Source organism: Benincasa hispida, chromosome 10, assembly GCF_009727055.1.
Source record: "Benincasa hispida cultivar B227 chromosome 10, ASM972705v1, whole genome shotgun sequence".
NCBI classification, from domain to species: Eukaryota; Viridiplantae; Streptophyta; class Magnoliopsida; order Cucurbitales; family Cucurbitaceae; genus Benincasa; species Benincasa hispida.
Genome location: NC_052358.1, coordinates 31901623 through 31973711, shown reverse-complemented (window position 1 = coordinate 31973711; position 72089 = coordinate 31901623). Strand labels below are relative to the sequence as shown.

General features: G+C 32.9%; 3 protein-coding genes across 4 annotated transcripts; 2 read left to right on the top strand and 1 right to left on the bottom strand.

The window, feature by feature from the left end:
* The first annotated feature begins 42361 nt into the window (after window positions 1-42361).
* Window positions 42362-46820, top strand: LOC120088018 (growth hormone-regulated TBC protein 1). The gene is made up of 7 exons (XM_039045039.1): window positions 42362-43544; window positions 44307-44423; window positions 44767-44945; window positions 45033-45126; window positions 45941-46018; window positions 46147-46248; window positions 46407-46820. The coding sequence occupies exons 1-7, from the start codon at window positions 43062-43064 to the stop codon at window positions 46539-46541; spliced, it is 1188 nt and encodes a 395-aa protein (XP_038900967.1). The 5' UTR covers window positions 42362-43061; the 3' UTR covers window positions 46542-46820.
* Window positions 46821-47009: 189 nt separating this feature from the next.
* Window positions 47010-50243, top strand: LOC120088017 (BTB/POZ domain-containing protein At2g04740). The gene is made up of 5 exons (XM_039045038.1): window positions 47010-47861; window positions 48258-49017; window positions 49165-49201; window positions 49281-49414; window positions 49677-50243. The coding sequence occupies exons 1-5, from the start codon at window positions 47381-47383 to the stop codon at window positions 50044-50046; spliced, it is 1782 nt and encodes a 593-aa protein (XP_038900966.1). The 5' UTR covers window positions 47010-47380; the 3' UTR covers window positions 50047-50243.
* A 48-nt stretch (window positions 50244-50291) lies between these two features.
* LOC120088019 (fasciclin-like arabinogalactan protein 7) lies at window positions 50292-51800 on the bottom strand. 2 transcript variants are annotated; one of them, XM_039045041.1, is made up of 2 exons: window positions 51689-51800; window positions 50292-51230 (listed from the first exon to the last, which is right to left on the bottom strand). In XM_039045041.1, exon 2 carries the CDS (start codon window positions 51211-51213, stop codon window positions 50422-50424), a length of 792 nt encoding a protein of 263 aa, XP_038900969.1. In that variant the 5' UTR covers window positions 51214-51230; window positions 51689-51800; the 3' UTR covers window positions 50292-50421. The 2 variants fall into 2 exon arrangements, with proteins under 2 accessions (XP_038900969.1, XP_038900968.1); XM_039045040.1 differs by lacking the exon at window positions 51689-51800 and adding an exon at window positions 51579-51675.
* Between the last annotated feature and the right edge of the window lie 20289 nt (window positions 51801-72089).

The window sequence follows — 72089 nt, the reverse complement described above, 5'->3', positions numbered from 1 at the left end:
CAATTAATCCACCTACTGGGAATCTTGGACAAAAACCATGAACCTGAAATTGGGTGAGGAGACATGTCATTTAGTCAATGTTCTGTTAGCTATACAATTACCAGCATTATTTGATCTTTGCTATCCAAATGTTCCCTTTTGTCATTTTTTTAAAAAATAATAATAATAATTAACCAAATTAACCATGTAATTAATTTATTTTATTTTTATTCTATTAACCACATTATGGGCTGATCCATCACGAGCATCGTCCTATTATTTAAATCTATTCTCTTTGCGCTCTCTTAAATTGAATTATTGATAAAAATATTTTAAGGTGCGTTATGAAAGATAAGACCAAAATATGACATATATAATATTTTATAATCAGTACATTAGACAAGTGTCACACTTAATAAACCCTAGCCATATTAATAATATAATTAAAATTAATTTCCCACCTTAATTATCATATTTATGGATGGAATCGAATAAAAGGATCCAGTTGCCGGGCCTCCGCCGATTAATTATTTCTTTAAAATTGGATTTATTATACTGCCTTCTAAATCAAGCTTAGCTGGAATTCATCAAAACTCAGCCTATCCCACAATTATTTCCCCCTCTAATTTCAAATTAAATACCCTTTAATTTTCTCACAATTTCTTTATATTATTTCTTCAAGCTCTTAAATTCGCCAACAAATCCTATCCCAATGGCATTTTCTCTTTTCTTTTTGTTTCTTTTTTTTTTTTTTAATATTTAGTATGAAACTTGAGAAGAATGAGATCGAGATAATAAAAAGAAAGTGAGCAAAAGACCATACTCGTGGAAAATTTTACTTTTTATTTATTGAGTTCGTGTATATGTTTGATATTCAAAGTGTACGTTTTTAGTTCTCAAATTTGTAAGAATAGATATTTTTTATCTCTAAATTCTTAAAATGTATCTTTTTAGCCTACGAATTTTTAAAAATAAATTTAAGGGGTCCATAAAATATTTTTTATTATTTTGAATAATTATTTGATGTTTTAAATTATAAATTATATATTCTCTCTTATTTTTATAGTTTAACAAGATGTATAATTATTTTAAATAATTTAAAAGAATACTTTAAGCATTTTGTAAAAAAAATTAGGGACTAAATATGTACATTTTGAAAACAAGTGGACCAAACACGCATATTTTTATAAATTCAAGGATTAAAAAGATACATTTTAAAAATTCAAGGACCAAATTTCACCTCTATACTTTAAAATTCAGAGATTAAAAAAATAAGGGTATGTTTAGTGGAGAATCTGAAGACAGAAATTTGAAAACAAATAATTCAATGAAAACAAAGTTTTCATGTCAGATAAGTGTTTGCTAGCATATTCAAAAAATGGATTCTAATTTAAATAATTGTTTAAAATGTGATTGATAGTATATTCATAAATCATAAAACTTGTTCTAGTTACTCACTAAATATTAATTAACAAATTACTAATGAACATGCTTATGTTAAATTTTTTTTGATGTTATATAATTTTTAATATATTACATAATACATATTTTACTTTTAAAAAAATAATTAAGTTTATAATATGACATAATATAGTTCTAAGTATTTTTATATTTATTTAATATAATTCTACACTTTAAATTTCAAAATTAAAAAATGTTGATACAACGAAAATATAAATATGTTATTTTCAGAATTTGCACTGTTTGGATCACAAAATCCAATAACAATTTTTAGAAACAGAATTCAGATTTTTGCTAAACACATATTTGCTGAAACTCAGTAAATCTAAAAACATAAAATAGAATCTAGATTTTCTACTAAACAAACTCTAAGTTTCCCTAATTTTTGTGATGCAGATGTATATATATTTTCTCAATTAGTGGTTGAGGGTATTGATATTTAATAATAGGGTTGGAAATTTCAAAAACATAGGGGACGTTCGGGGCAAGGAGTTGGTTATTATAATCCTGGATTATTATAGTTGGGTTATAATAGTTTGTATTTGGGATATAGATTATTTTAATTTGGGTTATAATAATATGCGTTTAAGGTGTAAACTATCTTAGTTTGAGTAGAAAATAGTAAACATTGTGGCAAAAAATATAGAAAATTATGAATGTAAAATAGTAAAAACTGTAACAAATAGTAAATACAATAGTAAATAAGGGTTTTGAATTAGTATTGACTGTAATTAATTAGATATTTTGAAATATTATAGTTTGAAGATAGTTCTTGCTTCAAACATCCCCATAAAAGCAAATTGTGAGAAGATGACCAAAAGTCAAATTAAGTTCATTTAAATGTAGGTATTGACGGTTAAAAAAGATATATATGTAATATGGTTGCCACAATAGGTTACTTTCATAATAGACATCATCAAACGATACATCTAATAATTTGAAATATTTTTACTGTTCTCTCTTATACATCTAACCGTACAAAATGGTTGGTAAGATGGACGGAGTCTTCAAACATTGTATCGATTGTGTTATTGTTTGTTTTTATGGGGGAAATAAGAAAGACAAAGTGAACAACCCCAACGTGTGAAACAAAAAGGAACTCCTACACTCTTGCTTGGTTTTTGGTTATGTTTTTTGGCCCACTTTTAATTTAAAAAGACAAACAACTCTTAAAATTAAAAAAGATAAAAACTCTCTCTCTCTCTCTCTCTCTCTCTTTCTTTTTCTTTTTTTTTTTTTTTTTGTTTTCCTTCCCCTTTGAAAACAGCATCAACGGGAAACCCTCTTCCTCATCTTCTTGGGAATATCTTTCCCTTCTTCTTCTTCTTTTAATATTTGCTTTTTGAAGAAATCCCAATTTTAATTTTATTTTTCTTTCCCTTTCATCTCTTTTTCTCCCATTTTTGGTCTTATTATTTGAGTTTACAAGAAGAGGGTTCAATGAAGAGGAAAAAGAAGCATTATTTTGCAATTACTTCTCTTATCGTTTCATCTCTGGAGATTTTGAAGCTTTTCTTCTTCAGCTGGCTCCCATTTGAAGACTTCTTCGTTTGACATTAAACCAAACCCCACCACTTTCACGATCAACACCACCGGCGGCGTACATGGGAAGGCCAGGCATTTTTTATTTTTCTCCATTTTGTTCTAATTTTGCTTCAATTTCCTCATAATTTTATGTGGGTTTGAGAGCCCTGATTATAGTCATTTCCTTTAAACTTCATTTCTTTCTTCTCTTTTTTTTTTTCTTCTGGAACATTGCTGATAATCCTAAGAATATATATATATATACTTGAATTAGATTAATTAGCACTAGCTGATCAAATGAAATTAAACCATATATCCTAATTTTTGTTTTTGTTTGGCTATTTGATCTATGATTATCATTCATTACCTAATCTTTGAATTCTTCTAAAGCATTATTATGAGCTCACATGTAATAGTTTAGCTTGTCTTCCAATAATGGTAGGTAAAGCAAAAAGCAGTGAGAAGAAGATAAATCTTTTTTTGACAAATGATTTGTCTTTAAGCAAACATAAACCTCTGTACTTATTCAGCAAATTAAAATGTGTATTATCTTAAGATAATTAATTAATTTCTATGTACCCTCTCTAATTGTATTTTAATTTCTTTTGCTTTTCTTTCATTCAATCTTTTTTCGTAACAAAAACTGTGAAAGTTCTTCCCTTGCTTCTGAATCACACTGAAAATTATGACAAATAAAAGGAAATTAACTTGGCTTAGATAGGAGTAGGCACCTATCTCTTCTTCTAATTTCTTTATTTGTTTTTCCCTTTTTTTTTTTTTTGGTTTATATATTAATTTATTTAGAACAAATTATAATTAAAGGAAGCTTTAAGAAAAAAGCGAAAAAAAGTTTTTTTAAAAAGTGAGTAATAGAGCATGCAAATTAATTTAATTTTAATTGTAATAAAGTGGACATTGCAGTGCGTGTTGGAGACAAGGTTTTAGGTCCAAAATTATACGCCATGCGTTGCGCCCGAGGACCTTGTTGACTTTCCACCATCATTTTTTTCTTATCAGAAAACAATTCTTTTATTTCCAATTTCTTTTCTAATTTAAATTTTATGTTAAAATATCATGTACTTTAAAATTTAATTTTAATTTAGGTGATTAAAATAAATCTTAAATTTAGGATCTATTTGGATTGACTTGAAAAATTTTGATTAAATAATAATTATAATTTTCATGTAAAGAAATACACTATATATATGAATAGGATAATATTATTTTAGCCATATACTTTTAACTTTTGTTCATTTTAATTCTTATACTTTCAAAATGTTTATTTTAGTCGTTATACTTTCCACTTGAGCTCATTTTGGTTTCTATATTTTTAAAATATTTATTTTGGTTCTTATACTTTCATAAAATAACTATTTTGGTCCATTCATTTCTGTTTTTACTTCACTTTGAAGGATCAAGAGTGTCACCATTTTAAAATTCAATGACAAAAAAGAACCAAAATTGAAAATACAAGAATCAAAGTGAACATTTTGAAAGTACAGGAATTGAAATGAGCCAAAGTTGAAAGTGTAAGGACTAAAATAAATATTTTAAAAGTAGAAAACCAAAATGAACAAAAAACTAAGAGAATAGAGACCAAAGTAGTATTTAAATCTTATCTTAAATAGTAAAGTTGTTGAAAAATATTTTTAAATATAACAAAATGTCATTGCCTGTCACTTTAAAATTTAATTTATCATATATGTTGCATTATTTTCAAATTAAAATAATAAAACTGATTGAAAGTTTTTTAATAATTATTATTATATTATTAGAAAAATAATTCATTTTATATTTGATTATATCAATTAAAACTTCTAAACTAATAATGATATGAATTTAAATACTAAACTTTTCAAGTGAATTAGCTAAGTTAGACTTTTCATAATTGGTTTATACTTTCACTTATTTCAATTAAAATCAATTCAAAATCATATAAATCAAACTATCATCTTCACAACATTCAACCAAAAGAAAAAAAATGGTTGCATAACTCTTCGTAGATATCTAGTGATAATTGAGAGAGAGAAAACAAAAATTCATTAAGTTAATCAAAATCGCTACTATCTAATTGATTTTAATATTTCTTTATAATATATATTTGATATAGATATGCGAAAATGATGCGTTAATAACTTAATTAATATAGAATTTTAATGAATAGTCTAATTTGATCCATCTATAAAAAGTTTAAGATTTTAATCGATTCGATTTTAATTTAAGATTCTAAATGGATTTTTTTCCTCTTATTATTTTGGTAACAATAATTATGGAGAAATAAAACAAGAGAGTGAAGATTTATTAATTGCTGCACGCGATGATATTAATTAGCAATAAAAGTTAGTGTCGCCCTATGAGTTATGTTTATTTCATTATTAGTTTATATACAACGTTTTTATGGGTATGGGGAATCGGGTTAAGACTTTGAATCCTCAATTACAACAACATTGAAATTTTTAATTTTTTTTAATTTTTTTCCTCTTTCCTTTCCTGAATTGTTTTATTCATTCAAGGTATGTAGGGTTCATTTCACCGTGATAAACTGTTCTTTTTTCTCCAATTACAATTACTTTGCTTCTTAAATTTTGAGACATGGTTTGTGTTCATTCNAAATATCTAATAAATTTATAAACTTTTTAACGTCTAATATGCATTAAAGCTTTAATTTTATGACTAATACGTTTTTCGATCCGTTAATTTCATCATTATTTAGATTATTGTTTTAAATAGTAAAACTACTTAAAATATTTTCAAATATACCAAAATGTCATTATCTATCAGTGATAGAGCGTGATAGACCACGATAGACTTCAATCACTCTATCACTAATAGACAATATATTTTATTATATTTGTAATATTTATAAATAAATTGGCTCATTATTCTTTATTTAAAAACAATCCTAATTGGTTTTAAAACACTAATTTTGTTTTCGATTTTTACAAAACAAAAAATGTACATGTTCGATTATTGTTTTTTGTTTTCTATTTTTTTTAAACTAAAAACGTGTTTGATAATTGTTATTGGTTTTATCTTTTTTGAAACGGAATAAAAAAACATGTTTGATCATTGTTTTTTTTGGTTTTTTGGTTTTAAAAAAACAAAATAAGTTTTTGTCACTTTTTTTAATAAAAAAATAAAATGAAACTATATATTACAATATTTTTCTATATAATATAATAATTATAAAACTATATATTTCTTTTTAAATTTTAAGGAAAAAAACATATTAATAAAACAATATAAATATTTTAAATGCATTTATTAATGAGAAATTGTATTGGGCAGCAAAATTAATTAATATATTTGCAATTTTGTCTTCAATTTTTCACCTTTGTAAATATAGCAAAACTATTAAATTATATTTATCGTTGCTTGAATGTACGTTTTTTGTTTTTTTCTTTCTACCTAATCTCTCTTCCACCCGGTCTAAAATAAGAATAGAATAAAATAAATCTTTCATTCCCAATTTTCTTTCCTATTTTTTGTTCATATATTTCATCTCACATGCAACTACTTTTAGCTTTTTATCTCCTTTTTTATTTAATTTTCTTCTCCCTATACTTATTTTTGGGTTTACTAATTTATTTTTTATTTATTTTTTGGGTTTTATTAAATTGTTGTATTCTCAATATTTTATTTTGATTAATCTTTTCAATTGGGATAGATCTTTGTGTTTAATTTTAATGTGATTCTATTTTTGTTTGATTTGTAGTGTTTTTCTTTGATTTAAGTTGTTCTATAAATTGATGAAAGAGTAATCTAACATGCAGCGAAACAAACCAGAATCAATAAACACTCTAACTTTACTTAATTTGAGATTTAAACATGTCATTCAAGTGAAATTCAAAGAGGGTTTGAAGTAAACATTACCTTTGAATACTTAATCCACGAATTCAGCAGAATTACTTCAAAATTGAGCTTGAAACTTCAACAAGACCACCACCACCAAATTCTTCTCCACAAGGCTCAAGAAGGAATATATGGTGGAAATACTCAAACTAAGCTGAATAGATGATGAACTTTAGGTGGGTTGAGAAGAGTTTTCAACTTTTCAGCATAACAGTTAGAAATCCCAGCTACTCTATCCAAATCTATGTATAAAGATGCATTTTATAGACTGATTTCATGCAACACACAAGGTTGCATGGAGGGCAGCTCCTCCATGGAGTTAATTTGGTGGAATTTGATGATATATCATTAAGAGATCCACTTCTCTTTGATTTTTAATCAATTTCAAAAATTGATTTTGATTTTGATTTAAATAAAATCATTTTTACAAATTAATTCAAAAATTAATTTATATAAAACTAATATTTATTTTATTTTAATTAAATCTTTTATTAAAATAATATTAATTTAATATCTTAATATTAAATCAATAAAATACTAAATCCACCAAAATGATTCAATTTCATATTTAAATCATAATTTAAATATTAATTGATTCTCCAATTTTGTTTAATTTCAACTAAATTAAACGGTTTTAATTAATTGTATTAAATACAATAAATTGAAAAGCCTAATAATTGAATTTGAACATTTCAAATTCATAACCCTAATTCCAAAATTCATCCAATTAATACTCAATTTGCTATTCTAATTTATGAACCAGTAGAGGGACCTAATGGACTTACAGATCATGAGCTCCAATGATTTGTAATTAATCAGTTAAATTCTTTAAACTGAACTAATTACTAATAGCTCGATAGTTGCACTATCCTCACTGTAGATATATTTTTATCCATTTCGACCATGATCAGTAAGTCGATTCTTCACAGGTCGTTCGTATTTATAGCTGGGTCAAACTTACCGTTTTACCCCTACAAATACATCTTGCACCTTAAGCTCCCACTGACCCTCTATTGAACAACTGATTTGTAATACCATTTATAAACCATATCCCTCTCTACCAAGAGAGGATATGACCCCGTTGTTCAAGACTAGGCATCAGAACTTAAGAGAACAACCTATTTGCTAACCCTAAGTCAGGTAAGAGTGAATTACATCTTACATAGCTATGTCCCCAACTATCTACCCGGTTTTATCCCCAAAATGGAAGACTTATTGAGCAGTGCTATTGGACTACTCTCACTTATGCAGTTTAAAGAATAATCCTAAAATAAACAAGAGTTTATAGTTAGATCAGGATTAAGATTGTATTACCCTGGGTCATTTTAGTTTGAAATAGTCAGTTTTAACAGTAAACGGTCGTTATAAAGAAAAATGACTATTTTGAGGTCCAGTCTTATGCAAACTCATTGCATAAGATGCCCCCACTCACATGTCTCTACATGAATGATTTGTAGATCACATCATTTGTATCAGTATACGAAATGGGTCGCATCCAATAGTGTTACCAGGATGAAATACCCAACTTCATCCATATATTTATAGACCATTTAGGCTATATACTATAACTTGGTCATGTTTATGTCATCACATAAAGTTAAAGTATTCATACTATAGCCAAGGATTTATTTATTGGATTTTCATTATAAAATGCAATATCAATGACATTATTGAATAAAATATTCAATAATATTTTATTGATAAATAGAATGTTTAACACAAAATTTACGAACTGCGAGTTCTAGGATATTTCCCATAATAGATATACCAAATTTAAAATAAATCAATTGTAATGCATATATTATGACAAATATTCGCATTGATTTACAAAAAAGAAAAAACTCAAATAGTTATATTGATATACTAAATATATACATTAATATATTAGTAAAATTTGTCAATAAGAGATTACAAGTGCATAAAAAAAAGTGTAAACTTTGACTAATTTATCGGCAATTTATCAAGAGCATCATATCAACTATCAAGTATATAGAGTATATCAGCCAAATGTATCAAGTTTATCAGTAGTATAAACGAGTGCATGATTGACAAGTATATCAAGTGCATCATTATCAAGTATATCAATCAAGTATTTCAAGTGTATATTAGTAGTATAGCAAGTGATAGAGAGAGAGAGAAAGAGACATAGAGAGAATCAAATAGAGAGAGCATTATATTTGTGAGTATCAAGTGCATCAAGTGTATATAGTAGTTATCAAATGTATAAGTATATATTAATAGTATATCAAGTGTATATCAGTAGCATATCAAGAGTGTATCAAGTGTATTAGGTGTATATCAAAAGTGTATCAAGTGTATATCAAATATAAGACATGGATATATCAGACAACAATTAATAAATGTTTGATTAACTTTAATTAAAATGATGTATATCAATAATATATCATCTATATATATTCAACATGAGGTATATCACTTTACAAATATACTTGATCTTGAGTACATCAACAACAAGGGTATTTTAGACTCTTAATTTTTTAATGTTTGGATTGCGTCAATTTGTTAGATCTCTGCAAAAGAAGAAAAAGTGAAGCCACACTAGCAAATATGAAATCCTATTTTGTTATACATGCAATTGTCCTGTATTAATCCCAAATTAGATAAAGAAAAATAATAAAAATAAAAACATCAACAAAATAAAATAAAATTATTTTATTTTTGTAAGAGAATATTATAGGTGAATTAGAAAATAATTGTAACAAGTAATTTAAACCCACATCAATCACATTGTTTCCTTAACTTTAAATTTTAATATTGTTTATAAAAATTAAGATATTTTTGTTAAAATAAAAAACGAGAATTGATGTGGAACTAAAGTTGAAAAAAATAAACATTAGTTACACTTCAATTTCATTTAAAATATGAAATTATTATTATAAAGTAGAAAAGAATAGAAAAAAAAAAAAAAAAAAAAAAGAGAAATTGATTTGGAACTGAAATGTAACAAGGATTATGTTAAAAAAAAAAAAAAAAAAAAAAAAAAAAAAAAGAAGAAGAAGAAGTAAAAACATGGTTTTGACATGTTTTCAAAAGTGAACCAATTTTTTAAAATGTTTTTTTTCTAAAATAAAGTTTTAAAATAATTTTTAAATTGAAAAATAGAAAACTCAATTGGATATCAAATAAATCTATTTTTTAACATTTGAAAAATTAAGAACCAATTAGTTTATACACCTAAAAATAATTTAAAAACTAATTAATATATATAAATATAAATATAATTTTTCTGTCTACTACAATTCCATGTTTTTTTAAGTTCTAAACTATATTATGTAATTTTAAAAATTAAGATTTCATTTGATAACCATCTGATTTTCTATTTCAATATTGATTTTGAATTTGAGGTTTGGTTTTTGTTTTTGGTTTTCAATTTTTAAGAAGAAAAAAAAACATGTGTTTGCTTATTGCTTTTAGGACAAAAAAATAAAAAATACGTCTTAATTATGTTTTTGTTTTCTACTTTTTAAATGAATATAAGTTTTTGATTAATTTTTTTAATTTAATATATTTGTTAAAAAAAATAGATATTTTAACAACAATTTCTATCTAATATGGGTTGTTTTAAAATATAAAAAAATAAACTAAAATGTAGAAAAATTTTAGAATTATCCATGATAGACGTTGATAGACATTGATAGATTTCTATCAGTGTCTATTAGTGATATTGATAGACATTGATAATCTATTAGTGTCTATCAGTTTTTATCATTGATATTTTAAAATTTTGTTATATCTTGTAAATATTTTCAATCATTTTATCATTTGAAATAATTTCCCATCTAATATCATATTTATAAAATTATATCTTTGTTTTAAATTCTTTTTTAAAGTCCATATTGATAAAATTTTAGAAAATTATGATAATTTTAATTTTAGTTTATTAATATCCATTGAAAAAAATATATCATTCTGTTAATTTTAGTAGGGGTTTAACATCACGCCGAATGGGATCAATTTTCCAATGAAAACTGTCACCGAAATCGTCATATTCAGTTTGAAATGTCCCAAAAATGCACATTTTATTTTGCTTCTATAAATCAATCGGGGTTTGTTTAACTGACCAGCCCCTTTTTTATAAACACATTTTTGGTTTGTTTTTTTCCGTTTCTGATTTTTTTTTCCATTTTCTCTTTCATTATTTTTTTCTCCCTTTTTTTTCCCACTCTACTCATAATTTTCATATTTCAATTATTTAATATATATAATATCTATCAAATAATACCTAATAAATTAGTCATGCAAATTACAAAATTCCAACTAATTTTAAGATATTTGAATTTTATTATTTATAATAAAAGTATATTATTATTAATAAATTATAAATGTTATAAATAATAATTATAATGATTATATAATATTTAATTAATTCTATCAGGGTCGAGCGATTCTATCAACTTTTCGGTCGAGATCGAGTCAGTTTAAAACTAAAATTCAAATAAAATCGCCCCCGACCAGTTTTTGGTTTGAAAAAAATCGATCTCCAACCCTCGGTTCAACCGGTTTCGATTGTTCGACTCGGTTTTTCGGCCATACCTGCTCACCCCTAAATGTTAGGCGATTTTCCAAAAAAAAAAAAATACTCTCTCGTGAAGTTTTGTAGTTTTGTGAATAAAAACAAAAATAAGAATAATTTTAATTTATTCATATTTTCTAATTATTTTAATTTGAAATTTTAAAATCGTTTGGAAAAATTACTTTAAGATATACTTGTTAAAATCACAAATGAGAATTGATGTGGAAGTCAAGTAGAAAATTCTTTTTTTATTAATTTACAATTTATTTTATATATATGAAAAATAGAGATTGTTATTATAAAATGGAAAATAAATAAAAGTGAGGGAAATATTTACAATTATTCTATCAGTAAATAGACACGAACAGAAGTCTATTATTAATAGTTCTAAAATTTTACTATATTTTATAAATATTTTGATTCATTTCTCTATATTTAAAAACAGAAATAATACAATTTCTTAAATTTGAACCAAATTCGTGCGAGATGGGAGCCAATTTCTTAACGACTACACCACAGGACAATTTTAGTGCAAATGAGCACGCATTTTACAAACTAAAAATTGTTTTTAAAATGATCTACTTAACTAACCATTTTAAAAATGATTTTAAAATTGAAGAAATAAAAAAACTTTGACCTTCATAATTATTTGATTTTCTATTTTTAAAAATTGAGCCTATAAATATCTCTTCGACCTCTAAGTTTATTTATTTTGTTAACTATTTTCTATCAATATTTTCAAAGATCAAATCAAGTTTTGAAAACTTAAAGAAATAGTTTTTTTTAATAACAACTAAGTTAACACATTCTTAGCACTCTCATTATATCTCACCATCTATTCATTGATATAGAATAAACTATAAAGTACAAAGAATTCCTCCGATAAAGAAAATGAGCGAGAAGGGCTAGAGAGAAGCCACAAGCCCAAAGCAACAAATGACATACAGGCAGCCAGGTTTAGTGAGATGGAGGTTGAGTTGTAATCATTAAAGATTTCTTTTTATCGATAAGTCCAACAATCTATCAAAGAGAGTATATTTTCCCAAAGACTGACTTCACTACTAAGAGTATCGTTGACACTGAGATTATTTCTTTGAATCCATATTGTCCAACACAACAATATATGAGTTGAAGATGATATTGTTTCTTTTAGAATTTAAGTTTAGGCCACAGAGGTTTTTGCAAAGAATAAACAGGTCAGTATTATTGTTGATGTTGATCCCCAACAGGTTATATGCAGCCTATTCCAAAGGAAGTTTGCCACTCCACAACGAATAAATAGATTGTCCATATTTTCCCGTTGTTTTTATAGAGTGAGCACCAATTTGGGTTTACAGAGTGGGCACCTCCATCGTGTTTAGACATTTGTGGAGAGTGGTCCACAAGAAGAACTTGCATTTCTTTAGAAGGTTGAGCTCCACAACCCGACAAAAATATGTGTATTCAAAATTGGTATGTTTCTAGCATCAAGTTGGTAGAGTGCTTCCTTGACCGAGGAGATGTGAAAACCTTTGTTTGCATTGAGCTTCCATCTTGGTTGATCTGAACCTCTATTGTTATCAACTATGAAGCACAGATACAGATACAGTTACACGATACAAATACGATCGGATACGACGATTCGTCATTTTCTAAAAAACTAAGATACGGATACGTCTAATGATACATCATTTTTTATATTTTTTTAATATATATATATTTTCTAAAAAAACGAGGTTACTAATACATTGAAGATACATTTTTTTCTTAAAAAAATGTAGGTTATAGATAAATTTAGCATACAAGTTAATAACAATAACACAAAATAGAATATAAACACTGAAATACAATACAAAAAAGATAACATTTAAGATGTTGAAGTACAATAGTTAATAAAATGCAATAGAAAAGTGACTCATATTACAAAGAAGAAGATGATGATTAGAGGGAGAAGTTGTAAGCCCTCACTCCCTACAAGTCGAAATAAAAGAGCAACAAAACAGGAAAGAACAAAACAGAGACAAGAAGAAGGGTGAAGACGATAGAAAATGTAGCTCTGCTACTCCTTGCTTTTATTTATGAACGATTTCTTCTATAAGAACCCTTCCATACAGTCATTCAAACAGTCCCTCTCGACCTTCCCTAAAATGGATCAAACCTCTCTAAAATATAACTCTCCCCTACCTCTCTGAAAGAAGAAAATACAAACAAGGAATATCGCAGCACCTTAGAGAGAGCTGGGCACTTCTCTCCTCACCAAAAACCTCATCACTTTTAGCAAATTCCTTTCCTGCCTCCTTCAGTACGATCCTTGCCCTTTTGTAACAGACTCATGGTCCTCTCCATCCTCTCTCCCCATATTCTTTCCTTGATCATCATTGGTTGTTGTGACATTTCCCTTTTTACCCCTCCTTTTATAAGTATATATTATTTATGGCCTTACAATACCTCTCTTCTCAAAATGAACCTTGTCCTCAAGGTTGAAATGAGGAAACTGTTGATTCAATACTCGAACATCTTCCCAGGTTGCTTCATTCTCGGACATCCCCTTCCATTTGACCAGCCACTCGTGTGTTGCCATGTCTCCATTACATCGTATCCCCAAAACAGTCTCAAGTGCAGTTTGCAGCTCAAACTCCTCAGTCAACATGGGAGGGTGTTGTTGGATCTGTTGGCCTTGTCCTAACTTCTTCTTGAGCTGAGAGATGTGGAATACATTATGTATTTTAGCTTCTGGTGGTAAACCTAATCTGTAGGTTACTTCTCCCACTCGTTCAGTTATTCTATAAGGTCCATAGAATCTCGGTGCCAGCTTTTCACTTCTTCTTTTTGCCAATGTTTTTTGTCGGTAAGGTCTCAACTTCAAGTATACTTCTTTTCCAACCTCAAAATTCAATTATCTCCTATGTTTGTCGGCTTGGTTCTTCATTCTATTCTGAGTTGTGGCCAAATTCTCATTCAAAGCATTGAGTGCTAAGTCCCTCTCTTGTAACTGTTGTTCCACGATGTTGTTAAAGGTCTTCCTGTCCCCATAAGTGATTAGGGGTGAGGATTGTCTCCCATAAATGGCCTGAAAAGGGCTAGTTTTGATTGAGATATGGAAGGTTGTGTTGTACCATAATTCGGCCTATGCTATCCATTTGTTCCATTTCCTCGGTTGTTCATTACAAAAACAACGCAAGTAAGTCTCTAAACATCGGTTCACCCTCTCCGTTTTTCCATCAGTTTGTGGATGGAATGATGTACTTCTCTTAAGTTTCGTTCCCATCGTTGTAAACATCTCCTTCCAAAAATTGTTCATGAAGATTTTATCTCGATCAGTCAAAATAGACAAAGGTACTCCATGGTGTCTCATTACTTCCTGAATAAATATTTCCGCGACTTACTTTGCTGAAAAGGGTGTTTGAGAGGGGTGAAATGAGCATACTTACACAAGCGGTCTACCACAACCATTATAACATCATACCCTTCAGCCTTTGGTAACCCTTCCACGAAGTCCATGCCCCAATCCTCCAATATCATGCATGGAATAGGGAGTGGTTGAAGTAAGCCTGCTGGTGTGAGGGTCTCGAACTTGTTTCTTTGGCATATTTCACACCCCTCAACATACTTTTTTACATCAGATTTCATTACCTGCCAATATAGCTCTCCACTCATTCTCTTCTATGTTCTCAAGAATCCCGAGTGTCCCCTGACACCGAATCATGGAATGTATGCAATAGTAAAGAGATTAAACTAGATTTTTTTATAGTACTAACCTGTTCTTGTAAGTTAAACGGTCATGTTGCCATTTATACCTTAGCATTCCCTCTGGATTTTCCTTCAAAAGGGTGATGATTTTCTATAGTTCCTCATCTTCCTCTACTTCTTTCAAAACAACTTCAATATCTATAATAGTTAGTGCTAATAGTGTACTCAATTCCCCTTGTTCCCGCAATCTCGACAGGGCATCTGCGGCTTTGTTTTGTAACCCCGGTTGGTATAGGATTTCAAAATCATATCCAAGTAGCTTGGTTAACCACCGTTGGAATAGGGGTTGTACTTCTCCTTGCTCTATCAAGAATTTTAATGTCTTCTGGTCCGAGATCACTATGAATTTGCTTCCCAAGAGATAATGCCTCCAGTTTTCTACTGCTAGAACTACTGCCATCAACTCTTTTTCATAAATAGACTTCCTTTGGGCCCTTGCTGATAATTTCTGACTGAAATATGCTATAGGTTTTGATTCTTGGGATAGAACAGCCCCTAAGTCGATTCCTAATGCATCTGTTTTTATCATAAATCCTTTTGAGAAGTCTGGGAGGGCTAGAACAAGGGCCGTGACCATGGCTTGCTTCAGATTTATGAAGGCTTGATTGGCTTCTTCACCCCATTTAAATGATTTTTTTTTTGGAGAAGCTTGGTAAGAGGGGCTGCTATATTCCCATACCCTTGCACAAAGCGTTGATGGTAACCGTGAGCCCCAAAAAACCTCTTAGTTCAGACACATTTTGAGGTTGTAGCCACTCCCTCATCACTTTGACCTTCCCATAATCAATTTCTACTCCATTAGCTGATATCCAATGGCCTAAGTATTGGGTTCGCACCTGACAAAAAGTGCATTTTTTTTATTTGCATACAGCTTGTGATCTCAAAGCATATTAAAGACCACTCCCAAGTGTGTTTCACGTGTTGATAAGTTAGGGTTGTACACCAATATGTCGTCAAAGAAAACAAGTACAAATTTACGAAGAAAAGGACGAAAAATTTGGTTCATTAATGATTGGAAGGTGGCTGGAGCATTTGTGAGTCCGAACGGCATGACAAGAAATTCATAGTGACCTTCATGAGTTCGAAAAGCTGTCTTCTCCATGTCCTTCTCATTCATCCTGATTTGGTGGTACTCTGACCTCAGATCTAACTTAGAGTAGATTGCTGATCCATGTAATTCATCCAACAACTCCTCATTGACCGGTATAGGGAACTTGTTAGCCACTGTTGCTTGGTTTAGTTTTCTATAATCAACACAAAACATCCATCCTTCATCTTTTTTCTTTACTAATAGAACCGGACTGGAATATGGGTTGTGGCTTGGTCGAATGATTCCTGCCTTCAGCATTTTCTCCACCAACTTCTCAATTTCTTCCTTCTGGCAGTGGCCGTACTTATATGGCCTTACATTCATCGGTCTCTGATCCATGTTCATCAATATGCGATGGTCTACAACTCTTTTAGGTGGTAATGTTCTTTTTCCTCGAATATGTCCTTATTTTCTTCGATCAGAGCTCGGATCATGAGTGGGAGTTCTTCTGCCTCCTCGAGTTCCTTTTTCCCTTCCTTCTTTCCTTCACTGTCATACTCATAATTTTGAAACTCTACCAAAAAGCCCTGGTTTTCCTCTTCCCAGGATGTTGTGAGTGGTCTTGAAGGAAACCTCTTGGTAGGAAGGAGAATCACCCTTCAAAATGACTTGTGAGTTCCCTGACATAAAAGACATGTTTAAGGATGGCCAATGTGACTCCCATGAATCCCGTCGTGCACAAACCAATGGCATCCCTAGTACTACATCCATCTGTCCCAAATTAATCGCTAGGAAATCGGCTTTAACACTAGAGGTTGGTAGTTTTAAATCAATCGCCTTACAAATCCCTCCCCCTCTTATAGCATCCCCATTTCCGATGACTACAGAGAAGCTCTTCCTATTCATTGGTATTTTCAATTCGTCTACTAACCTTTTGTGCACAAAATTTGTGTGGCTCCGCAGTCGATCAGGACCATTACTTCCTCCCCCTTCATTTTTCCTCTCAGCTTCATCGTCCCCTAGGTTGATAGGCCATATATCGATCTCAATTTCGGCCGTTTCCTCTATTTTTTCTTCTTCCCGCAGCTCCCCTTTTTCCTCCTACTTTAGGTTGAGTTCTTCGTTATCATTGGTAATGAATAACATCAGTTCCCGGTTCTCCTTCAGCTTGTATCAATGGCCTAGGCTGTATTTCTTATTACAACGAAAACATAGTCCCTTGTCCAGCCATTCACGAAACTCACTGTCTAAAAGTCGTTTCATGGGTGGCTCATTCTTCACGAAGTTTCTCTTTACAGGTAAGGTGATCCTTTTAGTCCCTTGTGTATCCAAGCTCATCCCGCTCTTCAGCATCGAATTCTCTTTACCTTGGGCTTTCTTTTTTCAAGGCCCAACAACCCCCAGATCTGCTAAAGCTATCTTCAGGGCTACATTGCGGTCGCTTACCAGTTGGGCTTCATACATACATTCCTCCATAGTGGTTGGTTTTCTACTGATCACTTCGGCCCTCAAGGTTAGTTCCAGTCCGTTTACAAATGCATCTTTGAGAACTTCTTCAGCTAGGTCAGATAAGGGTGCCGAATACGTGACAAATTTCTTCACGTAATCTGCATAAGATCCTTCTTGCTTTATCCTCAATAACCTTACGCCAAAGCTCCCTTCTCCGGTCGGTCTATAGTATTCGAACATCCTTTTTTTCAACTCCTCCTATGTACTAATAGGTCTCCGGTTGTGGTTCCATCGAAACCAGTCCACTTTCTCTAACCCAAAGCTGATGACCGCGCTCTTAACCTTCTCCTGATCAAATAGCTCGTGGATTTCAAAATAGTGCTCTGCCCTGTACACCCAAGACTTCAAGTTCTCTCCACGAAAACGGGTATTTCCAGCCTCTTGTACTTGCTTTTATCGGATCCTCCTCCTCCACTGCTGGGGGTCGACTTGGTTTATCAGCCTTCCCTTTCATTTTCATCCTCCTCCCATTAGAAGCACTCGACTCTTCAGCCTTCGAGCCGTATTACTTTCTCTCATCTCCTCTGTCAACTTCTCGATGTTCTTGCACAAACCCAACAACATCTCTTTCATCTCCGATACTTCCCTCTCATTCGTTTCAAGCCTTTTCTCTATTTGTTTCTGAGCCATCGCCTGTGTACGCCCTAGGATGAAGCGACTCTGATACAATTTGTAAGCTCTCACTCCCTGCAAGTCAAAATAAAAGAGCAACAAAGCAGGAAAGAACAAAACAGAGATAAGAAGAATGGTGAAGATGATAGAAAATGTAGCTCTGCTACTCCTTGCTTTTATTTATGAACAATTTCTTCTATAAGAACCCCTCCATACAGTCATTCAAATAGTCCTTCTCAACCTTCCCCAAAATGGAGCAAACCTCTCCCAAAAATGACTCTCCCCTGCTTCCTCGAAAGAAGAAAATATAAACAAGGAATACCGCAACACCTTACTTTTGTAACAGACTCGTGGTCCCCTCCATCCTTTCTCCCCACATTCTTTCCTTGATCATCATTGGTTGTTGTGACATATCCCTTTTTACCCCTCTTTTTATAAGTATATATAATTTGTGGCCTTACAGAAGTATGAAGATAAACGAAGAACTTCTTCATTGAATTATTGAAGATATCCAAATGGTTTATATTTTTGTGGACTTTGTGGGGACTCAAATATGAAGATGAAGATTAGATGATTTTAGGGTTTGGTCTTTTATTTATTTATTTTCTTTTAGTTTTGGACTCGAGTAGTTAGATTTTTAAATAGGTTGCCTAGTTTTAGATTGGGAAATTTTAGATAAGTTGCTTGTCTTTTTTCTTTAAAAAAATGTACGTGTAGAAATAGATATGTCAAATCGCGTGTCAGATACATATTTGAAAAGTATCTGGAAGTATTGGTATCTGATACGTGTTTGATACGAATTCTTTGCCTCACATGAAGTATCTGTGCTTCATAGGTTATCCGAGATGAGAAAATTCATTTTTACCACATCCCAAAAAGATAGTTCTCTTTCAAGGAAAGGCCTATGTGGATGAAAGTCCCAATCGTTTGTAAAAGAATTCAAGCCTTCACTTATTGTGATATTTATGTGTTGAGTGATAGCAAAAAGCCTGAGGAAGTGCTAGACCAGGCGGATGTTGTTGTTCCAGTTCTTTTTCCACAATGAAATTTCTTCACCATTTTTAACATTCCACTCCAAATTTGTTTTGAACCAATCTAGGTCTTTTATAATGGATCTCCTAGGAGCTTTCATGCTGCTAAAATTGCCTGAGGTTTATATCTTCTCAATATAAGTTTGTTTGTATTTGGCAAGAATGATTCTCTTCGGTATGGAATTTTCTTCCGATATAAATCTCCAAGGCTATATTAAAAGAAATAGTTTTTAAAAACTTGTTTTTGTTTTTGAAATTTGGCTAAGAATTCAAATCTTTTATTTAAGAAATATGAATATCATGGGCCCCCTAGTATCTAAGATATGACGGTACTTAGTTATTACCACGTGCACGTAGATTGAGTTGATGTTGGCTGTGTTGAGATTACTCTACACCAACTAAGGTACGAGGTTGAAGGATTGAGCAAAAGAGTTTTCTCTCAACTAAGGATTATGTCCGTTAATGTTTTCCAGCAGTTTCACATTAAAAGTTTTAAGTATAAGTTTGCTTGGTAATTTTCAGTACATATGTTTTTTTTATAATCACTCATTGGGCTAGTAGCTCATTCTTTCAAATGTTTTCTTTTCCCCAGGTAGTGGTCATCTCCCTAGAGGTTAGTTGCCTTCTTGCTCTGCCACTCAAGAACTCGAGTTAAAGCTAAAGAGAGAAGTGAAGTTTAGGTGCTTATCTTTAAAATGTCTGTATATATGTGTTGATAATGTTTAGGGACTAGTAAGAAGTTAGGACCCACTAGGTGTTGGTATCTGTAATTATGTTATGTGTGTGTTGAACTCTAGTCACCCAGGTTATTTTATTAAGTCATATTCAGAGTTGTTGTGTAGTGATTTCTTGTATCCAGGGTAATTGAAGCAGGGTAAGGAAATCTATATGGGTAGTAAGTGCCAAGGATTGGTAACTACTGCCATCACATTCTCTCCTTGATTAAGTGGGTAATCTAAGAGGGGGTGTGACAAGTTGGTATCAGTGCATAAGGTTTTGAGAGAGAGTTCATGCATTAGTCCAGGATCATATAGTGGGTTCCTAACATGTGTATTCCATAATTAGGTAAGATGTCGAGAAGAAGTGGCAAGCGGAGAAAGCAGACAGCAGATGAGGACCTTGACCCTACCACTAGAGATCTCGAGGTTTGAAGGGATCTAGATCCAACTAAGAGAAAAGGGCGAAATCCAGTAGTACAGGAAATGACTTTAGAAGGTGAGTCGAGTACCCCGCGGGTAGGAGAAAATCCTCAGTTGGAAGATAGAGTATTTGATAGTATTGCCCAGAGGTTGGTAGCGAACGTAAGGTCTATATAGGTGGATCTAAAGAAAAATTAACGCATTAAAAGGCTAAAGGCCTTAGGTGCAACAGATCTAGCAGATGCCGAGATCTGGCTTGACTTGATAGAAAAATGTTTCAATGTGATGAGATGCCCAGTCGGTTTACTAGTGTTTTTACTATAGAAAGGAGCTGAGAAATGGTGGAAGATCGTAGATGTCAGAAGGAACATATCTGAAGCTATGTCATGGCCAGAGTTTAGAAAAGCTTTTGAGGAGAAGTATTACCTCAGCTCGTTCAAAGAAGCTAAGAGAGATGAGTTCCTCAGGTTAGTTAAAGGTCGATGAAGATCGCTGATTATGAGCTGAAGTTTACTGAGTTGTCTCAGTATGCTCTTCAGATCATAATCAGCGATCTTCATCGATCCTTTAACTAACCTGAGGAACTCATCTCAGATCATAGTAAAAGAGAAGGATAGATGTAGAAGATTCAATAATAGTTTGAGGAAAGAGATTCATACATCAGTCACATCTATAGCTAACTGGATAGATTTTACTCAATTAGTAGAGGCAACTATCAGAATTGAGAGGAGCTTAGCTGGTGAAGAACAGGAAAGAGTTCCAGAAGAATCAAAAGGTAAGAGTTTCAGGCCTTATTTCTGTGGACAGTCAGCAATGAAAGGTCAAACAGTTGGGAGTCAGCAGGGCTCGAGTTGGAAGAGATCGAGAAATCCAGCTGGTTCAGTTAGTAGATCAGGGATAGGATGTACTGGTAAGTCTGTAGCTAGTACCACTAGGAAAACCCCATGTGCGAATTGTGGTAAGCATCATTTAGGGACATTTTACAGTAGAAGGAATGTTTGTTTCCAATGTGGCCAGGTAGGTCATTTCAAGAAGGATTGTCCTCAGTTAGTTCGAGAGGCTCAGGTAAAACAAAGGATGATTTCTCAGATAGTAGATCAACCAAAAGCAACTGGAGCCAGAGGTGAAGGTTTCAGTGGAGCCAATTAGAAAGAGGTAGCAGGACGACCTCAATGAAAAAAATCTAAATAGAGATTCAGTGAGAGGAATCAGATCGTTCAAAATCCCATTGAGAAAGAACACATACAATTACAGTCCAAACGGAAACGATTATGCATAAATAGTAAATTACAACATGTTTCTTTAAAAGACTAAACAAGGGATAGAGTATGCAAACCTTTGAAGAACTCTTCTTCAAGTACCTCTCGATCGTTCAGCAACTCGTTCAAGAACACAAACTTGAATGCAACGATCAAAACACGATTTCAACGGACGACTGGATGAACCTCAATCCCGATCAAGTCCAACTCGATCCTCAAGCGAAATTAGAACACAACAACAAGAGTTATTTTGGTATTCTCAGTGTGAGAATCCATGAGTTATGGGCTCTGTATGACTTTGGATTGAGGAAAGCAAGAGGTAGACAATCGAGTAAGTGGGAGATGAATGTTGTCTATCGTATAGACGAAATACTCGATTGTTTAGAAAGATGAAGCCTAGCATATAGACTTTGCTACTCAATCATGTAGCAACGAGTAAACGAGTAACTATTGTATAGTAAACTTGTAACTCAATCATGTATGCTCTCTATGCTATCGTTTAGTAAAATCTTTTTACTTGAGCCTTTTTGTGAGATTTTTCCGAATGAATCATCAACTGAATTTTGGAAAAAAAAATTCTTTCATCTCATAGTTACCATGAAACTTCCAATAATCTCCCACTCAATTCGGTTATTAGAGAAAACAAATAATTAATTATCATATAATTAATATGTTATAAATAAATATAATAATCAAATTATCATATTATATTTGTAACCTATAGTTTTAATATTTCATCACATGAAACATGTAAACCATAATTCTTTTTCTATTTTATGGTATTTAATATAAACCATATTTATATTGATTCCTCTAATGATAATGTATCAAATACATCATATCAATTATATCACATATAATTGAATTTTCTTTTGTTAATTTGAATACTTCAAATTAACCTAAAATCTGATTCTCAACTTGAACCCATTGAGCTATCAAGGGGACCTCATAGACCTGTAGTTTGAATCTCCAACGGTATGTGAATAACTAATTAAACTCTTTAATCAAAAGATCCACCATTTGTTAACTGTTGGTCATTCCACTGAAGACCGACAGCTGCACTCTTCACATTACAAATATATTTCTATGTCCATATGACCAATCAAAAGTGCGATGACCCTTCACAAATCGCTCGTAAGTACATCTGGGCCAATTCACCATTTTGCCTCGTGTAGTTACATCTAACTCCTTAGGTACCATTGATTCCTCTAATGAACAACAAGTCATAATTCTATTATGACTAAGTCCTCTCTGGCCACTATGCTCAAGATCTAGAATCAGTCCTTAAGGAAGCAATTTATCTGCTTACCCTTACTTCAGGGAAGAAGTGAATTCCGTCTTGTGTAGCTGAGTTCCCAACTCTCAATTCAGACGAATCCCCAAAATGATAGGCTTGTTGAGTTCGCAATCTGGCCACTCTCACCCATACAAATTAAAGGACTCCCTTATAGGCAGGAGTTCCCAACTCACTCAGCAATAAGGTTATGTCACCTATGGTCATTCTATTGAAATGTAAGTCTCAATTATCAACGACATTATATAAAGAGACTAATCATCCCGTGGTCCGGTCTTATACAAACTCTTTGTATAGGATATCCCCGCTCATATGTCTCTACATGAATGGTCAGGATCAGACCATTTGTAGTACTTTACAACACTTGTAACATCTACAAAGCGGGCTATATCCGTAGTGTCACCAGGATAAGGTATCCTTCCTTTATCCTTATACTACAGACCATTTAGGTTATTACTTAAGGCATGATCCACTTGTATGTCTCCACATACATGCTTAAGTTACATGAAATAACCATAGATCTTAGTTTATTGGATTTGAGTAAATGCTTATAAAATAACATTTATTTTATTAATAACAATATGTGTACAAAAAGTATAAAAACTACGAGACCACCGGGAGAATTAGGACACTAATCCTAACACTCAGCAACAGGGTAGAGTATATGTAGTAACCCGCCTGGGGTGGAGGAGTCACCAAATGTTGTAACTGGTAAAGTAACTTTATATAACCAATTTGGTTATGTATTATCAGATCCTGGTGCTATACTTTCATTCATATCCAACATGTTTTCATTGTATATAGATAGGATGCTTGAAAGCATGCCCGATGAGTTGTTTATTTCTACACTTGTTGGAGATATACTAGTAGTGCTGAAATATTACAGGAACTGTGAGGTAATAATTAAAATCCAGAGTTTATGGGTTGATTTAATTCCTCTAGAATTGCTTGAATTTGATGCTATTCTAGGCATGGAGTTTTTAAGTAAATATTATGTCTTTATTGATTGTTTTAAGAAGAAGGTAGTATTTAGAATGTCAGAAGAGAAGGAGATATTGTTTGTCAGAAGCAAAATACTTCTCCCTAGTAGTTTGATATCAACAGTTAAAGCTAGAAAGTTGTTGAGCAAAGAATGTGTTGCCTATCTGGCACATGTGATTGTTTCATAGGATAAGAAGTTAAAGCTAGAAGACATGTCAGTTGTGTAGGAGTTTCTGGATGTGTTTCTTGAAGAGTTATCAGGATTGCCACTTGGCAAGGAAGTTGAGTTTACTATTGATTTAATTCCAGGTATAGCCCCTATTTCGTAAGCCCCGTACAGGATGGCATCAGCAGAGTTGAAAGAGCTAAAGGTACAATTATAGGAATTAGTGGACAAGGGGTACATTAGACCCAGTGTGTCACTCTGGGGAGCGTCAGTTCTGTTGTGAAAAAGAAGGATGACACTTGCAGGTTATATATAGATTACAGACAACTAAATAAGGTGACGATCAAGAATAAATATCCATTACTCTGTATTGATGATCTCTTTGATCAATTAAAGGGAGCCACAGTGTCTCTAAAATAGACCTGAGATCAGGATATCACCAATTGAAGGTAAAGAGGCGGATGTTCCTAAGACTGCTTTTAGAACCAGATACGAGAACTAGGAGTCCTTAGTAATGCCATTTGGTTTGACGAATGCCCTTGTGGTATTCATTGACTTAATGAATAGTATCTTTCATCCCTATCTAGATTAGTTTGTAATTGTTTTTATTGATGACATCTTAGTATATTCAGGTAGCAGAGAAAAGCATAAGGAACATCTGAGGACGGTGCTTCAGACGTTACGAGAAAAGAAGTTATATGCAAAGTTCAGTAAGTGTGACTTCTGGCTAGATCAGGTCATGTTTCTGGGGCATTTGGTATCAGCAGTAGGAGTTAATGTAGATCTCCAGAAGACAAAAACCATAGTAAACTAGAAGTGACCTACTACGGTATCTGAGGTACGTATTACAGGAGGTTTGTGGAAGCCTTTTCTAGGATAGCTCTTCCATTGTCTAACTAACAAGAAAGGAGGTGAAGTTTGAGTGGTCGCCTGAGTGTGAACGTAGTTTTCAGAAGTTGAAGGAAAGACTAGTGTCTACACCAATACTTACTCTTCCTACCTCATGTAAGGAATTTGAGATTTATTGTGATGTGTCCAGGCAAGGGTTAGGATGTGTTTTAATGCAAGAGGGTATGGTAGCCTATGCTTCTCGACAATTAAAGAAGCATGAGTGTAATTACCCTACACATGCTCTGAAGTTAGCAACTGTAGTATTAGCTCTGAAGCTAAGGAGACATTATTTGTTTAGGGAGCGTTGCCACATATTTACTGCTCATAAGAGCTTAAAGTAAATTTTTTATTAGAAAGAACTGAACTTGAGACAAAGGAGATGGATGAAGCTGATCAAATATTATGATCGTACTACAAAGTACCATCTAGATAAAGCAAATGTGGTAGCTGATGCCCTAAGCAGAAAGTCAGGAACGGTAGGAACTACTCTCTGTTCCATACGAGGTTATTGCTGCAGGAATTAAAGAGTGTTGATGTTGTTTTAGCAGTCGGCCAAGCAAGGAGTTTGGTAGTTTCATTTCAGGTACGATCTACCTTAGTTGATGATATTTATCGTGAATAGTTAGGAGATTCTGATCTCCAAAAGATAGCTAAAAAGGTAGGTAAGAATCAAAGGACATACTATGAGCTAAGAGCAGACAAAGTTTTATTCAAAGAGGGTAGGATATGTGTACCTAATGCCCTAGCTTTGAAACAGGCCATTCTAGAGGAGGCTCACAGTTCAACCTATGTTATGCATCCAAGAAGTACAAAGATGTATAAAACATTAAAAAAAGTCTTACTGGTGGCCTGACATGAAAAAAGAGATAGCAGAATTTGTTAATAAGTGTTTAATTTGCCAACAGGTAAAGCCTGAACAGTAGAGACCCACAGGATTACTTAATCCACTCCCAGTACCAAAATGGAAATGAGAGCATATTACGATGGATTTCTTATTTGGCTTGCCTAGAACACCTTCAGGTATGATGAAATTTGGATAATTGTTGATAGGTTGACGAAGACGGCTAAGTTTTTACCAAGAAAGATCACTTTTACCCTAGATAGGTTGGCCAAGCTGTATGTTGACAGGATAATAAGTCAGTATGGAGCTTCAGTATCAATAGTATCTGATCGAGGCCTAAGGTTTACTTCGAAGTTCTGGCCTAGTCTACAGAGAGCTCTGGTTACTAAGTTACATTTCAGTACAGCTTTTCATCTGTAGACAGATGGTCAATCAGAGCGAACAATCTAGACATTGAAAGATATGTTAAGAGCATGTGTACTCCAGCTTAAGGGAAGTTGAGATACCCATTTGTCGTTAATAGAATTTGCATATAATAATAGCTATCATTCCAGTATTAGAATGGCTCCATACGAAGCTTTGTATGGAAGGCCTTGTAGAACACCAGTGTGTTGGAATGAGGTTGGAGAAAGGAAGCTGATAGGCCCAGAACTTGTGCAGCAGACTTCAGATAGTGTTAAGTTGATCAAGAAAAAACTGAAAATAGCCTGAGACAGGTAGAAGAGTTATGCAAACAAGCGAAGAAGAGAGATGGAATTTGAAACTGGTGATCAAGTATTCCTTAGATTGTCTCCCTGGAAATGAATATTCAGGTGCAGGAAAGGAAAGCTAAGTCTGAGATATATAGGGCCATATGAGTTAGTAGAGCATATATTGGCCCAGCTGCGTATAAGTTAGCTTTACCTGTAGAATTATCTCGGATTCACGATGTCTTCCATGTGTCTATGTTGAGGAAGTATGTATCATGTCATATTCATGTGTTACCAAAACAACCAGTACAGTTAAAGGAAAACCCAGCTTATGAAGAATAACCAATTGAAATTCTTGATAGAAAGAAGCAGATGCTGAGGAACAAGACGATATCTTTGGTAAAGGTATTATGGAAGAATCATGGAGTTTAAGAAGCCATCTGGGAGATCGAAGAGCAAATGAGGAGTAGATACCCTCATTTATTCACTTAATGAACTTGTAACAAATTTCGAGATGAAATTTCATAAGGGGGAGATAAATTGTAAACCTCAAATCCTATTTTCCGTACTTAAGTATGTTAATTAATATGTTAAGATTGATTAAGTAAGAAATTCTTAATAGAAAGGAGTAGGTGTTGAGGAACAAAACGAGGTATTATGGAAGAATCATGGAGTTGAAGAAGCCACCTGGGAGATCAAAAAGTAAATGAGGAGCAGATACCCTCATTTATTCACTTGATGGACTTGAAGCAAATTTCGAGGATGAAATTTCATAAGGGGGAGATAAATTGTAAACCTAAAATCCTATTTTTCGTACTTAAGTATGTTCATTAATATGTTAAGTAAGATTAAGTAAGAAATTCTTGACAGAAAGGAGCAGGTGCTAAGGAACAAAACGAGGTGTTATGGAAGAATCATGGAGTTGAAGAAGCCACTTGGGAGATCGAAGAGCAAATGATGAGCAGATACCCTCATTTATTCACTTGATGGACTTAAGCAAATTTCGAGGACGAAATTTCATAAGGGAGAGGTAAATTGTAAACCTCGAACCCTATTTTCCCTACTTAAGTATGTTAGTTAATATGTTAAGTAAGATTAAGCTTATGATAGTATTATGTTTGTAGGGAAAGGCTTGAGAATGCTAAGAAAGAAAAAGAAAAATGTTCTAAGTGTTGATTATCAACGGCTCGTGGGTATAAGTGTAAGTGAGCTTGGTTAAAAGAAGAAAATTTGGCTAAGTGTGGAAGCCAAGATGCATTGTCAGTGAGCAGCAACCTTATGCATCATTTAAGGTTAGATTGAGTGCAAGACAGGTGTTGGGGTAAGAGGAGACACAGCTAAGTGTTGGGCGAAGATGATGCTATGCGCTGTGAGTGAGGACACCACCATGATGTTTACCTTCGTATTCTCGGTGGGAGAATTCAGAATTTATGGACTCTGTATGAACTTGACTTGAAGAAGAGACAGGAGAACAACAATCGTGTAGACGATCGAGCAAGTAGGAGATAGAAAACTGTCTATCACATAGACGATGTGCTCGATCGTTTAGTAAATGGCAGCTTATCGTATAGACTTAGTCGTGCGATCGTTTAGCTACGACCAGCTAAATGACTATCGTATAGTCAAAGCTCCACGATCATTTAGTCTCTTTACCTGCTATCGCTTAATGAAACACTTTCACTTGATAGCTTAATCCGTGAGTGACTTTCCGAATGAGGCAACTCCTTAAATTTAGGAAAACATTTTTCCTTTTATCTCACGGTTACTATAAAACCACCAATAACCTCCCACTCAATTGGTTATTAGAGAAAAAAAATTAATTATCAAATAATTAATATTATTATAAATAAATGTGATAATCAACTTACCATATTATATTTATAACCTATAGTTTTAATATTTCATCTCATGAAACATATATATCATAGTTCTTTTTCTATTTTATGGTACTTACTGTACATCATATTTACATTGATCCTCCACTTGATGTATCTCATACATCACACCAATTATTTCATATATAATTGAATTTCCTCTTGTTAATTTAAACACTTCAAATCAACCCTAAGAACTGATTCTCAACTTGAATCCATTGAGCTACCAAGGGAACCTTATGGACCTGTAGCTTGAAGATCTAACGGTACATGAATAACTGACTAAACTCTTTAGTCACGGGATCCATCATCCGTTAACTGTCGAGCATTCCATTAAAGACCGACAACTGCACTCTCCTCACTACAGATATATTTCTGTGTCTATATCAACCAATCAACAGTGCGATAACCCTTCACAGATCGCTCGTAAGTACAGTTGGGCCAATTTATCGTTTTGCTCCTATAGTTACATTTAACTCCTTAAGTATCACTGATTCCTCTAATGAACAATAAGTCATAGTCTTACTATGACTGGATCCTTTCTTCCAAAGAGAGGATGTGGCCACTATGTTCAAGACCCGAAATCAGCTCTTAAGGGAGTAATCTACCTACTTACCTTTGCTTCGGGGAAGGAGTGAATTTCGTCTTGTGTAACTGCATTCTCAACTCCTTAATCAAACAAATCCCCAAAAAGGTAGGCTTGTTGAGTTGGCAATCTGACTACTCTCACCCATACTAGTCAAAGAACCGCCCTCAAAGGCAGGAGTTCCCAAAACACTCAGAATTAAAGTCATGTCACCTATGGTCATTTAAGTGAGATGTAAGTTTCAATTATCAACGACGTTATATAAAGAGACGAATCATCTCGTGGTCCGGTCTTATACAAACTCTTTGTATAGGATACTCTCGCTCGCATGTCTCCACATGAATGGTTAGGATCAGATCATCTGTAGTAGTTTACAACACTTGTAAACCTCTATAAAGCGGGTCGTATCCGTAGTGTCACCAGGATAAGGTATCCCTCCTTTATCCTTATACTACAAACCTTTTAGGTTATTACTTAAAGCATGATCCACTTGTATATCTCATATACATGCTTAAGTTAACATAAAATAGTCATGGATCTTTGTTTATTGGATATGAGTAAATGCAAATAAAATAACTCTTATTTTATTCATAACAATGTGTACAATGTTTACAAACTACCAGACTCTAGAAGAATTAGGACACCAATCCTAACGCTTCATAGGCAGGAGTTTACAACTCACTCAGAATTTAGGTCATGTTACCTGGTCATCCTGATGAAATATAAGTCTCTATTATGAACGACGTTATATAATGAGACTAGTCATTTTGTGGTCTGGTCTTATACAAACTTCTTTGTATAGATTACCCCCGCTCACATGCCTCCACTTGAATGAATCAGATCACTTGTAGCACTTTACAACAATTGTAACATCTACAAAGTGGGTTGTACTCGTAGTGTCACCAGGATAAGGTATCCAGCCTTATCCATCTTTTACAGACCATTTAGGTTATCACTTAAACATGATCCACCCGCATGTCTTTACATACATGTTTAAGCTACAAAACCTTAGATATTAATTTATTGGTTTGTGGATTAATACAACTAAATGTCAAATAAAACATCACATATTTTATTATAAATAAAATGTTTGTACAATACAATTACAAACTATAGGACCCTACAAGATTTAGGGCATCAACTCCAACAGTTATGTAGTGATTTCTTGTATCGAGGGTTATTTAAGCAGGTTAAGGAAATTTAGATTGGTAGTAAGTGCCATAAAAGGATTGGTAACTACTGTCATCACATTTTCTCCTTGATTAAAAGGATAATCTAGGAGGGGGTGTGACATCCCCCCTCTACTCCGAATAACATAATAATCACTTAGTCATTTTCCCTCTCTGAAAATGTCCATCAAGTTTGGAGAAGAGTTATGGCTCCAACAGTTCACGTCCATCACTCAATGGTTTATTGATTGCTTGTGTGCGCGCCCGAGCATCCGTCCTACTGCTTGTCACGCGTGCCCGTGCACCCATGAGCACTGCCTCACCTACGCATGCCCATGCGCTACTTGGCATGCACCGGGGCCTTCCCAGTGCTTGCTATCTTGCCACGTTTGATTGCTCGTGCATGCCTCTGCACCCACCAACCTCCATCCCAGCACGTGCACCCACCCACGCTCATTTGTGTGTTGATGTAATGTTTGAGGCCCACCTATCTTGGATGTGTGCCAAAGCATGCTATTAGCTGGGCCACCTTGTGGTCTCTGAACATGGTTGCCACTCCCGTGCGTGCTCAAAAGTATGCCCTCTCGCACCTTCATAGCCTTGAACCTCATATGTTTCCATCTCTGAAAAAAGTCTTGTGACACAGAACCTTAATTAGATGCCAAATAGACCTGTTTTTAAAAAACTAAAAACCAAAAATAAAAAATCAATTGGTTATCAAACGACCCCTAAGAAACTAAATAGACAATTAAACATAAACTTTTAAGTTTAAAGACTTACGATTTAATAAATCTTCTTTTTCCTTTTTAAGACACGTTTTAGAGTAATTTGAGACATGACAATATTGATTTTAAAAACTTCAAAATCACTTTTCCAAACAAGTCACAAATTTGATTTTAACAACTTCAAAATCACTTTTCTAAATAAGCCACGAATTAATGTCACACTTAGTTCATATAGTTAGATTAGGTGAACTAAAGAATTATTTTTGCAAAATGTAGGGTATTGATCAAATGGCCTAATTCTTAGGAGTTGATCGTAAATAATGATAGGTTTCAATATGCAAAACATTTTAGTTGTTTTGTATGAGATCCGATCCTAATAAATTCCATCCTAAATTTTTTTTCTTTTTTCTTTTTTCTAATATTTTAAATATTTTCCCACCCTCAACGATAATTCAAATATCAAACTATTAGAGAAGTATGTAAATATTTTAATTCTAAATTGGTTAAGTTGCCCGATTTTCATGACTTGAAAATCGAACAATTGTAAATAGTTTTACCTTGACACGGTTTCAAAAAAAAAAAAAAAAGTTATATCAATTCTAGAAAACAAGCCTTCAAATCTCTAAGATGGTTAATATTTTGTTCATTTTGGACATTAACCTTCATGACTTTGTTTCTTGTTTTATCCAAAAATCTTTATACCAATCGAGATAATTGTAATTCCTTATAAACCATGATCATTTTTCATCTAGTTATGTGAGTCTTTGACATTCCTAACTACACAACTATTAAAAAAAAATTCTTATTGTAATCATCCAAATAAATAATACTATCTATCCTAGAAAATATTCATTAAAAATATATATTAATTTATGAATACATTTAAGTGCTATCTTGGATTGTATTCATTTTTGTCCAACCTATTCAAGTATATAATTAATTAAAAAGGGTCACATGACCAAAACTTTTATTATATATATATATATATATTTGTAATTAAAAGAAATGAATGATTATAAATGTGCGAGGACATCCGAGTATTATTCTTAATATATATCAAACTTCTCTTATGGCAAACAACAAAAAGAGGCAATATGTCAACTAAAAAAATAATTTACCATTTATGAAGAACAAAACACAGGCCTAAAATTAGAATAAATTCTCCCTATTTCGAGGATCTAATGTTGTGTTCCCAATGAGATCCCCACCGTTCATCGGCCCAAACACAAAGAATGGCCATTGGAAAAAATGATGGACATGTCGGGTACACACACTCGTGCACTGTTAGCTCTTTTATGCAGTGGAAAATTGAGAATCGAGATGGGGGACTTTGCTTCTGCCCCACTGTTTTGTTCATCAAAATCATGTTATCTTTGTAGTGAAGAAATGAAAAGTAGGGTAGTCAATCACTCCATGTGCCCTTTCTCTGTACGTGTGTTAAACAAATCGTACAACCCATATCCCATTTCCATATTGCCTTCATCTAATCTACTGTTGGAGTGTAATTAAAGTTTTACGTTGATTGGACAACAGAAAGACTTCATGGTGTACAAGTAAAGATAATTATCGTCTTATGGACGTGAAACAAAAATTAAAACTATAAGAGACCATTTGGTTTAATGTTTTAAGACTCCGTTTGAGATTGCGTTTGTAATCATAAAAAGTAATTATAGAAAAATCTAACTGTCTACCTTGTTTTGTAAAATGAATTATTTATTAATCTAGCAAAATCACTCTCTAATTTTAACTCAGGTGTAAAAGCGTAGAGATACTAATTTTTAGATTTAGTCTATTAACCATTTAACTAAATGTATTATAATAATATATTTGAATATTAATATATTTTGTTATATGTTTTTTTAAATGTTAATTAATTCATCTTTTTATAAGAATTATTTTTTAATCATTTTCCCAAAAAGAAATCTTTTAAATTTTTTATCAAATTATTTAGATCAAATAAAATTAGTTGGGATTTCAATCATAGATATTTTAAAATAAATTATAAATTAATTATCTAGACAAAAATAATTGAAATAATAACTCTAGTTTGATTCATATAACTAAATTACATAAATTTAGTATTAATTTACCAAACAGCATAGCCAGTTTTTTCTAATTTAAATTAAAATTTACTAAATACTACTTTACTTCCTTTCGCAGTTGCACAACTATCAATAATTATTTTAAAAGCTACAGCAACCTTAAATGGAGCCTAAAGATGCCCAAGAATTAAGTATAGAATAAAAAGTATGAGAATAAGATTGTTGAGAATTAAGGATTACTGTGTTTAGTTGTACATAGGAATGTTATCAAAATTTTATGGTAATAAATTAGTTTTGTATTTTATCTATAAAATTAATCATGAACAAATCTATAAAATTTTAATAGATTAATTGATAAACAATAAATTAAATTCAAAATTTTGAGTAAAATTAATTATATAATTATTAAATAATAATATAATTAAATTATTAATTACAAATATTTGTAAAATGAGTAATTTATAATTAAAATTATTTGATTACAAAATTTGATATATCAATTTGATGAATTTATATAAATATGATGTATTAACGTAAGACTATATTACTTTACGATGAAAATGAAAAGAATTGATCTCATAACCCGAAAACTAAAGAGATGTCAATGAATAATCAATTTGATGTGGCAGTCCTCTAAATAATAATTAAGTGTGAATTCGAAAATCTACAGAGCCCAAAGCATTTCTTCTTTTGTTATCGTGATGCAAATTGCTTCTCCAATTCTAACCTTCTACAAGGTTGATTTTTCGTGAAGTATATTGAATGGTTTTGATCGAATTGTCGTTTGACTGAACATGGACCCACTAATTCAATCTAACCCATATTTGAAAAGGGTTGGCCCATAATCCAAATTCTTACACTTGTCCATCTCCCTTTCAAAAGATGTGACAGTGGTCCCGAGTTGTGGAGGTATGGTAAATTTTCGTATTTTTAACTTATTAGATTAAAAAAATTCTAGAACTACTGTGATGTAATAAGAAATTTTTTTCATATCTTATGACCATAATCTTTAGGCATAATATGAGTCCACAACTATCAAAATGGAATTCAAACAACAGAACTCTTTGAATTATGTTTATGTGTTTAATAATTTTCTTAAAAGAAAAGAAGGGCACGTGTGAGGTAACCCTCTATGGCTTTGCCGTATGGATTTAGAGGGAAGGTAGCATGTGTCAGATGTTTTTAGGGGTGTGATTAAGAGGGGTTGGGACCCATGACTGCCAACTCATCACAATTTAAGGGAAATAATCAAGTGGATCACTACCTGAACTCGAGTGAGGGGTGTGAGAATTGAAAGTAGGATGACAAACTTCCCCACGAGGTCGCATCTACAACCCAATCGGAACGTAGAATCCTTGATTTGATTGGATATGGGATCAAACCAGAGATTTAAATTGAGATATATATAGACTACCGAAACAATAGTTGAAAAGCTATTGTTTTAATTTTTTTTTTAATTTTAATTTTCTAATATAATCAATTTAATTTTTAATAATTTTTAATAAAATAACATAAAAATATATTTTTTTAATTGTTAATTTAAATAAATATATGTAATAATAATATTAATTTCTTACCTGAAATTTACAATTTCATTGTAAATATTAAATTTAATTAATTTAAAATAATAAAAATACAAAAATAAAAAAACAAGAATTTTTAAAATGGAAAATGGAATGGAGGCGGGGATTAAAAATCTCCATGAGGATAGGGATGGGAGTGCATCCCTACCCCGCTCGGACCCATTACCCTAATTGAAAGCCTAATCCCAGCTGTATCCTTGAAAACCTGACATAATACCCTTTTGAACCTTTTGTCAACAAGACGCATCTCCTCAAATATCTGTTAATAATAATTGTTTATTCTTGAAATTGGATTGAGTTTTTGTTGGGTCCAAATCCAAAAAATGTTAGATTCAATGTAAACATTTGAGTTGTAGGTCGAAATTCAATACAAGATGGATTCAGATCTAACCAGTTGTATTTTCAAGAGTAAACTCATGAAGAGTTAGATATTAAGTAGACAATTAACACTATTTAGTCTATTAATAGAGGACTTGCACTCCAAATTAGCTTCTTGTCAAAAGACCAAACTTTCTAAAATAACATCAATGAGTTCTCATCAAATGGCGTATCAATGCATGTTTCAGAGGGGAGAAATTAAAATAATATTGTAGTTTTAAAAACAATTTATAAAGATAGTGTTGCTTTGAAACTATTTACAAAACTATGATTTTTTTTTTAATAGGTCGAGTGTTGAAAATTTGACCAACCTAGGTCGAATTTTCAACATTCGACCTTTACATTTTTTCTTTTCTTTTTTTTTTTTTTAAATTTTCTATTTTATAAATATGGTTGTTTTTTTAATTTTTTTTTAATATGTCGAGTGTTGAAAATTCGACCTACCTAGGTCGAATTTTCAACATATGTTTGTAATAGCTAAGTGATCGTGTAGGAGTTTATGGACGATCGTGTAGTGAGGAAAGAGAGCTTTCGAGAGTGAGAGTTTGGAAGACGCTGTCGTGGAGAGGCCATCGCAGCATGCCACTCCTGTCTCTTATACACATCTAGATGTGTATAAGAGACAGTCAGCATGTCGCTCATTGTCTACTTCCACTAGGCGATCGTGTAGTAAAACTCAGCGATCGTGTAGCACTTGGTAGACGATCGTATAGTAAAAAGTATGTGATCGTATGGGTTCTGAAAAGGCGATCGTGTAATAGTAATAATTAAGCGATTGTGTAGGAGTTTGTGGCCGATCGCAAAGGATTTAGTAAGCGATCGTTTAGTCATACTGAGCGATTGTGGAGAGATTGTAAACGACCGTTTAGCGTCTCATAAGCGACCGATTAATCTTGTTTGATTCCTATCGTCTAATAAAGAAGTTGTTTATCGTTCACTTGTTTTTTCCAGAAGTTTGCACCTATTGTTACATTAATAAAGAATTACTAAATGATCGCATATTAATTTTACTAAACGATTGTGTGTGATCGTGTATAATTACTAAACGATCGCATTGTAATTTACTAAACGATTGTGTGCAATCGTGTATAATTACTAAACGATTCTTTAATTTCCTTTAGGTCGAAGGTTTCTTCTTTAATTTTTGACCCTCGACCTCTTCTTCAATTTTTGTCCTCTTTCTTTACTTTCCTTTAAGTCGAGGGTCAAACCCTAGACCTCTTCTTCAAATTTTATCGTCTTCTTCTATTTCCTTTATGTCGAGGATCTTTAATTTCAAAATTCCCGCCCTCGAAAACTCCAAAACAACCCTAGATTTCTAAATAGTTTCAGAACCACTATATTTTCCTAATCACAATAATAATAATAATAATAATAAAACTCCTTTCAGAAGCCTCCTTTCTTTATTGACGAAGCTAATTCGAATGTGGCCACACGAGTTTTTTTTCCTGATGTGTGGGGCGTCAATTTTTATTTTTATTGAACTCACTTCCATATAAGGCGTTGATCGAGCAAGATTCGTCTCCCATGTTTTCTTCTTACTCTTAGTGGTCTTTTTATAGTTAGGTTGGTTTTGGGTCATGTTTTTATTTGATCCTTAGGTTTTAAAATGTTACATTTCTAATCCTTAAATTTTGAGTTCTGTTTCAATTTAATCTCTAAATTTAAAATATGTTACAATTTGATCTTTCAGTTTTAAGATTTATCTTTTTAACTTAAATTTTTCACTTAATACTCACTTTCAGTCTCTTGCTTTAATCTCTATTAATTAAATAAAAATAATTATGAAGTGGACTTTCAAATTTAATTTTATTAGTAATGAAAATTAGTGATAATTAATTATAACTCTTTTAAATTAACTAATAGACATCACCACTTAAAGAGGAAAAGTGGGTGTTTAGAGAAAAATCAGGGTTAAACATGTAAATCTTGAAGTTTAGGGATCAAATCAAACCGAAGCTCAAATTTCAATGATGAAATCGTAATATTTTGAATCTAAAGACTTAATTGAAACCTCACTCAATATTTAAGAACTAAAAATATAATATTTTGAAACTTAAGGATGAAATAAAAGTTACTATTATAGTTTTGGACGAAACTTGAAATAGACTCAATTTTGTTGATTAAACCATTATTATTAGGCAAAAAGATTAGATTGATGGCTGAACTAAAACAACTTAATTTTAGTGGGATCTAGTTGTAGATTCAACCTAAATAACATGGACTTTATTCTATCTTTTTTTTAATAAAAAGAAGTAAAATGTATCAACTTATACCGTTGAAGAACTACCAATCCTTTTTAATTTTTTTTTTTTTTTTTTTTCTATTTATGATTATCAACCTTGTTGATGACAAAATCAAGATAAGAGACATTCATATGGCTTTCACATGTTACAAGTTGTGAATTTGTATTTTGAGGAAGAGGCCGTTGTAAAATAATTACAAAAACACACTTGTATGTTGTTTGCCATAGACAATCTGATGCTTAAATTAATTTTCGCCAGGAGAGTTAGAGCAAGCAATTTAGGTAAGAGAGTGAACTTACTCGATATGGAGCTATCATGCTCTATATATAGTGGGATTAAACCTAAGACTTCCTTCATTCTATTAGGAAAAGTACTCAGATTTCTTTCGTCTTTTTAGGAATAGGACTCTTAAAAGTTGGATTGAGCAACACTTGGACTCCATATAGGATTGGCCGACCCAATTGTTTTATCCTCTCTTCTTTGGCAGCCGTCCAAAGGAAAAGGACGAATTGATCGTTGTCTTGATCTCCGAGACTAAGGAGGGCCAATTGGGTCGAGTGACCCAAATGCTTTGCCTCCCTCTCGTCTTTGACATCTATCAAAACGGGTGAGGTGAGGTGGCATCGATCTCAAAGAGGCGAGCCAATTGGGTCAAGTGACCCAATTGCTTCGTCTACTTTTCATTGAGATCTTTCATAGATCTTCTACTCGTCTTAAATTCGATTGGGATGGAACAACTTTTCTAATCTTACTCCCAAAATTGATTTCTTCTCACAGGTGTTGAAATACCCACAACAAGCATAACCATCATTCATTTTTAATTAGAAGAGATTTATACATCTACATTTTCATATTCATTTGTTATTTGTTATTATTATTTTTATTAAGAATATAGGATCTATTTTGATTTAAGTTTTAAATACTATTTTGATTATGACATTTTAAAATTTGATTCATGTCTATTATCTACTTTCAATTTTATTTCATTTTAGTTTACATATTTTTTAAACTTTAGTTTTTGTTTTGCATTTTAGTAAATTACAAATTTAAAAAATACATACTTTTGTAATACTATTTTTAAAATTCATTCAACGATAATCAATATAACATCTTTCTTTTTTCAAATATATATATATATCTTTCAAACTATTTAATTTTATCTTGTTTAGTTTACAATGAGATAAGAGATTATATATTATATTGCCCAAAAAGACATCTTAAGACACAACTAATAATAAATTCATCCCAAGTAATTAGAAAAATTGCAATGGATGCCAATTTGAATATATTATATTGTAGATGTGTCACCCATATTTAATATTTTATAAATATGGCAAAAACTTCAATTTAGATTTCAAATCATTTTTTATTTCATATTTTTCCTAAACAATCAATTGATAGAGAGAGAAAGAAAGATAGAGAAGGAGAGAAACGTATCGACCAGAGATCGGATGTCCGATAGAACGGTGGCTGGCGGTAGATGGTGTGCAGTAGTTGGTGAAAGAGATATTTAGGGGGGAGGGGAGGGGATTATAAAAGATCAATGCATCATTATCAAGTTCATCAGAAGTATATCAGTCAAGTGTATCATTATCAAGTATATCGGTCAAGTGTATCAAGTTTATCAACAATATAAACGAGTGCATGATTGACATGTATATTAAATATATCAGTGAAGCGCATCATTATCAAGTATATCAAGTAGATCAGTCAAATATATCGGCAGTATAAGCAAGCGCATGATTGACAAATATATCAAGTATATCAATCAAGTGCATCATTATTTAGTATATCAACTATATCAATCAAGTGTATATTAGTAGTGTATATAAGCGTATACCGGCAATGAAGGCATTTGTGGCATTTTACATCTTTTATATGTGGGTTGGACTTCATTTTTTCCATTTCTGCAAACAATAAACATGCAGGATATAGGCCTTATTAATGTACTTTGTTTTACCATTTTCGCAAGTGCCCACGTAATCAAAGGAAAGTTATTAAATTATAATCTTAATAGATTAAAGGGGGTGTTTGGCACACCAATATGGGTTGAGTTGAGTTGGTAAAAATTATCAACTCAATTTCGCCCCATTAACTTTAATAATGTTGGTGGAGTTGAGTTAGTTTTTTTTTTTTTTTTTTTATCAACTCACCCCAACTCATTTCAACTCTCCCTTCAATTCACACCAACTCTCTCTCTCCTTCTAATATTTTCAATGGCTCCATCCCGGCCATCATCAGCGATTACCACTACCGCACTCCGTGTGACACACTCCGACGACCACCTTCGCGCGACCAACTCTGGACTTCGGTAACCACCTTCGATGACAACTTTGACAACAAACTCTGATGACCATATTCACTCGGCTAACTCCGATGACCAACTTCAGACTCTAGCAACATCGATGACCAACTCCGACGACAAATTCAGGCTTCAACAACCACTTTCAACGACAACTCCGACAAAGACCATCTTCGATGATCAACTTTGGTGAACACCACCTCTGTCAACTAACACTAACATTTACCTTAGACAACCAACTCCGACGGAGACCACCTCTAACAAGACCCTTAATGACAACCTAAGTCTTAGTGTTTCAATCTAATTCATTTCGAACCTTTGAAGGTATGTTGTATTATGTTTGATTTTAATTTTATTTACATTTAGTTTTATCTAATCTAAATATAGTTTGTTATCTTACTTGTAGTGCCCAAATTAATTGCAAAATTTCTTTAATAATTAGTTTGAGGTTTATTAGTTTTAAGTTCGGATTCTACTTTTTATACTCCAAATTTTGTTTAATTGTTGGGAAACAATTTCAATGTATCGAGTGTTAGTCATTATTATGTTTTTTTTTTTATGTTAAGTATTTTTTAAAATAAAAAAGTGTTTAAATGAAAAAAAATATTGAAAACTATTTTTTTTCTTCAGACCTTTAGTAAATCTCAAATTTAGTTTTTCAAAATTAATTTTAATTGATATTGGTTAAATAATAATATAATTTTATGTAAGGAAAGACTAAGAAAAATTATTTTAAATGACAAAACTGTTGAAAATATTTATAAATAATAACAAAATTATTTTTAATTGATATTGGTTAAAATTTTAATTAGAAAAATGGGGAATCTCCACGTGAAAACAGGGAATGGGACCCCACGGGGACCCCGTTTCCACGACGGAGAATCCCCGCCTTCAAATGCGCGGGGATGGGCAGAATTTCCCCTAGGGCCAGGGACGGGGGACACCCCTCGCTCTGCCCCGGCCCCGTTGCCAATCCTAAGATAGACAATAAATTTTACTATATTTATGAATATTTTGATTCATTTTCCTATATTTGTAAAGAGCCCAAAGATTAAAATATTTTCAAAATTTATAAAGAAAATATTAATACAATTTTTTAAACAAAAATTAACAAAATAAACAAACATCATAAACTAAAAAATTTATTGAAGGTAGATTGACTAAATTTTGACCTTAAAATTTTAGAGACGAAAATGAAACAAAATTGATGGTAAAAAATCAAAATGATAATTTAATCTATATTAGATATATATTAACATAATGACTATATTTGCAACCATTCCTATTATATATGATATCAATACCATAATTACACTACAAGGTTGCACTTCTACATACTATGCCAACTAATTTAATTAAATGGAATGAATGAATAAATAACAGAATTGTTTTTTTGAAACATTAATCAATTTCGTTATGCACTTATGCTTCTCTATATATCATAAATATAATAAACCAAATATGATGCTTTATTTATTTATTTATTATTTCCTACTTTAAGCAAATTAAAATTTAGACTTTGGAAAGGAGAGGTAATTAAATTCTTGACCAGTTTAGCTTTATTTTAGTTGACAATGAAATTTCATTTCCAATTCAAGGAAAAAACTGTAATTTTATTTTGTATAAAAAAAGCCCTATAATCTCACTACTTAAAATCTTCATTGGATTATTATTTAAGCTTACTATACTTTTCATTTTCTTTTTAAAGAAACATTAGTGAAATTTTAGATCTCGTTGGGTAGTTTTTTGTTTTTTAAAATTAAGTCAATTTCTTACAATGATTTACATTTTTTTTAAGTACAATGATTGAATTTGTAGTCTAATTCCAAAAACAAAAGCTACTTTTTAAAATCTACTTTTTTATTTTTTTTAGTTTTAACTCCGAGATTCTATATATTTGATGAAATCTTGGCTGAATAACTCCAAAATTCTTTATATTTTCCCAAGTCTTAATTTCTTATTTGCAAAATTTGAACTTTTACAAAACTTAAAAATCATAGTGCACTCGAGATCTATATCTAAAAAATCATAATTAGTAAATTTATTTACAAATTTGGAAATTCATATAATTGTGGAAACAAAAATTAGGGTAAAGATTTGAAAATTTAAGTAAAAATTTGATATAAGATTTGAAAAAATAATTGAATTTGGAGAAAATTAGAAAATATATAAGATTTGAAAATATTATATAATATTTGCAAAAATTAGTAAAATTCTGGTGTTAATATAGAATTTATTGAAAAAGTACAAAATAATGGATAAGTTAGAAAAAAAATATTTTTTTAATTAAATACCGGTGATCGATCCGTCCGAGATGGATGGAGAAAAATTAGTTTAACCCGAAGTCAAAAAATGTGCTAGTTTAGAAAAGTGACAATTTGCCGGGTAATATCCATGGTGCAAGATACAAAAACAAAGCAGGCTATAGCATAGCATATCTATTACATCTTCGTTGAGGATATTCTGGACATTACACAGGTGCTAAATCTAAATTATGCTGTGGCAAATATGAAAATCTTTATTATTATTATTATTATTATTATTTTGAGGGAGAAATCCGGAAAGCTTACGAAATTAAAATAAAAGGTAAATTAAACCTAATCCCATCATGTCCGTCACTCGTTGTCTCTATTTTTTCAAAAAAATCATTAAACTAAAAATCTTATCTTTTTCTTCAATGTACATTTCCCTTTCTGTTTACAACGTTACAATTTTATTTTTTTTAAAAGAAGAAAAGTATATATATTAATATGAATATTCTAATTAAACTATTTTTTCCTTTAATTATAATAAAACCCATATGAACTCAACACTATTTGGACTTTTTCCTCCTTTGGCTTGTTTTTATTGTTTGTTTGTTTGTTTCAATAATTTTTTTTTTCTTTTTTACTCTCCTTTTGGTTAATTTTCAAAACCCACCTCACAGGCTGAGGCTGAGGCCCTATCTATTGGCTTTGCTTCCATTTATTCTCAGCTTTAATTTCCCTTAAAAATCCCGACTTTCTTGTTCCCTTTCAACGGCTCAACCCCTCCATTTTTGTCCTCCATTCCAAATATGATTTTTAATTTCAATTCTTATGTAATTCAATCCCAACCCTTCATCGTCTCTGCTATAATCACCATATAGATTCTCTACTTTGTGTTTCCTTGTTTCGTTTTTTACCTTAACCTTTACCTGCTTGTCTCGCGTTTCTAATTTTCTTTTTGGGAGGAATCGATTTCTTCCCATTTTGTTGTTTCTTCTTCTTCTTCTTTTTTTTTTTTTGAATTAATTAATGTAAGAGCCGACCCAGAAGGCAATAAATTAATTTTAATTTCTTGTTGGGTTTTTAAAGATTTAATTTTTTTTTTTTTTAATGGCGGATTTGATGGCAATGGTGGCGAGTTTTTGGAGAACATTTCTTCTTGTGTAGGTGTAGCTTTTCTTCGTGGAAGTCTTGGGGATAAGACCCATTTTTGTGAAACTCAGGTACGCAGCCTTCTAAAGCTCCAAAATAGACTAATTCTCATGGTTTGAAGCTGGTGGGGTTTCTTTATTTGACGAAATCATTTACCCTTTTGATATTAAAGAATCAAATCCACGAAATCCCCTTCTTTTTTTTCTTTTCTTGATCTAATCGGAATAACCCCAAGAAATGTATGGGACTCAAAGCAAAAGAGATATTGCTCTAGAATTGCAAGCTCAGATTCCAATTCTAAGGCCGAGTATCCACGCAAGGAGGGCGAATATTACAGTTAAGTTTCAAGATCTATATGGGTTCACAGTGGAAGGCAATGTGGATGATGTTAATGTGTTGAATGAAGTTAGGGAAAAGGTTAGACAACAGGGTCGTGTTTGGTGGGCATTGGAAGCTAGCAAAGGAGCCAATTGGTACTTGGAACCCTCTGTTTCTGAAGGGATCGCCCTCAAATCCTCCCTCAAATTATCAACCCTTGCGAATGCCATCACTTTGAAGAAGTTGATTAGGAAAGGAATTCCGCCGGTTCTTCGTCCCAAGGTTTGGTTCTCCTTATCCGGAGCTGCGAAGAAGAAATCCACGGTTCCTGATAGCTATTACAATGATTTGACCAAGGCTGTCGAAGGGAAAGTCACGCCGGCCACTAGGCAGATTGATCATGTATGTTCTTTTCGAATGATCCTTGATTTTGGATGACTATGTACTTTGCAGCTCTAATTCTGTTCTTCCTTTTAGAATTCTGTTCTCTCTCACTCCCTTGTTAGTGAATACCTCATTGATTTTCCGTAGGCATGAGTCTCATCCATTAGCCAATCCAAGTTAGTTTCGTAATCCTATTGAGGATTTTGTATGCTTTGATTGTATGAGTTTTCGATTCTCATTGAAAATGAATATCAGAATTGCATTTCATCTTGACCATAAGGAGGGGTGCATCTTTTGTGATTTAGCTTTGGATTAAATATTTGAGTAGTTTAGGGACCTTAATTGTCTTTAAATCTACTTAACAAGGCTAAACTGATGAGGCAATAAATGGTACAGATGGGATCTGGAGTTAAATTTACTCTTTGGGTGGATTTGAATACAAATTTAACGTTAATGAGCTTGATTGACTCTCATAATATTTGGATGATAATAAAGTGTATGTTAGTTATTGTTGTTGTTGGTCCTAATTTTGTGATTCATAGTTTCAATTTGTGTTGAGTTATTGGTTTGTTCTTGTAACCACAAGATGCATGCCCTCATTGTGATTTGATTTATCCTTTCGTTCATTTATATTGGGTAAAATCATTGGAAAACCTTCGGTGCATATGATGTCTGGTATAATTTCTCTCTTAAGTTATAAATGATTGGAGTTCATTCACTTTATTTCATGATGCTTTCAATCATTTCAACTTGTTCCTGTGTCTTTTTATACACATGCAGGACTTGCCCCGTACTTTTCCTGGTCATCCTTGGTTAGACACACCAGAGGGTCATGCCGCTCTTCGTCGTGTTCTTGTTGGGTATTCCTTCCGTGACTCCGATGTTGGATACTGTCAGGTGGGTTTGTTTTCTCCTTTGCTCTAACATAACCATCTGCTCAGTAAATTAGCATAATTTTAGGATGGGTTTTTGCCTGTATACTTTACTCGTAGTTTGTGTGAATATGCATTTAGTATTCCACATCCTTTCTTCTCAGTCGAAAACTGGGATTCAACTCTCTCTCTCTCTTTCCGTCCTCATGCTTTGTTTCTCTAGAATATTGATTCAGAGTATGAAAATGATTTCTAGTTGCTATGGTTAAAAGACATGGTTATCACATACCATTGGTATTAATTTTTTTGTGGCTGAATCAGACCTGTAATTAATAGAACACTTTGGAATTAACTCAATTGTTGTGCAGGGCTTAAACTATGTTGCTGCATTGTTATTGCTCGTGATGAAAACGGAAGAAGATGCTTTTTGGATGCTAGCTGTCCTCTTAGAAAATGTTTTAGTTAGTGACTGTTACACGACCAACTTGTCAGGATGTCATGTCGAGCAAAGGGTGTTCAAAGATTTACTTACCAAAAAGTGTCCCAGGTGCCTTACTTTGTTTTGACATTCATTTATTGTCTAGTAAGTACAAGCATTTTTTTTTTTTTTTAAAAAATTGGAGTGTAAATGCAGGATAGCTGCCCATTTGGAAGCATTGGATTTTGATGTCTCCCTTGTAGCCACTGAGTGGTTCCTGTGTCTTTTCTCTAAGAGCCTACCTTCTGAGGTTAGAACTATGCTCTCTCTGGGTGTCCATGCTTGATTTTTTTTTTAATCTTTTATTTTTACAAGAAAAAGAAAACTGATTTCCTTTTCAACAGTGTCGAACCACTTAGGAGGCATATGGATTGTTGAGTTAGTTATTATAGTCTATGATTATTTTAGTGTGTGGATCCATATGGAGTGCTGAGTTGGTTATTATAGTCGATGATTATTTTAGTGTGTGGATACATATGGAGTGCTGAGTTGGTTATTATAGTCGATGATTATTTTAGTGTGTGGATTATAATAGTTTGTGTTTAAGTGTAGACTGTTTTAGTCTGTGTTATAATAGTCTGTGCTTGAGATGCAAACTATTTTACTCTGGGTAGAAAATAGCAAGCACCGTAACAAAAAGGGATTTCAAATAGTGTTACTATAGATACTTGTAGGTTATAAATAGTTGTAAATACCACTATTATATTTGAAACTCCAAACATGGAGTGGACTGTAATAGCTAAGTCCACCAATTTCAAGTTGCAGGGCCAAATACCCCTTTAATTCTTGAGCATTCAAACACTAGAAAATGTGGATTGTATACACGTTAACTGTAACGATATGGAATAATGGGAAATATCCAGTTTCAGACCAAATGGAACTCAAATTTGATAGTCCTTCAACATTGTCCATCTTTTGGATCAATAGTACTAACACAGCTGAGAGTTATACAAGTCTATCTGATGTGTATTCATGCATAGATGTTTGTATTAGAAAAATGTCTATACCATGTTTTAGTTATTGAAGAGACTGAAACATATACATGTTTGGGGTCTTTTTCACAGACGACTCTTCGTGTTTGGGACGTCCTTTTCTATGAGGGAGCAAAAGTTCTGTTTCACGTGGCTTTGGCTATCTTTAAGGTAACTGCTTGGAACTTGTAATCAATGCGATGGTCGAGATTTCTGTTTTCACCATTTGTTGAAAGTCAGATCAATGACCGTACTTGATCTCGAGCATTTCATAATTATATCTATATTTTGGATTTCAGATGAAGGAAGGGGAGTTGCTTATAACTCATCATGTGGGAGATGTGATTAATATTCTACAGAAAACTACACATTACCTATTCGATCCCGATGATCTATTGACGGTAACTGTCTTACATACAATAACATCTTTGCAAATTCATCTTGATACTGTTGTAGACTATGCCTCTGCACGTTGTAACTTACCGTGGTTTGAAGCTTCGACCTGACATTCCTTTTCCGACGAGGGTTTAAAGAAAGCTTTTGGATTGTGAACTTGCAGGTGGCATATGACAAAATTGGATCAATGACTACCAACACTATATCGAAGCAAAGGAAAAAGCAAGAACCAGCAGTTATGGCTGAGCTTGACCAGAGATTGAGGCGACTAAATTCCATTAAAGCGGATGACAAATAAGCCCTTTCATTCCCACCTGTCAAGCTCTGATCAAACTGTAACATTATAGCTATACACGACTTCCCTTCCCTGCCTCAGAGAGAGTAAAGTAAAACCAAAAAAAAAAAAAAAAAAAAAAAAAAAAAAAAAAAGAAAAAAACCAAAAACCAAGAGAGCATCTGTTTTTCCATGGTGTTTGTAGCTTTATAAAATGTAAATTACAAATGTTAATACTTTTTATATATTGTTAATTACACTGCTAAAGAGAGAGAGCGTTATGGGTTTCCCCCTGCTCTGTAATTGCTGTTCTGATGTAATGAGTAATCTGTCAATGGAATCAGATTTTATTTCTTTTTCCAAGTTGTGTTTAGTTTCACGCTTCAGCTCACACTTTCCTATTTAGGGGAAAACTTCTAATGCAAGGGACGAACAAAGACTTCCTCATTCAACATGGGATCATGAAAATAACTAAAAACGAGTGAGAAGTTTCTGTCAAACAAGAAAAAGGATGAAGAAAACTGATTAAAAGGGCAGTGAAATAGTTGGGAAAATATGCCAAAAATGATAGCAAAGGCCGAGTATTCCGAACTTCCGTGTGTTTTTAGTTATCCACTGACTTACAAAAGTGCAATCTTTATAACAAGTTTCAACCCCTTATTCTTCCTGGATCACTGTTTCCATCGTCTTTATTCTTTGACAATCAGAAGCGAGGAACAAAAACGAAGAAAAGAAGAAGAATCGAGTACTCTCTCACTCTCTTATGGCAAACTTTTAGGAATTACTTAAACCCCACAAACCCCTAAAGACGTTTTAAAGTTCTTCGAATTGGAGCGCCTGATTTCGAAATCTCAACTTACCCAATGCCCCCAAGGCGCAATAATCCTTGGACTTTGGACCTCGACCCAGACCTTTACGGAATCGATCTCGACCCATCTGATTTCGGGTCGTCTCTTCCCCTGAAGAAGGTCCCAAACGGTGACATTTTCTCTGCATCTCGTGCTGGAGATGTCGACCGCCTTCGCTACCTGCTTGAGTCCGGCGTCAATGTCAACGCTCGCGACCAATGGGACTCTGTCGCGCTTTACTATGCCTGCTTGGCCGGACATCTTGACGCTGCCAGAATGTTGCTCGAGAGCGGCGCTATATGTTCGGAGCATACATTTGATGGCGATAGGTGCCATTATGCTGCGCTTAATTTGAAGGTCCGGAAGCTTCTGAAGGCATTTGAAGCCCGACCGCCGCCGCTCGGTCCATTGCAGGCTGCGTTGCGTGAAACTTTCTTGGGGTGTAGAGCTAATAGAGTGTATTTGGAGCAGGTGGAGAGCTTTCATCATCCTTCAGGTGAAGTTTTCAGTTCTGGGTTCGAATCTATTGGCTTTATTGATTCTATTTTGGAAACTAGGTATTGAGACATCCAATTTTTTCCCATGAGGTATTTGGTTTTTTTGTTCCATTCTTCATTTAGCTTTGATAGTCTATGAAATGTCAATCAATGAATCCAACCATTGGAGGAGTTATTGGTGCCTTTTCTCTGTCTAGTGAGTTTGCCCTGCATTTGTTTCTTATCTGTCCTAGTTTATAGAAAATGAAATGAACAATTAGATCATGTTTCATATGTTAATCCACAGCAGGAGTTTGTGTTTATTCTGTATCTATCAGCCAACTGCAATTTACCTGATGTCCTTTCCCTCATCCCTGTATTTGTTTGCCAATGCTCATATGATGACCATCTAGCAGGTGTTCCTTTCAATTCAGAATCCAACTATGAGTTCTTCCCTCCCGACGTTTCATTTATTGTTCAAGGTAGGCCGATTGAAGCTCACCGAGTTATCCTAAGTGCTCGCTCTCCTTTCTTTAAGAGAAAGTTTCAAGTTGATTGGAAAGATCGCAAGGAAGTTAGATTCTCAAAGGAAAAGCTATCTTATTCAGCTCTATACAGTCTCCTTCACTTCTTTTATTCTGATAGACTGGAGGTTGCTGTAGATGATATGGAAGACCTTATCAGAATTTGCAAAGTATGCAAATGCGAATCGTTACTCAAAATTCTTGAGAAAGAACTGGTTCACCAAAAGTATGCCCAGTATAAAGCTTTGGGTGATGTTGACAGCTCAGTGAAAAGGTTCATCTTGCAGGGTGTTTCCCTTCCTGAAGAAGACCGCCTTCCAGCAGCTTTACAGCGGATGCTTCAGATTGCTCTAGCCAACTCGACTAGGGAATATGGCCAAGACTGTGATGCTAATGATTTACCTTTACTTGCTAGTAAAATGCAGACCAATGATCACATGGATGATCTTGCAGATATTTGTGTTCGAGTTGATAAAAAGTCTTTCCGCTGTCACAAAGTTGTTTTAGCATCGAGGTCAGAGTACTTTAAGGCAAGAATATCTCGCATCAAGGATTTTGGTGAAGGAAAAAATGAAATCTCAGTTCACACTCTTCCATTTCTTGAAGAACATGATTTGAGCATGGAAGCATTTGAAAAAATGATAGAGTATATGTAAGTTCTGATTTATCCCACCCTTTTTAGATCACTGTGGTTGGAGATTGCCTCTGCAGTTTTAAGCAGAATCCTTTAATAATTCTTCAAAATAAGCTGTGATCCCGTCCACTTGTTTGAAATAATTTGGTTGTTGGTTGGTTTCAGGTACACGGATTGTTTGACGGATATAGATCCTGATCAGGTATATTTCTAATGCCAACTAGAACTGCTTGCAAATTCTTGATGGTTCTACTTCTAAATTTTTGTTGTCGATTGAGTAGGCGGAAGAAATGTTTGATGCTGCTTCGAGATATCTTTTATTCCCTCTTAAGCGAGCCGTAGCTGATGCTTTGCTGCCACAATTGGAAATGGTTTCTCCAGCAGAACTGTGCCAATGGTTAATACTGTCCGATATGTACGTCAATATTTTTCATATCAATCCTCAAGTATCTTCAATTTTGTAGAAATCACTAGCTCTTGCGTTGTTCACTTTTTAACTATAAAAACCACATCTTTCTGATGTTGAAGTAATCCCATGAGTTTTAGCTATTTGTAGAATAACCGAGGTAAGCTAAACTAAATTATGAAATTCAGCTGTATGGTGATTAGACAATTGACTGAAACATTTACATGTTTTTGAACTTTGGACTCAGCTATCAGTGGTTTTCTCCTTCCAGGTATGGTGTTATCAAGATTCGTGAGTATTGTTTGGATACAATGGCTTGCAATTTTGAGACATTTGCTGATACTCGAGAATTCAGAGAGATGCTATTGACACTCCCTCCACCATCAGGGGATTCCTCGCTCCGTACAACAGCTCCGAGCGCTCCAGGAGCTGCAGTGAATACAGATCAAGGCAACCTTCTTGATGATCTACGAGAGAAATGGCTTGAAGCTGAAGCTGCTGAACTTGATAAGAGAGATGAAAGTGCCCTGCTTTTTGATAAGCGTCTTGAAATGCTAATGCTCATAGCAGAACAAGAAAAATCTGATGAATCACCTGATGAAACTGGTAACCATCCTGCAGTATCTGCCTCTCCTATCTAGTTTAGATTGAATGGAGAATTTTGGATTGACACATTGTTTATTCAGGCCGTCACACAAATGTCCCAGGATAATTTAGTTGGGGGTTTTGTAACTTTAGTCGCTCCATCATTGAATCATAAATTTCTTTTTAGGTGTTTCATTTTTTGTAATATATTACAAAAGCTTGTGTTGTAATAAATGTTTACTCGTTCATTGTTTAACTCGGTCTCTCTTTACCTTTTAATACTCGTCTGGAGCAACATGAATCTAACAAAACCGTCGTATGCCATTGCATTAAAGAATTGGAACATAATAGCTTTGCAACATTGCACTAAACAAAATTGAAACACAGAGAAATAAACTGTAGTGAAAATACTTCATCTTTATCCATCCTCACTAAAATAGGAGCAGTCCACCTGAAATTGCTAAAACCAACTGGCTCCAGATTGCTCCTCCGGAAATCCTAAAGGAAGAAGACGGTGACTCTGCCGATGATGGAGAGACACTGCCCTCAGTTTCAGCAGATGGAGTATCAGCAGCAGGAGCAACGTTGGGGCTCGGTACTGGAGCCGGGGTGGGAGGGAAATCATTACCAAAGATTGCCTCCGGAAGGAGTACATGATCGACTTGGTAAACTGCAACAGGATCGGTTGAAAGCACACTACTACTCACTTTTGTGTTGGTCCAGCCTGAGCTGATGTGTACAGTGCCAGATGCATCAGTAAAATTCAATGTGTACTGCTCACCGGCAAATGTTGTAATGGGACTCTTTTGGCTAAGGTCGTTGAAATCAGCCAGGGTGTAGTAATGTGGTAAGCCATGAAAGAGTAACAGTGACTTGAGTTGGTCCTTGGTGAGATTGGACAGAGAAGGCTTCTTGAGGGATGAAAATGCAGTATCTTTTGGCACAAATATGGTAATTCCCTCTTCAGAATCGTTGGCTTGCTTTTGGAAGGTGTCAATGACTTTAGTGGATTCAAGGTAGCCAAGGAACTTGTGGAAGGGACCAGCTACTGTGAGCAAATCAGCGAGGATGACAGATTTGGCAGCTGGTGCCGGTGCCGGGGCTGGTTCCGGTGCAGGAATCGGGCTAAGTGCAGGAGGCTTAGCAGCAGTTCGAGCATGTGTCGGTGAAGAGCACAGGAGTATCAGCCAAATACCAAACAAGAGAATCATGTAAAGTTTCATCTTTTTCTGTTTTGTCCCTGAAATTCACAAATGCCATCAAATTAGTTTCTTCAGATGAATAAACCAATTCAACTACAAAGAAAAAGAAATGCACGTCCAGAAGAACCCCATTTCTAGAAACAGAAACCAGAGTCCTTATATTCGGTTTCTGAATTCCTAGTATAACTCATTTAGCAGAAATAGGGAATAAAAAGAAAAGATCACAAGAACTCAATTGCATGTTATGCATCAGATGACTCAAAACATCATTAGAGAAAAAGCCTTAGGCAATGCATGTGAAGAGAAGCAGCAATTAATACAATGGCAAACAATTCATGTGAAGAGAAACAAAGAAAGAAGCAGAAAAAGGGATGAAGAAAAGTAACTGGAAGAAGGCAAAAGCAGAGAAGGATGAAGAAAAGTGGAGAAAAAAGAGGAGTATATAAATGAGTAGTGTTGGGAATGTAAAGAAGGGAAGGTGGAAGTTACAACTTACAACTTACAACTGGTGAAGGGTGTATATTATGGAATTGCAGACCCCAGCGGTGGTTCTATTTGTTCCTTATAAGGGATGAACAAAATATTAACAAGACGGAGACATGTAGGTTGCTCTTTCACTATCATACAAACATCTAATTAATGTTGTTTGTCAATATCCCTTCCACCTATGCCCCTTACCTGCCTTTCTACCTCATACTCATCATTTTCTTCCATTCTTACCATTTTGGATATGATCATCTTGTAATTTTGGATCCAATCATCTTGGACTGTAGAGTTAGGGAAAATAAAACATTAAAGCAAACGTAATCAATCAATCGTAATATAAAAAGTGGGCCATTTCAATACGTTTCAGAAAACTAGTTATCAACATTTTCTGAATTATGAATAATAAAAAAAATTCATGTCCTTAACCATTTTAAAATCATTCCTAAACATTGGGCCGGGAAGATGTTTCAAAGCCTATGATGGTTTAAGTTTAAGAATGTTCAATTATATGTTTCCGTAAACAGATGTTAAATTAGCTGATGATGAGCTTACATGACATGATTAAATTAAAACTTTTGGAAGAGAAATTTGGCTATCTAAGAAGTCATTTTTTCTTTTTACCAATTCGTTAGGAATTTTAGAAAATTGAATAACGAACGTGAAATGTTTCTCTCATATGATTTAATTCCTCTTCTAAATTTTGTGCTGACTCACTAAATATTATGCTACGTAGATGAATTGTAAGTTAATTATAACATTCCTATTAGTATAATTGAGAAATATTAAAATGTAGTTTGACTAAATTGAAACTATTTAAATAAGGACTAAATTGAAAAAAACAATAATAATAATAAGGGACCAAAAACATAGTGGCATTATATCATGTGAAATAGAAGCAAAAGGGAAACACTCCTCTACTTGTTTATGGGAACTTCCTTTGGTAATGAGTTTATTCTTTGACATGCTTTCTCAGTAAGTTTAATTGAATCCCCAAGTAATGCTTAAGAAGTAGTTGGTGGCTTTTGGATGATTATTAATGCACTCGTGTGATAATTGAGGTATGCTCGTTTGGTATGTAAATTTATTTATACAATTGTATACGTTTTCAAAGTTTTATGAAGATTTGTAAATCTAGCTAATTTTCTTTAAATTATAGTGTTTGTAATTAGAGGTGGGCATCCTTGGATTTTTATAATATAAAAAATAGTTTGTTACTAAAAAAAAAAAAAAAATCTAATTTTTTGGTAATTTTGAAAATAAAGACGAAAATAGTTTGAAATATCACTATGATTAATATACTTTGGATTTCATTTTATTTTGATCATTATTATAGAACTTCCTAACAATTACCAAATGAAAATAGAGATTAAAGAAAGAAATATACAAGAGATTTATAGTGGTTCAATTCTTAGGAGGAATCTACATCCACTAGCAAGCTCACGATCTTCCTCTATTGATTATGAGCTGATAAACATTCAAATACATAAAGTTTTTAGGAGAAAAGAAAAACTAAATTAAGTGATCATAAGCCATGCAAACTCCATTCCAACAATCAAAACTAATCTCAGCAAAATTTTCAACTTTTATCTAATTTTAATACGAACTCGTATTTTATAACAATTACCTACTAAAACTAATCTTGTAACCATTTTTTTTAATAAAGCTCGAACAAAACAAACAATCATCCATATTCATGAACAAATATTTTTTTGCAAAGGTGATATATTGTTAAAAAGAGAGTACACAAACTAATATTAAAAACGACATTTAATTTATTCAAACTTTATTAACACTCAATAACATAACCATTAGTATAAGCTTAAATCAATCCTAGAATAATTGTACCAAAAACTTGACAAAATAGCCATCCCACACCCACCCTCCACTCTAAATCATGAATAAAACAAATTAAACTTAACTAATGCTCTCATTCGCAAGATACATACAAGCAATCGTATCCTTGACAAAAACAAAGTCAAACAATGCTCCCACCCACACCCACCCCTACTCTAATCCCACACTTCTACACAATTAATTTTAAGATTATTGTAACAAACCTAACAATCATTCCACATCCATTCCCCTACACAAATTAATCTTAAACACAACATTTAACTTATTCAAACTTCATTAACAATCCTAAACATAACAATTACTCTAAACTTAAATCAAACTTAATAAAATAATCATCCCACACCCAACCCCTACTTTAATTCATGAAATTAAAAAGCAAATTATATTGAAACAGAACTAATCCCCTCACTTGCCATGTATACAAAACAAGTCAAACAAGGCTCTTAGCTATCCCACACCCGCCCCTACGTACGCTCATCCCACAAGAAAGCGATCATATATATTTCATAAAACAAGCCAGAGACAAGGCTACCATAACTATTGGAATAAACATTCGGATCAATTATCCCCTCTTAGAAAATTAATTAACTACAAATAATAATAATAATCAAGCGCATGACACAAACAATCTATATCTCAAAATAAATAATCTTGGCGACAAGCGACAACAATATAAGAGAATAAATTAGAGAGCGTCAACTAACTACTATTGGGGATGATGCCCTAAATTCTCGTGTCCTGTAGTTTGTGAACATAGTTTTGTACGAACGCTTGTGATGTATAATATATGATATTTTCTTCACTACTTGTCTTTGAACATTGGATGTTTTATTTGTTTTACCACAAACCAATAAACTAAAATCCCTGGTTGTCATTATGTAACTTAAGCATGTATGTGGAGAGACATACAAGTGGATCATGTCTTAAGTGATAACCAAAATAATCTGTAATATATGGATATTAGGAGGGAAACCTTATCCTGGTAACACTACGGATGCGGCCCACTTTGTAGAATAGTTACAAGTGTTGTGACTTGCTACAAGTGGTCTGATCCTGATCATTTATGTGGAGACGTGCGAGAGGTGGCGTCCTATACAAAGAGTTTGTATAAGACCTGACCATGAAGTGTTAACGTTTTCTTATATAACACCGTTCATGACAGAGACTTTACTTCACTAGGATGAACATAGATAACATGACCTCAATCTTGAATGAGTTGGGAACTCCTACAAATGAGGGTGGTCCTTTGATTTTTATGGGTGTGAGTGGCTAGGTTGCCGACTCAAAACTACCACTTTGGGGATTCGTCTGATTTGGGAGCTGGGAACTCAGCTACATAAGATGAAATTCACTCCTTCCCCGAAGTAGGGGTAAGTAGATAGATTGCTCCCATAAGGGCTGATCTCGGGACTTGAACAATGTGGCGCCACGCACCTTCTCATGGCCCGAGAGGTGTTAACACCTGTCTCTTATACACATCTAGATGTGTATAAGAGACAGCCTTTAACTGTCAGTGATTCCACTAAGACCGACAACTGAACTCTCTTTACCATAGATATATTTTTATGTCCATTGGTATAACCAATCAACAGTATGATAACCCTTCACAAATGCTCGTAAGTACAACTGGGCCAATTTATCGTTTTGTCCCTATAGTTACATCTAACTCCTTAAGTACCATTGATCCCTCTAATGAACAATACAACATAGTCCTACTATGTGTGGACACCTCTTAGACCATGAGAAGGTATGTGGCGCCACATCGTTCAAGCCCTAGGATCAGCCTTTCAGAGAGCAATCTATCTACTTACCCCTACTTTGGGGAATAAGTGAATTTCATCTTGTGTAGTTGAGTTCCCAACTCCCAAACTAGACGAATCCCCAAAGTAGTAGGTTTGAGTTGGCGACCTGGCCACTCACATCCATGGAAATCAAAGAATTGCCCTCAAAGACAGGAGTTCCCAGCTCACTCAGGATTGAGGTCATGTTACCTATGGTCATCCTAGTGAAGTGAAGTCTCTGTCATAAACGACATTATATAATGAGATATTAACACTTCGTGGTTAGGTCTTATACAAACTCTTTGTATAGGATGCCCCGGCTCGCATGTCCCCACATGAATGATCAGGATCAGACCATCTGTAGTAAGTCACAATATTTGTAACTATTCTACAAAGTGGGCTGCATCCGTAACGTTATCAAGATAAGGTTTCCCTCCTATATCCATATACTACAGATCATTTTGGTTATCACTTAAGACATGATCCACTTGTATATCACCATATACATGCTTAAGTTACATAATGACAACCAGGGATTTTAGTTTATTGGTTTGTGGTAAAGTAAATAAAACATCCAATGTTCAAGACCAGTAGTGAAGAAAATATCATATATTATACATCACAAGCGTTCGTACAAAACTGTGTTTACAAACTACAGGACACGAGAGTTTAGGGCATCATTCCCAACACTATGGTTATCCTATGAAATGTTAATCTCTTCAACCAACGGTGTTATAAAGAGAGATTAATCATTGTGCGGTCTGGTCTTATACAAACTCTTTGTATAGGATACCTCCACTCACATATCACTACATGAACGATTAGATAACATTATTTGTAATACTTTACAATTTTTCTAACAATTATAAAGTGAGTCGTATCCATAGTGTCACTAGGATAAGGCACCCAACGTTTTCCATATACTACAAACCATTTAGGTTAATACTTGAACATGATCCACCTGTATGTTTACCATATATTGTTTAAGTTACATAAAATAACCTTGGATTTTTCTTTAATGGATAATTGCATATATAAAATAATCAAACCATTATTTCAAATAACTTATTAACTATGAGGTTTTAGGGCATACATCCCAACAATCTCCCACTTGAACTAAAGTTGGTGAGACATAAGCAATGAGACATGTATCCTAGGGCACACTCTATACCTAACCTGCTCTCTCACTTGCCCTAGCACATTAGAGACAAATTCTTCTTTGCAAATTGGATGCCTCTAATTGTTCTTCTCCACTATATCTCTGGAAATGGACCTAACTTATCGAAGTGCTTTTGAGAGAAAAGGGAATTGTGTTTTTCAGAAAATAATCCTTTGTATTCTTGAGAAAAGTGAAAGATATTTTAAGAGAGAGAGTAGTTTTTCACGTAAAAACTGTGCTACTGGCTAATGCAGACTCTACATTTTTAAGAAGACAGGGGAAGTGCAACTCCCCATTCTCCATAAACTACCAACTCCCGTGTAATGCATGGGAGCTTAATTTAATTTAATTTAATTTAATTTAATTCAATTCAATCAATTAAACATTTGAATCATATTCATGTTGGGATCTCTATCATAAATCTCGTAGTCTATAAAATTTTGTAAACAAATTTTAATAAATAAAATATATTTTTTTTTCATTTAAATGTTATTTATCAATTGTAGAACTCAAAATCCAATACACTAAGATCCAAGATTACTTAATATAAATTGAATAGTATGTGGTTGACGTACAAGTAAATTATGTTTAAGTATATGGATTTGGGTGCCTTATCTTGATAACACTATTGGATACGACCCACTTTGTAAATGTTATAAATCTTGTAAGTGTTACAAACGATTTGATCCAAATTGTTCATGTTAAGGCATATAAGTAGAGATATCCTATACAATGAGTTTGTATAAGACTAAACCACAAAATATATAATCTCTCTTTATAGAACTGATAAATGAAGAGATTGATATTTCAAACGATAACCATATAACTTGATCTTAATCCTAATTGAATTATGAACTCCTATTTATTAGGGTCATTCTTTGATTTGTATGGATGAGAGTGACCTTAGTTGTCGACTCAATATTCCTACCATTTTGGGGAAGATACCAAATGAGAAGTTGGGAACATAACTTCATAAGATTAAATTCACTCCATCCTAACTTTAGGGTAAGTAGATAGGTTGTTCCCTTAACTGTTGACTAGGGGACTTGAACAATGAGATCTCACCCTTTCACTGGCCTAAGAGAGATTTAGTTTATGGTTGGACAATAAATAGATTATTTATTAGAGTATTAATGGTACTTAAGGAACAAGAGGTAATTATAGGGATAATTACGAGAAACTCGTGAAGGGTTGACTTACTTCAAATGGTTACATTTATTTGTTTTTAAGAAGGTAATTACATTTACTTAGAGAGCTCTCTTAGAAGAATTATGACTCACCTTCTCTCCCTCTAGAAAAAAAATCTTTTTGCAAAATGTAAAATAGAGAAAAGTTCACTATGTTTTCTCCCTACCCTTTCACAAAGGATCCTACAATCCTCATTGTTCCAAGAGAATAGTGGAGAAGACCATATTGGTGGTGTCTGAATCAAACTAATTCGTGGTGTTGTGCTTTCAAGGTTCGGTGAAGTTTTGTAGAAGAGTACTCCAAAAGGTATTTTGATTTACACTTTTATCTTTCCTATTAAACTTGCTTAAACTTATGTTGATTTTTTGTTATGTAAAAAATTATAGTAACAAAATTTTGCAGAAGTGATCATACTCTTCTACAAAAGGAATTCAATTCATTCAATTAATATCAAAGTCTATTTTTTTCTGCTTTCAATTTTTGTTCTGGAATTTTATAAAATAAAATGGTGGGTTCAATTTTTTCTGTACATGTATGATGTATCGTTTTAAAATTGAACTTGCATAATAGATATTTATAGATTTTGCCATTTCGATATACAATTTACTTTGTTTCGACCAATATTAGGGCCCATTGTTTTGGGCAAATTACTTGTAAATCGAGTCTTTTAAGTCTTATCATTCTTGGTATTTTTTACTATGAAAAAGACTAAAAAAAGAGGTAAATTTGGAATTCAGAGTGCAAACTCGAGAGGTTTTTGTGCAGGTGCTATCTGACCATCATCTTTTGTGCATCATGAAAAGCATCTGACTATCTGACTGACATTGTTTGTTCGTCATGGATTCTCCTAGAGATTGGAGTTTTATCTAGGCATGATTGATGCGAAAGTTGGTCGAAAGTTAGGGTTTTTGAGTCCTCATTTGAGAAGATCTTCACAAATTATTTATCATGGAGATGGAAAATTTAAAATAATTATGATTTTATTTTTTTATTTTAGGAATGCCAAAATCCAATTTATTATTGCTATTTAATTTAACAATGCATTTGATGTATGCTTTAAATTATTTTAATTTGTATGTTGCATATAGTATACCATATAGAATAAAATCTCACTATAGATTAAGCATGTCGTGCATTATATTTAAATATAATTGTTATGTTTAAGGTTTAGTTTTTTTTTTAAAGTATGTACACTCATGGTATATATTATATGGTATGCATGATTATAATATAAGTGTTATGTTATATAGTTTAATGTATGATTAAAGAATGTATACTATATAGTTTTATTTTCATTGAATATGCATATAAACGTTATATTATGGTTGTTAAAGAAAATAAATGATGCATGAAGCATGACATTAAATAGTTTAAATATAATTATTATATTAGTAATGTCATTAGATGCATGTTATAGACTTTAATTTCTTTAATATAAAAGTTATATGACATAGAAATTAAAAACTATAATAAAGAGTTGTATGCAAACAGAGGGTTTTAATTAATGTTTTTAAAAGGTTTAAAAATTAGAAATTAAAACTTTATGTTAAAATATTTCAAATAAGATTAGAAATATGATAATCTTTTACTTGTTTTAATAGGATTAAAATAAGATAATAAAAGATTAAATTTATAAACTATTGACTAAGTGACTTTTGACTAGGAACATTCTGTCTAGGATTAGGGTATTTAAGCTGATCATAAGGAACATCCCTATATGAGAACCGATCTAGAGGGTGAATTAGTCAACATTTTATAAGCATGCAATAAGTAACTAAATTTTATTAAAATGTTTAATAAATGATTAATCATATGTTGTTAAACTATCCAATATAAGTGTTATATTGGGCCAATTAACATCACTTAGATAAGTGACTTAGCCTAAGTTTACCTAAGTAATGAACTGTAATTTATGAAATATTTAGTGGGAGAATAATGATATATATTTTCTCTCATGTTTTCTACTAAAGCTCACATTGTGAGATCCATACTTGACCTCGTGGTGTCTTGGGCGCATCCTTCCTTCGGAAGGTGTTTGTATGAGTCAATATCAAGATAAATGGAGAGAGTATTTATAGTAAGTGGGAGAAGGATATGTGTCAACATTCCTACGATCTCCATCATCAGCTTGTAAAGTGAAATTTCATACTCGGCCTCGTGGTGCCCTAGGTGCACCTTCCCTTGGAAGTTGTTTGTATGGAATCAACATCGGGGCAAACTCCAGAAATGGATTAGGTTGCCTTAGTTTTTATTCCAATTTGTCTTTCTCTTAGGTAGACCTATTGGGGTCGAATTTTGGGATCTAAAATGGAGGGTTACATTTACAAGAATTCATTAAATAAGTTAATGTTTTCTTGACAAAAAATAATGGTAACTAAACACCACAGGAATAAGAGTTACTTTAGTGTATTGTTTGGTTGAGAATGTCTCAATTTGTGAAAGAATAATCGACTACCCTTTGGTAGCTTTTAATTCTAAATCACTGAAGTATCAGTGCAATATAATATGAGTTTAAGGGTTTTCATTATTATGCTTCTTAAAATTAGATTGGTTTTTTTTGAAGAGTTATGCAGTTTTCTAACTTAGATTAAAATTTGTTTATTTAAAAAGAAACAATGACTAATGTTATTATTAACTTGCTTTCTGTTGATAAACTTACTGGTGATAATTACACAACATGGAAAAACCCTATCAACATTGTGTTGGTAGTTGACGTCATAAAATTTGTCTTAATTGAGGAATATCCTCAAATCCCGCCTCTAATACCGCATGAAATGTTCGAGAGGCATATAAAAGATGGATTAAGGCCAAAAAGGCCCGTGCATATATCTTGGCCAACTTATCTAAAGTTCTAGCCAAGAAGCACAAGAACATGGTCTCTGCTAGAGAGACATGAAATCGTTGCATGATATGTTTGGACAACCGTCCTCGTAGATCAAGTATGATGCTCTCAAGTTCATCTTTAATGCTTGGATGTAAGAGAGGACCTCTGTTAGAGAACACGTTCTTAACATGATGATCCACTTCAACATGACTGAGATGAACGGGTCAGTTATTAACAAAGCCAGCCAGGTCAGTTTTATTTTGGAGACTCTTCCGAAGAGTTTCCTCTAATTCTATAGTAATGCTATCAATGCTGTTATGAATAAGCTAGACTACAACCTAACTACCTTTCTTAATAAGCTGCAAACTTACTAGTCCTTGATGAAAGTCAAAGGAAAACATGGGAAGGAAAATATTGACAGCTCTTCTAGAAACTTTCACAAAGGTTCAACCTTTGGGACTAAATTTGGACATTCCTTTTTTGAATCTAAGAAGTGGAAGAAAAAGAAAGGTGGAAAGGCAAATATTCCACCTAGATAATTGATTAAGAAGTCACTAGTCATGTTTGTTCTTCTTTATAGGGAATCAGTTCCTGGAAGCAGTTGGACACTAGCGAGATGAGCATGAAGGTTGGAACAAGAGAGGTTGTCTCCACCATTGTCGTGGGGAGCATTAAGTTATCTTTTAAAAAATCTTTTTTTGTTATTAGATAATGTTTATTTAGTTCCTAATATAAAAAGGAACTTAATTTCAATTGCATGTCTACTTGAACAAATGTACTCAATTTCTTTTAATGCAAATAAATCGTTTATTTTCAAGAATGAAGTTGAAATTTGTGCAGCATCTTTAGAAGATAACTTCTACGTGTTAAGACTGTTAGCATAAAAAATGCTCCTCAATACTGAGTTATTCAAAATAGCAACGACTAAAACTAAAAGATAAAAAGTTTCTCCTAAAGAAAAGACCCACCTTTGGCACCCTAAGACTAGGTCACATAAATCTCGATAGGATTGAGAAATTAGTAAAGAATGGACTTTTAAGTGAGTGAAAAGAAAATTCATTACCAGTATGTGAGTCATGCTTTGAAGGCAATATGACTAAAATACCTTTTACTGGAAAAAGTTATAGAGCCAAAGAACTTTTAGAACATGTACATCCAGACTTTGTGGTCCGATGAATGTTAAGGCAATGAGAGGTTTTGAATATTTCATCTTTTTTATAGATAATTAGTCAAGATTTTAGTTTCTTTACCTAATGCTTCATAAGCCTCAAGCTCTTGAAACTTTCAAAGAGTATAAGACTGAAGTTGAAAACTTATTAGGAATAACAATAAAAACACTTCGATTTGATCGAGGTAAAGTATATATGGATTTAAGATTTCAGGACTATATGATAAAACATGGAATCACATCCAGACACTCAACACCTGGTACACCTCAACAGAATGGTGTATCTGAAAGGAGAAATAGAACGTTGTTGAACATGGTTCATGAAGGAATACACAAGCATGCAACGGAAGCAAACAAAATCAATAAGCACTCCAAGTACATTTAATTTGAGTTCTAAAGCATGCATATTCAAGTGGGTTTCAAGTTACATACCTTTTGATGAATACTTCCAATTCTAAATCAACAGTGAACCACCAAGAAATCTTCTCTACTATTTTCAGCCTTGAATTTGAGTGGTGGAACTCAAATTTTAGTGAATTTGTTAAGTTAATGTTATGGGTTTTGGGAGGAAAAAGATGAAGTCTGTAGAAAACCAATTTTCAGCTTCAATGCCTTAACGTTTTCTCAGCCAATTTTTGAAGTGTTTTTATTACTTAACTACATGCAGGTAACATCGGTAATGGAATTGGCCAATAGCTACTTCAATTGGAGAGTAGATTTGTGTGAAGATGCATGAGTTGCACCTCATGCTTCAAGATGAAAGTGGGGAAAACCCATATTCATGTTTTTCCAATTTCCAATTTTTTTCCTTTCAATTAATTCTACAATTAATCTAATTTTGATTTAATTAATTCTTAATTAATCAAATCTAAAATTAAAAATTCAATTTCTTAAATTGAATTTTAAAATTGGAAATTAATTTGATTTTTAATTAATTAAACATATTTAATTAATTAACTAATTTAATATCAAATATCAAATTAATCACACATTTAATTTAAAACATGAATCTAATTCATGTAATTAATATCTAAATCAACATTTAAATATTATACATTTTCCAATTTTGTTTAATTTCAAAAAATTAAACTTTAATTGTATCAAATATAATTATGCAAACCCTAATTTGAATTTGAACTAATTCAAATTCAAAAACCCTATTTTCAATTTGAACATTTTCAAATTGAAATTCAATTTAAACAATTCAAATTGATATTATTCCAAATTCACTCAATTTAATAATTCAAGGTGTTTATGTTTTACAAGCTAGTAGAGGGACCTTATGGACCTACAGATCATGAGCTCCAACGATTATGATTAATTTGCTAAACTTTTTAGATCGAATCTGTGAACCCCGAATCCCACTTTTACACTTAAGTGTGTTTTCTTATTTAAATTGCCTTAATTTTCCACTTAATTGTGTGTCCCTATTTAAATTTGTATAAATAAGTTGAGTAAGTTGATGAGAAAGTTAGTATGGAATGGTGAAGAAAGAATGGGGATTTGAAAGGAGAAAATAATATTGGAAAAGTTGGGGGAAAATTATTAAGTGGGAATTAATATAGGAATTAAGTACGTGTAATTAATGTGGAATAATATGAAGATTAAGTTTGGAAAATTTGGGGAAAAATATGGCTAAGTATGAAAAATTAGGTGAGGTACGGAGTAAGGAATTAAGGAAAAATATAGAAAATATCATTTTGGAATTATCCTGGAAGATCCGTGTAAAAATATCATTAAGTGGTGAGTAAACGGGTAAAAAAAATATATATACGGGGAACAATGATCGCAGTAGCTAAGAGCGAGATCGTTGAGAGCGAGATCATTGAGATCGAGACTAGCGAGATTGGAGAGGAAATGGGAGAGAGCGAGATTGGATAGAAGATGGGAGAGAGCGAGACCAACGAGAAAGTTGGAGAAAGCGAGAGTAGAGAGAGCGAGACCAGCGAGAAAACTGAAGAGAGCGAGAGTGGAGAGAAAAGTTAAAGCTGGAGAGAACGAGAGGGAGAGCAAGATTGGAGAGAGCTGACCAGCGAGATTGCTGGAGAGAGCGAGAGTGAAGAGAGCAAGACCAGCGAGAAAATGGGAGATAGCGACACATTAGGATTCTTACCACAAAGTGATCTAAAAATTATTGCCACATATTGTTTTCCTTACTCCCTGAGTTTGACCCTGGGCTTACCAGGAAACTCATTAGGATTTATACTTGGGTCCTATTGAGAAAACTTGTTTGAACAACACATTTTCTATCACCACAACCCGTACCATTATCTCATCGCATAAAATAATGCATCACCGGGCAACCCCAAATTCTGAAGTGACGTAAATTTCCTTTGCATCCTCTCCAGAGCTCGTAAGGTGTTTCAGAAACACTTTTCAAGGGAACCATGATCAAAATATATATTGCAGTCTTAACTGCATAACCCCAAAAAGAACTTGGTAACTGGGCATAACTCATCAGGGAAGAAACCATGTCCAACAAGGTTCTGTTTCTCCTTTTTGCCACACCATTTTGCTGAGGTATGGCAGGAGCTATGAGTTGAGACTGGACTCTATACTTTATCAATTAGTTTTGGAATTCCAAGTCCATATACTCACCACATCGATCTGATCGAAGTGTTTTAAGTTTTTTACCTAATTGATTTTCAACCTCAGCTTTATATTCTTTGAACTTTCAAATGTTTCAGACTTTTGGTGCATTAGGTAAATATGCCCATACCTAGAATAGTCATCAATGAAGCTGATGAAATATTCATACCCTCCTCTAGCTCTAACATTCATCGGACCACAAAGGTCAGAATGTTTGAGTTCTAAGGATTCTTTGGCTTTAAGACGTTTTCCATAAAAAGATATTTTAGTCATTTTATCCTCAAGACATGATTCACAGGGGGTAATGAATTGTCTTCTAACTTATCTAGATGACCGTTCTTAACTAGTCTCTCAATCATGTTGAGATTTATATGACCTAGTCTCAGGTGCCAAAGATAGGCATTTCAAGAAACTTTCCTTTTCTTATGAGTCTCAGCAGTTTTAAACATCTCTATGTTTAAAACGGCCTTTACTTCAGTTGGTTTTAACAAATATAAGTTATTTTCTAATTTTGCAGAACAAATATTGTTATTTCTTGAATTGATGAACACTTCATCATTTAAAAAAAAACTCTATAATTTTGTTCCCGCAAGCAAGAGATAGACATCAGATTCCTTTTCATAGATGGAATGTAATACACATTTTTAAGATAAATATATCTATCTCCTACAAATAACTTCATATCTTCTACTACTTTAGCTGAAACAACCTCCCCAGTCTCTATCTTAAAGATTGTTTTACCTTTTGTCAACTGTCTCCAGAACTTGTTTCCTGAGAGAAAGTATAGACATGATTAGCGGCACCTGAATCAATTATCCAGGTCTTATCGCTCTCCACTAAACGTTTCGAAAACAAGTAAATCATATTCGTCTTGTTTTCTAAAATTTGCATTTTCATCTATATTGTTCAAAACTTTATATATGTCGGGAGATAAAGGACAATCTTCTGTTAAAACCTTTTTAGAATCATTATCCGCAAGTAATTTGTATGTTGATTTGATTTTACTGTTAACTAATTCGGAAGGGAGTATTCTAGAAGATTTCGACATGTTGAAAATTTTAAACAAATTCTAATTAGCTTATTGTAACTAAATCCAAAGTTTAATTTTTAGCAAAACAAGTAATAATATACCCATAACCATTATATATTTGCAACAATACTATAGTGAGTCAGAATATGTGCTACCGAGGGACAGTCAGATACTCCTTCACTAAAGCAAAAATTTTGACTAAACACTATCTCCAAAATAACTTTTATTCCTATAGTCGTTTAGTTACCGTTTTTGGTCAGAAATGACTAACCCTTTAGTAATTATGTAAGTGTAACCCTCTATTTTCGGACGCCAGAGGTCGTCCCCAACTATGCTACCGAAATGGAGAGTCAAGGTTGGGAATGGACCTAAGAAATCCTATCCATTTATGGAGTTTGATTTGTTCCAAATCCTATGTTACAATCCTCTGAGGGGATAACCGTCGTTATACGACTAGTAAGGGCCGCCTAAAGTAAACTAGCAGGCGCAACATAGGAATCTCACGGTCCAAACTAACGGAAGAGACTGTAGGATATGTAGACACATATCATTCACCCACTTACTATGAACCACTTCCCCTATTCACCTTGCTCTTAACCCATATAAACACTTTTTGAATGGAGCAGTCGAGGTATAATCGACACAAAACGTTGTAAGGATCTCACAGTGTGAATTTTGTGGGGCCGTGAACGTTGAAATCAAATGTATCATATACTTGATTTTTATATTTGAACGATTTTCCCTTATTTACCAGAATCCAGATCTATGCAAATACTTTCCGAATGGAGTAGTCAAGGTATAATCGACACTAAGTACCCCTTAAATCTACATTGTAAACTCTTAGGGATGTGAGAGCTAAAAATAACATATCATATATGTAATCTCCCACTAAAGTGTTATAATAACTTTATCATATAAGTTGTTAAACTCCCACTGAAGTGTTCTACTATTTGGGTAAATTTATACTTAGGATCTTTTTGACTAAAATAAAAACAATCCTAAGTCTATGTGGTTTATCCAAGTTTAATGCTTATAATTGGATTTTAACCTATATTGACTAGGTGATAAACCATTTTATTACCTTAAACCGCTCACGTACGCTTATAAAAACCCATTAACAACACTCAATTATTCGGCCATAATCCCCAAGTAAGAGGTGTTACATAGACCATCAACTTAAGTACCCCCAACCTTAGACAGAATTATATATCGGTTGAGTTTGTAACTGCATTTTACAAGATGTCGACCTAATTTAACTTATTTTAAATGGGTGATTTAACTTACGTGAGCATGCAACTTATCTTTATTATGGATTTTAATGTCTAATTCAATTTTATAACAATTTATAAAACTTAGACATGCTTATACATCCACAACATGCATCAAAGGCATTCAAATTTAATATAACAATTATATTAAAAATAGAAACCCTAAACATGCATTCTATACATTATAACAATTTATAACATATACTCAATGCATGTAATATGCTTCCTATGGTGGGATTTTAAATCTAAATGACATATGATATGCAAAAACATGTTTGAATTTAAATGCAACATACATCACATGCATAATTATTTAAAAAAAAATATTGATATGATTCAACTTTGGCATCCTAAGCAAGCATAAAAGCTAATTTATTAATAATTAGGAGCAAAAAGAGTTTCCAACTGGTGTAGAACCATTCGAACCAACCCGAACTAGAATCGAACCGCTCAAACCGGGCCTCCAAAGTCTTCAAAAGAGTTGAATCAGTCCAAAATAGGTTGAACCAGACCAGACAAGAGTTGAACCGGTCGAACCAGAAAAACCCTGCGTGAACTGGCTCGAGTGTGCGCCTTGGATCTGGGCTGGGATGAGCAACGTCGCAACGCTTTCACCCCAGCATTGCGACGTTGCAGGAAGAACACCATAAATCTACGCTAGCGCGAAGAACAGCGTTGCAACGCTGCCTGGACAGAAGCCCATCTGCAGAAAAATTCTCCTCGACCTTGCTTGCTTCAAACATCAAATTACAACTAATTTGTACTCTAATTATTCCAAATAAATTACAGACTCTAGAGCACACATATAAGCTCATCAATCAAGAGCCAATTACAAATTTAACTTGGAAATAAAAGGAGAATATAATGCCAAAGCTGAAAAAACCATCCATATCAGTCCAAACATACATTTTTCAGAAATTCACCCACCAAAACTCAAATTAACGTTAATTGAGTGCTTAAATCACACTTTGATACCAATTGAAGGAATACACAAGCATGCAACGAAAGCAAACAAAATCAATAAGCACCCTAATTACATTTAATTTAAATTCTAAAGCATGCATATTCAAGTGGGTTTCAAGTTACATACCTTTTGATGAATACTTCCAATTCTAAGCTGCTCTTCACGTTAATTCAACTCCAAATCGACAGTGAACCACCAAGAGATCTTCTCTATTATTCTCAGCCTTGAATTTGAGTGGTGGAACTCAGATTCTAGTGAATTTGGTAAGTTAATATTATGGGTTTTGGGAGGAAGAAGATGAAGTCTGTAGAAAACCAATTTTCAGCTTCAATCCCTTAACCTTCTCTCAGCCAATTTTTGAAGTGTTTTTATTACTCAACTACATACAGGTAACATCAGTAATGGAATTGGCCAGCAACTACTTCAATTGGAGAGTAGATTTGTGTGAAGATGCATGAGTTGCACCTCATGCTTCAAGATGAAACTGGGGAAAACCCATTTTTATGTTTTTCCAATTTCCAATTTTTTTCCTTTCAGTTAATTCTACAATTAATCTAATTTTGATTTAATTAATTCTTAATTAATCAAATCTAAAATTAAAAATCCAATTTCTTAAATTGAATTTTAAAATTGGAATTTGATTTTTAATTAATTAACTAATTTAATATCAAATATCAAATTAATTACACATTTAATTTAAAACATGAATCTAATTCAGGTAATTAATATTTAAATCAATATTTAAATATTATATACTCTCCAATTTTGTTTAATTTCAACAAATTAAACTTTAATTATATCAAATATAATTATGCAAACCCTAATTTTAATTTTCAAAAACCATGTTTTCAATTTGAACAATTCAAATTGATATTATTCCAAATTCATTCAATTCAATAATTCAAGGTGTTCATGTTTTACGAGCTAGTAGAGGGACCTTATGGACCTACAGATCATGAGCTCCAACGATTAAGAATAATTTGCTAAACTCTTTAGACCAAATAATCAGTATTCGTTAATTATCGAGTGACACCATTATAACTCGATAGTAGCACTCTCCTCACTGTAGATATATTTGTGTCCACATGATATAACCATAACTAGTAAGTCAACCCTTCATAGGTTTTTCATAATACCAACTGGGTTAATGTGTTGTTTTACCCTCGATATTATGTCTTGTTCCTTTAGTTCCAACAGATCCTCTAATGAATAATTTGTTTATGATCCAATCACTAAACCTGATCCATTTCGAGCCAGTGAGAGGGTAGGACCCCTTATTCAAGACCTGAATTTAGTACTTAAGAGAACGACCTTTCTCCTATCCCTAAATCGGGTAGGCGTGAATTTCATCTTGTATCCTATGTCCCTTGCTATCTACCTGGTCTTACCCCTTAAATGGGTGGCTTATTTAGCCAGTACTATTAAGCCAACCCTCACCGATGAAAATCTCAGGATAATCCCGAATAAACAGGAGTTCATAGTCAGCTCAGGATTAAGATCAAGTTACCTAGATCTTCTAAGCGAAATAGTCAGTCTTAAACAATAAACAACATTATAAAGTAACAATGACTTATTTCTTGGTCCAATCTTATGCAAACTCATTGCATAGGATGCCCCCACTCCTCAAGTCAATACATGAACGAATTTCGATCACTTTGTTTGTTGTATCTTTACAATAACTTGTAACAGCTACATAGTAAGCCGCATCTAATAGTTTTACCAGCTATAGACCGTTTTGGCTATTTACTCGAACTTGATCCATCTTTATGTCTCTACATAAAGTTCGTGTATTCATATAATAGCCATGGATCTAAGTTTATTGGATTTAGACTCTATGAATGCAATTAATAGATTCAATACCTTTATTGAAGAAATGTTGAATAATATCTTTTATTGATAATAGTATATGTTTAGTTTTACAAACTGCAAGTTTTAGGACATAAAACCCAACAGTTCGACCTATGATAAGTTATCCTCAATTACCTAATTCTTTTTGGGGTTATGCAATAGAGACTGCAGTTTACATATTGAACAACATTCCATCAAAAAATATTTTTGAAATACTTTTTGAGCTGTGGAAAGTTCGTAAAGTTTGTTTACGGTATTTCAGAATTTAGAGATGTCTAGCACATGTGTTGACAACAAACCCAAAGAAACTAGAACTTCGTTTAAGAATATGCCAATTTATGAGCTATCCCAAAAAGAGACCAACTTGGTCTCTTTTATGATCCTTAAAAATACTACATTCTTAGAGAAGGATTATATAAGAGACCATAAACCACACAGTAAATTAATTTTATGTGAAATTTCCAATAAAAACTTTAGTATGTCAACAATAGTTGTTGACAATGCTAGTACATTAACAAGAGTTGTTGATGGTGCTAGCACATATAGTCAAAATCATTCTCAAGAGTTGAGAGAGCCTCATCATAATGGGAGGGTTATATCTGTTGGGAATGTCCTAAAACTCATAGTTCGTAATATATGAAACATATTCTATTTTTCAATAAAAGTATTATTGAAATTCCATTATGTTATAAAATCCAATAAATGAACCCATGACTATAGTATGAATACCTTAACTTTATGTAGAGACATAAAAGTGGATCAAGTTATAGTATATAGCATAAAAGGTCTATAAGTATATGGATGAGATAGGGTACCTCATCCCGGGGACACTATGGATGCGACCCACTTTGTATACTGATACAAATGATGTGATCCTAAAATTGTTCATGTAGAAACATGCGAGTGGGGGCATCTTATGAAAAACTCAATCTTAATCCTGAGCTAACTATGAACTCCTGTTTCTTCGAAATTATCCTTTGATCTGCATAGGTGAGAGTATTTCAACAGCACTGCTCAATAAGCCTCCCATTTTGGGGATAAAATCAGATAGATAGTGAGGGGCATAGTCCTGCAAGAAGGAATTCACTTCTACCCATTTTAGGGTTAGTAGATAGGTTGTTCTCCTAAGTATTGATTTCTGGTCTTGAACAAAAGGGCCTGCCCTCTCATGGTAGAGAGGGATATAGTTTCTTAGTTGGACTATAAACCAATTGTTCAATAGAGGATCAGTGGTGACTTAAGGAGCAAGATGTATTTATAAGAGAAAAATGGTGATTTTGACCTAGCTGTAAATACGAACGACCTGTGAAGATTCTTCTTACTGATTATGGTTAATCAAGTGGACAGAAATATATCTACAGTGAGAAGAGTGCAACTATCGAGCTATAGTGGTATGTCTCAATAGTTAACAAATATTGATTAATTCGGATTAAAGAGTTTAACCGATTAATCTCAAATCATTGGAGCCATGACCTGTAGGTCCATAAGGTCCCTCTACTACTCGTAAAAGATTAAACCATGGATTAAAATATTGAGTGAATTTGAAATATTCAAAGTCGGTTTTAGGGTTTAGATTTGAAATGTTCAAATTCATTTTTTAGTGTTTGGATAATTATATTCGATATAATTAATGTTTAAATTTATTGAAATTAAACGTAATTCGAGAGTTCAAAATATTTAAATAATGATTTAAATATTGAATACATAAATAGGGATTCATGTTTGAATTAGTGTTTTTATTAATTTAATATTTGATATTAAATTATTATTTAATTAATTAAATTTGTTTAATTAATTAAAATTAATTTCAAATTTAAAAGGAAATTCAATTTTCGAAATTGAATTTAAATTATATTTAATATATTTTTAAATTAAATATAATTAATTAATTTAAAATTGGAATTTTTAAGTTTGAGTGGAAAAATTCAAGTTTAAGATTTCTTAGTAGATTTCTCCTCATTTTAACACCTATCTCACTTACTAAGTGCTAATTGATGTGTCAATCAGCTAAATTAGTTAGTGTTTGCGTGTTCGAACTTAATAAAAGCTTCAAGATCTAAATTTGAAGCTCCATGCAATCCAATTTGACATAATTTCTGAAAAAATTGTTTTTGCTCTCAACTTCTCTCAAACTGATCTCAATCCCTCTCAATTCAGAGTTCCATCACTTAAATCCAAGGCTGAGAGTAGTAGAGAAGATTCTCTTGGTGGTCTATTAAAGATTTGAAGGTCAAATTCGTGGAGATAAGCAATAATTTGAAGGATTCTACAAAGGTTGTACTTTTGAAACCCTTTCTTTAAAAACTTTTTTTTTTTTTTATCATGTTTGTTACTCAAATTAAGTGTAATTAGAGTACTTAATGATTTCGTTAGCTTCCATTTTATGCATGTTTACTCTATAAATTGGTATCAGAGCATGATTTAAGCAATCAGTTAACATTAATTTGAGTTTAATGGGTGAATTTCTAGAGATGCATGTTTGGTTGACTGATATGGTGTTCATCCAATTTTGACATTAGATTCCTCTTTAATTATGTTGTTACTTTTGTAATTGGCTCTTGATTGACGAGTCTTAATGTGTGATTAAGGTTCTGTAGTTTTATTAGAGTCAATAGACTTGAAACTAGGTTGTAATTGAAGTTTCAAGCAAGCAAGCTCAGCTGAAAAATCTGGAGAAATAGCCACTGTGAGGTAGGGTCGCGACGCTGCCCATACATCGTTGCAATGTTGTTCTTCTT

What these genes read in the sequence shown, in the direction of transcription:
- LOC120088017 (XM_039045038.1), top strand. Translation starts at nt 47,381, where the DNA reads ATGCCCCCAAGGCGCAATAATCCTTGGACTTTGGACCTCGACCCAGAC. An exon ending in GAGCTTTCATCATCCTTCAG is followed by an intron (nt 47,862 to 48,257) that starts GTGAAGTTTTCA and finishes ACCATCTAGCAG; the next exon opens with GTGTTCCTTTCAATTCAGAA. An exon ending in CGGATATAGATCCTGATCAG is followed by an intron (nt 49,202 to 49,280) that starts GTATATTTCTAA and finishes TCGATTGAGTAG; the next exon opens with GCGGAAGAAATGTTTGATGC.
- LOC120088018 (XM_039045039.1), top strand. Translation starts at nt 43,062, where the DNA reads ATGTATGGGACTCAAAGCAAAAGAGATATTGCTCTAGAATTGCAAGCT. An exon ending in CCACTAGGCAGATTGATCAT is followed by an intron (nt 43,545 to 44,306) that starts GTATGTTCTTTT and finishes ATACACATGCAG; the next exon opens with GACTTGCCCCGTACTTTTCC. An exon ending in TGGCTTTGGCTATCTTTAAG is followed by an intron (nt 46,019 to 46,146) that starts GTAACTGCTTGG and finishes TTTGGATTTCAG; the next exon opens with ATGAAGGAAGGGGAGTTGCT.
- LOC120088019 (XM_039045041.1), bottom strand. Translation starts at nt 51,213, where the DNA reads ATGAAACTTTACATGATTCTCTTGTTTGGTATTTGGCTGATACTCCTG.